General features: G+C 44.2%; 2 protein-coding genes across 7 annotated transcripts in view; one reads left to right on the top strand and one right to left on the bottom strand.

Moving 5' to 3' along the window:
• Positions 1–50536: 50536 nt before the first annotated feature.
• On the bottom strand, positions 50537–65828 carry YTHDF1 (YTH N6-methyladenosine RNA binding protein F1). 6 transcript variants are annotated; one of them, XM_083360860.1, is made up of 5 exons: positions 65248–65828; positions 62946–62970; positions 59852–59931; positions 55015–56547; positions 50537–50878 (listed from the first exon to the last, which is right to left on the bottom strand). In XM_083360860.1, the coding sequence occupies exons 1-5, from the start codon at positions 65272–65274 to the stop codon at positions 50852–50854; spliced, it is 1692 nt and encodes a 563-aa protein (XP_083216986.1). In that variant the 5' UTR covers positions 65275–65828; the 3' UTR covers positions 50537–50851. The 6 variants fall into 6 exon arrangements, with proteins under 6 accessions (XP_083216986.1, XP_083216985.1, XP_083216988.1 ...); XM_083360862.1 differs by lacking the exon at positions 50537–50878 and adding exons at positions 50898–52632; positions 56974–57026 and having other exon boundaries at positions 62946–65828; XM_083360861.1 differs by lacking the exon at positions 50537–50878 and adding an exon at positions 50898–52632 and having other exon boundaries at positions 63929–65828.
• Positions 65829–69572: 3744 nt separating this feature from the next.
• Positions 69573–71406, top strand: part of BIRC7 (baculoviral IAP repeat containing 7) — a 22328-nt gene continuing 20494 nt past the window's right edge. The window contains exons 1-2 of the mRNA XM_083357353.1: positions 69573–69594; positions 70559–71373. Of these exons, the coding sequence (XP_083213479.1) occupies positions 70728–71373 (646 nt within the window). The 5' untranslated portion in view covers positions 69573–69594; positions 70559–70727. The remainder of the gene's footprint in view (positions 69595–70558; positions 71374–71406) is intronic.

Genomic DNA, 71406 nt, shown 5'->3' with positions numbered 1-71406 from the left:
ATTGTGCTTCGGGAGGGTGATGGGTAAGACACACACACACACACACACACACACACACGCTCCCCAGCCCACCGCCCAGGAATCTTAAGTTCCCCTCTCTTAGATCAGAGAGAGTGTCCGATTCAGAGGAGTTTGGGGGCTGACAAAACGACAAGAATTCTGTTTTGTTTCCTTTTTTTGAAAAATAAAATACATATTTTTTCCTCCTCTCGAGCCGGCTGGAAACGCGACCAGCCCTGGGCGGGATAGAAGGAGATGCGCGGGGTTCTGCGCGGGTTTTTTTTGTTTTGTTTTGTTTTGGGTTTTTTTGCTAGCCGGCCGGATTTTTAAATTTTGGGGGGGGGTTTTGGTGTGTTTTTTGTGTTTTTGTTTTTTTACTGGCGGGATCGCTGGGATGGTAGATTCCCCGCCACTCTGGATTGCTGGGAGGGGGTCTTGAGAAGCTAAAACGCGGCCCCCTCGGTGGGAAGGAAAGCTGGGTTCGTGCAGGCACAGTCTCTTTGTTTGAAGAACAGTTGGTGGCCCGATAGAGGATGTAGAGGGAAAAGAGAGGGAAGGAAGGAAGGAAGGAAGGAAGGAAGGAAGGAAGGAAGGAAGGAAGGAAGGAAGGAAGGAAGGAAGGAAGGAAAGAAAAGGAAGAGGAAGGAAGGAACGAAGGAGGAAGGGAGGGAGGGAGGAGAAAATGTAAGGAAGAAAGGGAAGAAGAAGTGGAAGGAAGGAAGGAGAAAGTGTAAGAAAGAAAGGGAACAGAAGGAAGGAAGGAAGGAAGGAAGGAAGGAAGGAAGGAAGGAAGGAAGGAAGGAGAAAATGTGGAGAGGGAAGAAAAGGAAGACGAAGGAACGAAGGAGGAAGGAAGGGAAGGAGGGAGGAAGGAGAAAATGGAAGGAAGAAAGGGAAGAAAAAGAAGTGGAAGGAAGGAAGGAGAAAGTGTAAGGAAGAAAGGAGAAAATGTGAAGAGAGGGAAGAAAAGGAAGAGGAAGGAACGAAGGAGGAAGGAAGGGAAGGAGGGAGGGAGGAAGGAGAAAATGTAAGGAAGAAAGGGAAGAAGAGGAAGAAGGAAGGAAGGAAGGGGAAGAGAAAAAAGGAAAAGGGAAAAACGAGTGGGAGACGGGGAGAAAGAGTGAGACAGACAAGGAACGAATCAGAGGAAGAAAAAGGAAAAAAAAGGAGAAAGCAAAAAAAAAAGTCGGAACGGAGAGAGGAAAACCTTCACCCAAACTGCCCCTCTTCCTTGTAAAAAGAGAGCATCTAAACCACCCCGCGCCTGGGGCCGAGAGGGCTCAGCGGCTGGAGCTCAGCCCTCCTCTCCTCGACGCCAATGGAGGGAGCAGATGCTGCTTCGAACCGACCATAAAGCGGAGCCCCCAGCCTCTCAGGTGGGTCAGCATCCCTCCCCCTCCCCTTCCCCTTCCCCCTCCCCAGCTTCCAGCCCCGGGGATGCTCGACTCTGTTCCCGGACGGCGCTGCTTTTCCAAGCCTTTTTCTCTTGATCCCGTCGCCGCGGAAGGGCCGCCCCCCACCCACCCACCCCCGGGTCGCTCAGAGCCGGGGAAGGAAACGCACAAACGCGGGGGGGGGGAGAGAGAAGGGTTGTCTGGAGGACCTCACCTCCAAGGCACAACCCCCCCTCATCCACCCACCCACCCACCACCACCACCGACGGAAGGCCTGGTTTTCCCACCCACCCCGAGAGGCCCACAACCCGTTTCAAGCCGGACCCTCCGCCGCAGCTTCCCGCTCCCTCCAAGCGAGGCGGTCTCTAAAGGGAACGTGGGAACGAATTCTTCCGTGGAGTTTGTCCCTTCACCGGCTCTCGGGGTCGCTTCGTCCCGGTTAACGAGCTGCGCTCGTTATGCGAATGGCAGCGAAAGTCCCCATTCGGAGATCCGCCCGAATCTTAACAGCTCTGGCCACGATCCGCCGGGATCTAAGCCCGCTTTAAGGCCAACGGGTTTAGCACGTTGTTTGTGATTATGACTGCAATTTCTCCTAAATGTAGTCGGGAGAAGAAGCGTGCTTTTTACAACCACCGTCCCCTTACAAGCTGCGGCTCGCCAGCTCTCTTGGGTGATCCGCTTCTTCGCGTCCTCTGCTTAGGAACGAACGGGCGGGGGGGGAGGGGTGTAGCCCTCCCACCCCACCCCCACCCCCGCAGTCAATCCGGATCAAGCTAGGGAAAAAGCGGCCAGGCTGGCGAATCCGACCGAGGAAGGCAGACAAAGAAGCCGATGGGCCCTCCCCGCAGAAAAAGCCCCAAAACGGGACGTCCGCTTTGCTGGCCCGGAGAAGGTCTTTCCAGGTGAAAAGGGATTGAAACGAGTTTAGCGTCGGGATTGAAAGGCGCCGCTGGAGGATTTAAGGGAGACTTGGAAAGATTTCGTTCTGCCATTGGATTTGGGAGTTCAAGCAGAAGAGGCTTCGTTCTGGGCTTGAGAAGAAATTATCCAGATTATTATTATTATTATTATTATTATTATTATTATTATTATTATTATTATTATTATTATTTATTCTTAGTAGTAGTAGGTTATTATTCCTCCTCCTCCTCCTCCTCCTTCATTATTATCATTATCATTAGTAGTAGTAGTAGTAGTAGTAGTAGTAGTAGGTTATTATTCCTCCTCCTCCTCCTCCTTCTTCATTATTATTATTATCATTATCATTATTATTATTATTAGTAGTAGTAGTAGTAGTAGTAGTGTGTTATTATTCTCTCCTCCTCCTCCTCCTTCTTCTTCATTATTATCATTATCATTATTATTTATAAAAAAGGCAACCGCTGAGTCCCGCTCGGGCTGACTTTCCTTGCGTGTTCGGGGAGAGGGGAAAGACCCCCGTCCCCTCTTTTCCTTGGTCTCGGGGGGGCGCGTAAAAAAAGGGGCGAGGGTCTTGTTGCCCAAAGAACCGGGCGAAGAAGGTTTTCGAAAAAGGCAACGGCGAAGAAGCGCAAACGGGGAATCCGCGCGTTTGGGGAAGGGCCGGGACTCCCGAACTACCATGGACAGCGCGAAGCCGTGAGCCGCTGGTTGTTGTTCTTGCTGTGGGTTTTTTTTTGGGGGGGGGGGGGGTTTGTGTGTGTGTGTGTTTTTTTTGTTTTTTTTTTTGCGGCCGCTCCGTTGGGACCCTGCCGGTCCGGACCCCCCCTCCCCTCTCCCTCCCCGTAGCTCTTGGTGTGTGTGTGGGGGGGGGGGGACCTGAGGGTCCTTGGTGCTCTCTGAGCTTGGTGCTTTTCTTGCAGACGTTTCGCTACCCAAAGTAGGCAACGCCATCCGTGCTTGGTGATGCTTCTTCAGCCTTGAGTTGCAAATGTTCTTCTCTGTTGGAGGAGGAGGAGGAGCGCGCAAGATCCAGGGTCCCGAAAGGACTTCCTCCCGCCCCCTCCACATCAAGATCTGCCTAAAACCGGAGGGAGCGGGGGTCGCCCCCGCCCCTACCCCCCCCCGAAGGAATTTGCTTGCCCTCCTATTTCGGCTTCTCTCTCCTCCCGACCCTCCGCCGGCGCCTTTCCCTCCTCGGCAGTTTTTGGGAATCCTATTTGCCAGGGAAAGGAGAGCGGCTCTTTCGAAAAGAGTTGCCCGACGGATGGATGGACGGGATGGACCGCTTTCTTTCTTTCTTTCTTTCTTTCTTTCTTTCTTTCTTTCTTTCTTTCTTTCTTTCTTTCTTTCTTCTTCTTTCTTTTCTTTCTTTCTTTCTTTCTTTCTTTCTTTCTCTCTTCCTTCCTTCCTTCCTTCCTTCCTTCCTTCCTTCCTTCCTTCCTTCCTTCCTTCCTTCCTTCCTAGTATTTTACATCTCTGCCTCATTTTGCACTTTGATTCTCATTCTTCAAAGTAACAATCTGGACTTTCTTTCTTTCTTTCTTTCTTTCTTTCTTTCTTTCTTTTTCCTTTTCTTTCTTTTTCTTTCTTTCTTCTTTCTTTCTTTCTTTCTGGAAACGCTGTCCACGTGTCCGGAGACTTCCCCCCCCCCAAAAAAAAAAAAAAAAAAAAACCTCTGCGCGGATTCTTAACGGAGTGATTTATTTTTATTTTTTCAAAGGAAAACGTTTGGGAAGGATGAAGAGGAGATTCAACCATTTCAACAAATCTATGCCGGTTTTTCGTTCGGGTTTTGTTTGGGACCTTGGCTGCTTATTTACGCGCTTTGCGCGGGCGCTGGACAAACAAAATATGTTTTCCACCCTAGCTAGAAATGATGCTGAAACCGCCAAGCCTCTAGAAGTGCAATTTCTAGAGCTCCGAGTTAAACGGACCGAAAGATCAGCCCACGCCGCATTTTTCCCCGGAACTCAAAGGGAACCCAAGGCCGTCGGGCTCCCGGAATTTTTGCCTAAGTGGATTGTACCGGAAAAAAAAAACATGGGTAGGATGTTTTAGGGACGTTTTATTGTGATTTTTTTTTAATTGGGACATTCCTATCCGTTACTCCCGGTGTGTATGAGCACACTGGGAATTCTCACCTTTTGGATGATGAAAGTTGTAGTCCAACATTGGTTGTCAGTGGAGAGTCTCAATCATCCAGGCCAAGGTTGTCCCAAAGGTGCCATTTCAAAAGGCAACTGGAGTTTTCTTGTTTGCTTGTTTTTTCCCCTTGAAAACATTTCGCTTCTCATCCAAGAAGCTCCAGAACTAAAGAAATGTCTTGGGTTGTGAAGCGAAATGTTTTCAAGGGAAGAAAAAAAAACAAGAAAAGTCCAGTTGCCTTTTGGGAAAGCACTTTTAGTCCAACATTGGACGGAGGGAAGGAGGGAGGGAGGGAGGGAGGGAGAGAGAGAGAGAGAGAGAGAGAGAGAGAGAGAGAGAGAGAGAAGAGAGAGAGAGAGAGAGAGAGAGAGAGAGAGAACTGTGGAATGGTTTGTATTTTGCTCAGGAGCTTGAAACCCAGCAGTGAGTAAGCGATTGTGTGGATTGTGTGGCGTGGGTGTGCCTAATAGTAGAATGAAAAGGAGAGAAACCAATTTTTTGGAAATAGATTCTTTCTTGGGCTGGCAAATGGGTTCGTTTTTCTTGAGTTGACTTGTGAATCGGAAGGAAGGAAGGAAGGAAGGGAGGGAGGGAGGGAGGGAGGGAGGGAGGAGGAAAGTGGGAAGAAGGAATAAAGGAAATAAAATGGAGAACGGAAGGGAAAGAAAGAAGTAAGGAGGAGAAGAAAGGAGGAAAGAAAATGGAGAAAGAAAGGGAGAGCGGGAGGGGAAGGAGGGAGGGAGGGAGGGAGGGAGGAGAAGGGGGAAAGTGGGAAGAAAGAAAAAAAGGGAGAAGAAGGGAGGGAACGAAGGAAAGAGGAGGAGAAGGAATAGAGGAAATAAAATGGAGGAAGGGAGGGAAGGGGGGAGGAGGGAGTGTGGGGGAAGGAAGGAAGGAAGGAAGGAAGGAAGGAAGGAAGGAAGGAAGGAAGGAAGGAAGGAAGGAAGCAAGCTCGGAGGCTGGGAAAACCGTCTTCCTGGGTCATTCCTGCCCTCTTCCACCCGCCCCCCTCCCTCTCACAAAAACACACAATGGGGGTAGATGCCCCCTCCTTCCATTTCCCACCCACAGTTAGCACTGGGGAAGTTGGAGCGGCTTCTTAATGTTGTTGTTTTTTTAATCCTCGGAGTAAGCCTAAGCCTTGGCAACTAAGTTTTTTTTTTCCCGCCACACCTCACTCCTCCTCCTCCTCCCCCCCTCCCCACTTTTCGTCTTTTGTTATTCTTCGGATCAATCTTGGCAACCGGGCTCTTGCATCAGCTTTCTGACCTTTTTTTTAAAAAAAAAAATTTTTTTAAAAAAAAAAATCGGAGTGAAGAAAAGGGCCCGGCCCGGTTTATTATCCTTTAGAGCTGCTTCGGTCGAGATTCGCCTCGCTAAAGGATTTTAAAAGGAAAAGGTTAAAAGAATATATTTTCTCCTTCTTCTCCCCGCTCTCTCTCTCTCTCTCTCCCCCCCGCCCCCCTCCCGCGCTTCTGATGACAAATCCGAAGAATAAATTAGTCCCATCTGCGGCTTCTTAAGGCGAAAGGAAGGGAGAGAAGCCCCCCCCCCCGCGAAAAAAAAAAGCAAGAAAGAAAGAAACGGGCCTTTTCAATGCTTTTCCAAACGCGGGCAGAAATTCTCCGGCGTTCGCACCCGATGCCGCCGGGAAGATTGAATCGGGGGGGGGGGTGAGGAGGAGGAGGGGAGGCGGTGCGGGGTGGGGAAGGGAGAGAAAAAAGCCCACCCCAGCAGAAGCTCGATCTGTAAAACATCGAAAAGAGCAGCCTTCCTTGTTTTTTTGTTTTTGTTTTGGGGGGTGTTTTTTTTGGTCTGCAAGTGGATCTATTTTACAACACGCACACAGAAACACACGCGCGCGCGCACACACACACACACAGAGAGAGAGAGAGAGAGAGAGAGAGAGAAGATAAATCCAGGAGGAGGTTTCAGATTGGGGGGGTGGAGTTTCGGAGAACGAAGGTCGTTGAAAAATTCGCACGGTTTCTTCTGCATCGCAAACTCACAGATTTCACGAGGGAGGGGGGAGAGAGAGAGAGAGAGGACGACCGTTTTTCATTTATTTATTTATTTGTTTGTTTGTTTGTTTTAAAAGAGTAGATTCTTTTTCTCCCGCCGGAGAACAAAAGGTTGGCGTCAAATCTCCTCCTTGAACCGGAGTAACCCACTTCGAAGAAGTGAGGAGTCCAGGATCGTCGGAGGAGGAGCCGCGTCTGAACGCAGAAGCGGGCAAGAGATGGAAGAAGAACTGGCGCTTAGGGTAACTTGCGACGCCGAAGGCCTGGCCTGTTATGGGAAGCGGGGATTGTCCGTCCATTTATCCGCCGGTCGGTCGATCCGTCCATCCATCCGTCGGTCGGTCCGTCCACCCACCCACCCACCCATCCATTGGGGGGGAGTGTGAGAATCGTTGAGGCCCCGCCGCGACTCGGGTGGGATTCTGCGACCTGCGCCTCTCCCCATTGAAATCAACAGGGCTTGTTCTCCTGCGCCAAGCTCCGCCGGGGGGATGGATCCCATGGAAAGCAACGGGGTTGTGTCCTCCGCCCCCTTCCCCCCCTCCCCCGGGATAAGAGGCCTGCAGGGTAGCGGAGGAGTTTTCCGGTTCAGCGATTTCAACAGGAGAAATGGGGAGGGGTCGCTAAACTGGGGGGGAGGAGGGTTTTTTCCGCAGGATCTATGCGGATCTCTCTCTCCCCCCCTCCCCCCTTCCTCCTTTTCTGCCTTTCCTCCCCTCGATCAGGCGAGGTAACCTGGTCTGCCTAGGTGTAGGACTCCTGAACGAACCTCAGGGATAACGCGGACGTGGTCCCTAGTGGGTGGGGGGATCTCGCCCGGGTGGATACCGCCTTGGCGAGCTTTTGAGTGGGATCTGGTTGTAGTTTTGCGTACGTTTCTCCGGACGCCGCCAGCTCTCTTGGACCAAAGGCGCAAGTCTCTGCGAGGAAACGCGTTGGCGAGGAGGAAGGCGCTACGAGATGCGCGAGTACGGGTGCGTGAACGTGAAGATCTGACTTGGTCGTGTGTATGAACGAACAAGCGGGCCTCGGAGCCTCGCAGCGGTGTGAGTAACCTGCGATTGCGTTCTCACAAGCTGCTGGATCTGATGAGTGGAATCTTTTTTTTGGGGGGGGGGAGGTTTCGCGCCGCAGATGGAATCCTAAAATAACTCAGCCCTCCGAGTTCACCTCTCGGATCTCAGGTGAAACACGGGAGTTTATAGCACGCGAGCCGAAACGCAGCCGCCAGATTGCATATAATTTCATTTTGAGGTTTGTGCGAAGCGAACAGGGGAAACGAAACCCGGTGTTTCCCCGGCGCTTTTTCGGGTTTTGAGCCGGGAACCGGCCTTAGGAGGATCCCTTTTCCGTTCCTTGTCCTGGTGACTTCGCCTCGGGCCGGACTGCGAAGTCCCGGGATGAAATGACCCTTCGCGGACCGGGTTCGGGCGGGGGATGTGTGTGGAGAGGTTGCGGGTGTTTCGGAAGAAATGCGGAGCCGGGTTACGCAGCCCGCTCCTGCCTCCTCCTCTTCCCCTCCCCTCTCTCATTTTATGCCTTTTTTTCTTCTTCTCCTCCTTCTTCCTCCATCCCTCCCGCGGTCCCTCTTTCCTTTTTCAAATCCTCCTCTTCTTACTCTCTTCTCCCCATTCATCCCTTTCTCTCTCTCCTCTGACCCGGCCTTTCCGAACACCAAGGTTTCTTCCCGGACTTCGCGGGATACCTGCGTTCCCCCGTCAGCCTTTCCCTGCTCTGCCCCCGACCATTGGTGTCCTCTGCCCCCTCCTCCCCAAATCGTACCTTCCTCCCAAGCCGAGTGACTTCCATCTCATCCCCTCCCACATCGCGACCCCCACCCCTCCTCGGGCGCGATTCCTCTCTTTCCCTCCCCACCCACATTGATGCCCCCCCTCCGCCCGCTGCGCCCCCAACGCCAACCCCACCCTCCTCCTCACCCGCCAGCTCCATCTCTGCCCCCCTCCCCAGCGACCCCCACGCGCCCTCCCCCCTACGCCTCCCTACCCAACCTGGTGGTACCCATCCCGTCTCTTCCTTCCTCCCCCCTGGCGACCCCGTCCCCGGCGTCTCTTCCGAACGTGGATGCTCCCCTCTCTCTCCACCACACACACACACACACACACACACACCCCTCGTCCCTCCCCCGTTCCAAGAGCATCTTTAACAGCCGGAGGCGAACTTGGGCCCGGCCATGACGTCATGGCGTCCCGGTGTAATCTCTGGCGCTGTCCGCCCAGCCGGCAGATGCGCTTCGAAGTCGGGCGGGAGAGCGAGAGCAGAGGAAGCCGGAGAGCGGGGACGGGGGGGGGGCGAGGAGAGGGCGGGGGGGGCGAGCGCGAAGCAACCTTTCAGCTTGGATCAGCTGAACCCGTCGGCCGTGGGGGGGGGGAGAGGAGAGGTTGCCCCTCCCCCCGTTCGTCATCCTCCTTCTCCTCCTCCCGAGGGAGGTGGGGGAAAAAATCAGCTGGGGGGGGGCGAGAGAGAGAGAGAGAGAGAGAGAGAGAGAGAGAGAGAGAGAGAGAGAGAGAGAGAGAGAGAAGAAGAAGAAGAAGAAGAAGAAGAAGAAGAAGAAGAAGAAGAGAGATGGAGAGAGAGCTTCAGAGCTAGGCCGCAGAGCTGGAGGAACGAAGGGGGAGTCTGGAGGAGGAGTGAAGAAGAGAAAGAAAGAAAGAAAGAAAGAAAGAAAGAAAGAAAGAAAGAAAGAAAGAAAGAAAGAAAGAAAGAAAGAAAGAAAGAAAGAAAGAAAGAAAGAAAGAAAGAAAGAAAGAAAGAAGAAGCGAGCTACTTTGGAGAGAAAGAGCAACAGAGGACCCCTTTTTTTCAAGGTCCCTCTTCGCGCACCTACTCTTCTTCTTCCTTCCTTCGCTGCACCTTCTCAGTTCTTCATTAAAATCGGACTTTAAAAGGAGGAGACGAAAGAGGGGGGGGGCTCGTAGGGGCAACCAACCCGCATCGGGTATTTTTTCTTCCCTTCCCGTTAAATCAAAGCTCCTCGAAACGGATTTAAAAAGGGTGGAGGGGGAGACAAGGGGGACGCGGCCTTTCACACACACACACACACACACACACACACACACACATCGTATATATGAGGGGGCATCCTGAAGCCCCCCCCCCTCCCTCGGTCTCCATCGGAAACTCTGCAGCGCTCGCAAGCTGTTTGAACCAGCGGGTTGCATGCGTGTGCGTGTGGACGGCTGGAAGCGCGGCGCCTGGTCCAGGAATGCGGGTCCCCTCCCCGCCCCCTCGTTCCGCAAAGTCCAGATGCGCGGATACTCCTTTCCCCCACCCCCACTTTCCTGCCTACCTCTCGCGGCTAGTGGAGGGGAGAGGGGGCGGGTGGAGAAGACGGGGAGCATCTGGGGTACCGCTAGGAAACCTGCCGGCGGAGCTTTTACGGAACGGATTTCAGGGCGCAGCGTGAAAAGCGCTTTTTTTTTTCTGCGTTCCGAGTCGCGGGATTAAGCGGGAGGCGCCGCTGCAGAAGGAGAGGCGCCTGTTCCGAGGAAGGGGACGAGGATGAGGAGGGCATGCTGGGCTTCCCGAGGAGGCTTTGGAATGGAGCTTGCACAGCTGGCGGGAGGGGGTAGTGTCTTTGTTTCTTCTCTGCGCGGATCCGGAGAGACTGCGGGGTTTTGATTTCCAAGAGAGAGGAAATCGCGCTTGGAGCGAAAGGGACGCGGGCAGAAGGAGGAAAGGGCTCGGAGCGGCGAGGTATGTGTGTGTGTGGGGGGGGGGTTGTTCCACGGAGATAAAATGCCTTTTGGAACTAACTAAGGCAGGGTAGTGGTTGATTATTATTTTTATTTTTTGACTGATCACCAAGAACCGCTTTGTGATGCTGCCGCAGGATTTGACGTGGAATTATTGTAGAGAATAACGGGTGTCTGTGTGTTCTCTGCGCGCGCGCGTGCACACATACATTTTTTTTGTGGCACATGCATGGAAGTCCTGTGTGTGTGTGTGTGTGTGTGTGTGTGTGTGTGTGTGTGCGCGCGCGCGCGCGCGGCTGTGCCTTTGTATCAGTGTGTAATTTTGGGAGATTTCCTTCCTTCCGTCCTTCCTCTCTCTCCTCCCTTCCCCTCGTCCTCCTCCTCCCTTTCCTTCCTTCCTTCCTTCCTTCCTTCCTTCCTTCCTTCCTTCCTTCTTCTGTCTCCTCCCTCCCTCCCCCACCTCCCTCCTTACCTCTCATCCTCCTCTCCTTCCTTCCTTCCTTCTTTCTTTTCTTCCTTCCTTCCTTCCATCCATCCTCCCCTCCTCTTCCTCCCCTCCATCCCTTCTCTCTCTCTCTCTCTCTCTCTCTCTCTCTAAATGGGGTGGGGGGGGATGAGGGAAGAAAGAACAAAATGTGATTTTACGTTGATTTTCCTATGTATGGGTCAGATTGCAGCTATTAGGGTCAGACTGGAGAGGAGAACTGGAAATTGTGATTAAAAATAAAATAAAATAAGGAAGCCATCTTCATCTGGGGATGGGGGGGCTGCAGTGTGAGGTTGTATCGCGTGCACACTGCAGTGGTGTGTGAGGAAGGTCTAATGTGTGATTATCACTGCATGTGATTAGCTGTGCTGCCCTCTGTGGGGGGTAAGGAAGTGAGCCATTCCAAGCGTGTGGCGGGGGTGGGGGTGTGTGTGAAGGGATCTGTTGCCTATTTCGGGTGACTGCAGCCTATTGGTGGGGGGGGGAGAGGGAGCCGCATCTGGAATCGAGTGTGACAAGGGATCCCACTCGGGAAGGATCACCGCTTGTAGCTGCAACAGCTTTAAGCCAAGCGCATGGGTTTCTGCAGGGCGCCTGAGTGCGGTGCCAAGCAAGCTTTCTGCACACGGGAGAGCGAGTTGTGGTTTAAACTGGCCGTAGCGAAGGGTGACTTTCTGCTTCCGTGTGCAAGGAAATACGGACCCTAGGGTGCGCGTATGGGTGTGTGTAAATCAGGAGGGTCAATGCATCCTGCTTCAGTCTTTCCTCTGTTGCACCCCTAACCCACGTCTGAATTGTGTGTCCCTTCACTTGCCCACAGCTCCTGGGCCCTTCTCTGCGTGTTCACAGCGGACCTTGATTTAATGTCCATACAATTAAGGCACGCGGTGAATGCCAAGAGACCGGTTCCCCTGACAGCCCAGGTCAGATCAGGGTGCCCCCCCCATTCCCTCCCTCCCTTTCTCCCCCACCCCTTTGAGAGAGAGATGTGGGCTTCCAAAAGGAGATCTTCTTGCCTCCATATGGGATCCATGCAAAGGCCAGAAAGGTTGAGGAAAAGAAGCTGCCATTTGTCCATCGCCACCAACCCATCTCCCAGCGGCTGAGATGACACCAGGAAAGACAGCAGGGTTAAGATCCAGCCGCTGACTTCATACAACCTCCCAAACTTGGTTAAGGTTAAAGTTAACCATGGTTTAATTCCTTCCTTTTTCTGGGTGCTATGCAGAGCCACCCAACTGGTTGGTTTGCAGTTTAGTGGCAAGTGCCAATCAGAACCATGGTTTGATTCACGAATACAAGCTCACTGTCATTTTGCAAGTTGGTCTTTTATAAGCCCAGCAATACAATCCTACTCCTAGTTGCTTTTGAAATGAACATAATAAGAGATTTGAGGACCTCTAACAGCACAGGCCCATTTCAGGAACTGTGATACTGAGTCCCATCTTGGCCTTTTCACTGCAGATGGTCTCTTAACTATTGCAAGAGATGACATTTTCAACAAACAGGGCATTTTCTAACCAAATCCATAAAATGCTCATTTTGAATAAATGGTTACCTCTGAACATGAGAAGGGTTTGCAACTGTATTTTTTTAAAAAAAATATTAGCGGTTATTTTTTTATTTTTTTATTTTTATTTTTATTAATTGCATTTATATCCTGCCCTTCTCCGAAGACTCAGGGCAATAGGACAACCTTATTGTTTTGTTGTTATGTTTATTCTACTAGAAATATTTCTGTCTAAATTGAAAATGAGTAGGCAAATTAATGGGACCTTATCTGTCATCATAATCACCACTTCTGTTGCAATAATTTCTCTTTATTTTAAGCCTGAATACAGTTGGATATAATCCATTTCCTTTTCCTTCAGTGCATATTTTTCCTGATAATAAAAAAAACATTAAATGTAATATATCTAATTCAAGACTGATGATGTTTTAATTGTTTTCTGTTGTTTCTCTGCAGGTGATTAAAATGGCTATACTGACATCTTGTTCTGATGACTTGCAATTAAAAAATATTTTTATCCCATGTTCCTGGTAAGCAGCATTCTTGTTTCCCCACATATATATTTTTAAAAAATCTTGCAACTGCCTACCTATAACCCAGTTTGTTAGTTTCAGCTAAGTACGAAATTCTGCATCAAATGCAATACGTTTGTAATTAGGATGCAGATAACTGTTTGAGCCATAATCTTGAGCCTCTTAAGCAACCCAAAATTGGAAGACCCCCATATGCACATCCATAAAAATCAAAATATTTCAGCATTCTTACTTACGTGTTGTTCATTTGTTGCAATTTTTGCATGAGGACTGACTGCAAAATTATTTCGTAGGTTGACTAGGGTAATACAGAAAAAAGTAAAATATTGAGATATATTCTATGTTACTCCCAATGTAAGATTTTCAGTAAAAACAATTTTCTAAAATAAGAATACTTCCTTTTGTGTACATATATTTCATTCATAGCAAGGGAATGTCTTTATAGCTCCTGATTTAGGCAGATTAGTGCGCATAAATTTAAAAATAAAGGATATATCTATTGTATTGACAGTGGAACTTCCTTTTGTAGTATTAGTGTACCTGTATCAGCCACATGCTGAGGGGGGGGGGGAAAGTTCATTTGCCCTTTTTAAAAAAAATACTCAAGGAGTCAATACTATCAAAAACAATGCTAGAATAGACAGGCCTTGGTTTAACAAAGTACTTGTACAATATTGTTAGTCTTTGAAATTGGTGGTGTATTTTTTTTCCCCATGCAAGGTAAACGTTTTCTCCCCAACCATTAAATGAAAATGTCAGAACAATTAATTTACATTAAGTCATTATTCCGATTAAAAAGAACATAAGAGCCATCTGCCGCAATTTGTACAAGATCTCTCTGCATCAAACAGTGCCACCTGCTGGCGAGATGTCAGTAAGACAGATTGATTTTTTTTTTTTGCATACTTAAAAATTGTCTGCATTGGCGGGTTTTGGGGGTTTTTTGGGTTTTTTTTTTTTGCAGTTTTTACTGTTTGTGATGGCACAGGGTTGGGAGATTGTGACATGGATTTCTTGTCCTTCCAGAAAATAAAACGTTAAAAGAAATGTAGAAGCCTCGTTTTTTTGCTTTTTCTGCTTTTCTCTTGGCACATTATTTATAAACTTTGCATCAATACTATATCTAGTATAACAAATATTGTAATTTTTATAAAACCAAAGATTCTAGGTCAGTGCTTTTATATCTAGGCTACAGCCTGTTTTAGCATCAATATAAGGATCAGAATTTACTCTCTCTTATTTGTTTTAATTTTTAATACTGCACTTCAATTGGATCGGTTATTTTTATAGGCTGTCCTCCACTTACGACCACAGTTGAGCCCAAATTTTCTGTTGCTAAGCGAGACAGTTTTTAAGTAAATTTTTGCCCCATTTTACGACCTTTCTTGCCACAGTTAAGTGAGTCACTGCGGTTATTCACTTAGTAACACGGTTGTTAAGTGAATCTGGCTTCCCCATTGACTTCGTTCGTCAGAAGGTTACAAAAGGGGATGACGTGACCCCAGAATGCTGCAACCGTCATAAATGTGAACCAGTTGGCACGTGTCTTAATTTTATTCATGTGACCACAGGGATGCTGTAATGGTCGTAAGTGCGAAAAATGGTCATAAGTCCCCTTTTTCAGTGATGTAACTTTGAATGGTCACTAAATGAAGTGTTGTAAGTTGAGGACTACCTGCACTGTATTTTGGCCTATCCTCCAGAAGACACAGCAAATTTGATCCAGGTCAGTTGGAATATGAAGCGGCCATTTAGAACGATTTACGTAGATTTCCGTTCATTTCAATGGGCTTTCTTCAATGGGATTCCTCTTCAATGGTTAATTGTTCCCCCTGTCAGGCAATTTCTTCAGCTTGGGCAGGGGGTTGCACTACCATCTCAGACAGGTGATTGCTAGCCTCTTCTTAAAAACCTCCAGTGATGGAGCGCCCACAATTACTGGAGGGAAGATGTTCTACTGATTTATTGTCCTCACCGTCAGGAAGTTTCTCTTTAATTCCAGCTCGCTTCTCTCTCTCTTTGATTAGTTTCCATCCGTTGCTTCTTGTCCTGCCTTCTGGTGCTTTGGAGAACAATTTGCCCCCCTTCTTCTTTGTGGCAGCCCCTCAGATACTGGAACACTGCTATCATGTCTCCCCTATTTCTTCTTTTCTCTAGACTAGCCAAACCCAAGTCCCGTAGCCATTCTTCATATGTTTTAGTCTCCAGGCCTTTGATCATCTTAGTTGCTCTTCTATGATTTTTTTTTCTTCCAAACTCTCAACATCTTTTTTGTGATACGGTGACCAAAATTAGCTGTAGTATTCCAGGTGTGGTCTTACTAGGGCTTTATAAAGTGGTACTAATACTTCACGTGATCTTGATTCTATGCCTCTGTTTATGCAAGCCAGGATTGTGTTAGCTTTTTTGGTTGCTGCTGCACAGTGCTGGCTCATAGCCAAGCGATCGTCCACTAGGACTCCAAGGTCCCTTTCACGGTTGCTGTTTTTAATCCAGGTCTCGCCTAATCTGTACTTGTGTAAAAACTTTCCTTTTGTCTACATTGAAACTCAGTTTGTTGGACAGGGTCCATTGTTTAAGTTTGTCAAGATCTTTTTGGATCCTGAGTTTGTCTTCCGGGGTGTTGGCTACTCCTGCCAGTTTGGTGTCATCTGTAAATTTGATGAGTTCCCCTCCAATCCCTCGTCTAAGTCATTTATGAAGATATTGAAGAGTCCTGGGCCTAAGACAGAGCCTTGTGGTACCCCACTGCTTACTTCTCTCCATGTGGATGTAGTGCCGTTGAGGACTACTCGTTCTGGTGGTGATGTTGTCTATGACAAGCTGAACTGGACAAAGCTTTCTTTGGAATTAGAAATCTTTTGTTTTCTAGAAGTGGAAAACCACTAAAGGTTTACTCCATACGCAATCTGAAAAAACAAGGGTTGCTATTTTAATGTTTTCCTATTTTCCATCCTCTACACTATTTCTCAACCTTGGCAATATTTAAGATGTGTGTCATGGTTCCGATAGATGAAACCAATTAAAAGAACTTCAAGGCAAAGATTTCTTCCTTAAAGAACATTTCATTCAGGAAACAAAGTATCAGCACTCACATAGTTGAACCCAAGACTAAATTTCCCTCCACCCAGATACAAAGTAACAAGTTGTAATTCCCACCCCAGGAAGGCCGTCATTAATCACATTCACCAATTATTCCAAAAGGGGGCCTCTTCTCCCAACTTTTCAACCCGCCAAAACTTTATCTAACATTGACCTTGAGTTCACACACAACTGCAATTGTTATGGCTAACTAAACCCTCATCCCCCCTTCTACATCTGAATATCCCAAACAGCAGAAAAAGCCCAATGAAAGCGAAAAGTGAAATGGCTGCCATTTCTTAACTGTCACAGCGTTGACAATGTGTAGACTTCAACTGCCAGAATTCCCCAGTCGGCATGCAGAGAAAGACTAGGGATGATCTGATAGCAATCTCCAAAAATCTGAGGGACTGTCACAGAGAAAACCTATTCTACCTGTTCTCCAAAACACCTGGATGCAGGACCAGAACTAATGGGTCATTAAACAGTAATCCAGCCTGAAATTAAGAAAAGTAGAAATTAAGAAGAGAAATTATGAGTAGTCTTTGACTCACAACCGCAATTAAGCCCCACATTTTTGTTGCTAAGTGAGATGGTTGTTCACTGATTTTTTGCCCCATTTTATGATTTTCTTTTGCTGCAGTTGTTAAGTTAGCAACATGGTGGTTAAGAGAATCTGGCTTCCTCCATTGACTTTGCGTGTCAGAAGGTAGCAAAAGGGGATCACGTGACACACACACACACACACCCCGGGACGGTGCGACTGTCATAAATGTGAACCGATTGCCAAGCATCCGAAGTTTGATCAAATGATCCTGGGGGATGCTGTGACGGTTGTATGAAAAACAGTCCTAAGTCACTGTTTTTAGTGCCGTCGTAAATTTGAGTAGTGACTAAATGAACTGTTGTAAGTTGAGGACTACCTGTTCTGTTCTGATATCCCAGTTTGCATTAAACCTATCCCCCCAAAATAGAATAGAAAGAGAGGAAGGGAGAGGGAGAAAAAAAACTCAGAAAAATTCATTTGCGTCTTACACGGAACAGGTCCAAAATATTTAACCAACCATTTTTAAGACTTCTTCCTTGTCCTTCTGTTGGAGGAGTTAAAAAAAAACTAATTTATATGTTGATAAACGACCAGTGCCAGCAATCCATTTCTATAGATCACATAAAGCTTTTTTCTTACAATGTTGCATGCTGGGGTTTTTTTTTAGTGAGTTCCCAGATTCCAAAAGTCTACAATTCTTGACATCTTGGTTAATGTTAAAATCATGATGTCTCAATCCATTCTAAATCCTGATCAAATCTAAATCCTAACTACAGTGGTACCTCGGTACTCCTCGTTAATTGGTTCTGGGAGATGTATCAGTGAGTATCAAACAGATTTTTATAATAATAATAATAAAGTCAGAAGGGACCTTGGAGGTCATCTAGTCCAACCCCCTGCTCAGGCAGGAAACCCTATACCATTTCAGATAAATGGCTGTCCAGTCTCTTCTTAAAAACTTACAGTTTTGGAGCATGCACCGCTTCTGGAGGCAGGTTGTTCTACTGGTTAATTGTTCTAACTGTCAGGAAGTTTCTCCTCAGTTCTAGGTTGCTTCTCTCCTTGACTAGTTTCCATCCGTTGCTTCTTCTCCTGCCTTCAGGTGCTTTGGAGAATAGCTTGACTCCCTCTTCTTTGGGGCAGCCCCTGAGATATTGGAAGACTGCTATCATGTCACCCCTCGCCCATAAGGAGTAATATAGGGAGTCCCAAGGCAACTGACCCTGACAAGCTTTATTAGCTTGTACATCGGGTACCAAACAAGCAAGGAGTAACGGGATAAAGTTTTCACGCCAAAATGCATTGAGTACCAAACGGCATGCATACTTCAAAGCAGTTGAGTACCAAAGAGCCTTGGTGGAGCAGTGGGCTAATGCGTCCTTAAGTAACACCAGCTGCCTGCAATTAGTGCAGGGTCGCATCCCACCAGGCTCAAGGTTGAGTCAGCCTTCCATCCTCCCGAGGTAGGTAAAATGAGGACCCAGATTGTTGGGGGCAATAAGCTGACTTTGTAATAATGCCGCTTGGGGGTGGGGGGTGAAAGCCCTAATAAGCAGGCATATACATAGAATGAAGGCTACTGCTAAGCACATTGATTTGTGCTTTAGATTGTAAGCCACCCTGAGTCTTCGGAGAAGGGCGGGATATAAATGGGATTTTTTTTTAAAAAAAGTACCACTGTATATCTGAGACAGAATCTGTAACAAGCGTCAAAAGTCCTAGCAACAATTCCTGTTGATTTTTAGCTAGAAATTCAGCAATATGAGGACAGAGCCGGAACTATGAGAACTTAATGTTCCAGACCATGAATTTCTATCAGCAAAGGGATTGCAGTCAAACTTATTATGAAACCAACATTTTGGGTCAAGGAAAAAAAAACCCAGTGCTTTTCACACATCGCTTGTTTATCCTAACTGAATAAAAAAAAATCTAGTTACTTTTAGAAAGCCTTGCCACAAAGTAGTTGAGACAGTACCACAAAGAGCAAGGGGTCAACTTATTCTCCAAAGCACCAGAGGGCAGGACAAGAAACAACGGATGGAAACTAATCAAGGGGAGAAGCAACCTGGAATTAAGGAGAAACTTCCTGACAGTTGAGGACAATTAACCAGTGGAACAGCTTTGCCTCCAGAAATTGTGGGCGCTCACATCACTGGAGGTTTTTAAGAAGAGGGTGGACAACCACTTGTCTGAAATGACAGACCAAACTGGCTCTTATCTCCTCAAATCCATTCGTGATCCTCACAACTCTGCTCTGAACCAACTCTCTTTTCCAGATCGGTAACTTGGCCCTTGTCTAAAGTTTGGTCCTCTTTTCCAGCCAGATCCTAATAGCAGTCTTGTGAGGAGATTTTTTTTTCCAGCTAAAGGGAAGAGGAAGAAGGAATTAAATTAAATCAAATGACTTATTTGAGAATAATTGTAGGCTGCCCCCATTGTGAACTAACATCCCGATTAGGCTAATTCTCTGTGGGCGCACCAGACCTTTGGAATCATTTACCGGTTGAGCTCCGGATGGCTCCTGACCTTCGCTCTTTCCACCGTGACCTGAAAACTCACCTATTTGAACAAGCCGGCCTGGTCTGATAGGTTTGGGGTATTTTAATTGTAATTTTAATTAACTTTTTACTGCAGTTGGGCTATTCTATTTAATTCTCATTTTAACTTTTGTATATTGTATTTTTATTGCATTTTATTGCCCTGTACACCGCCCTGAGTCCTTCGGGAGAAGGGCGGTATAGAAATTAAATTAATAATAATAATAATTCTCCTAGCAGGGGGTTGCAGCTTCCCCCCCCGATTTTTGAGAAACCTGCAAAGTCAAAAAAGAAAGAAAGATGCATTTTAATAGATCCCTTTTTCACTCCAGAATAAACTTGGGAAGAGATATTAGGGCTGCAGTTAATATGCTTTGCCAAACTGGGCAAACAGATACACAACACATTCATACGCAGACTGTCAACGCTGCTAACATCAGATGTTCTTGTTTTGACAATATATGGAGATGCAGCCATTTTCCTTAACTTGTATGTTACTCTTAGAGTTAGAATTAGATCAGGGCTTTTCAACCAGTGGTACGGGTACCATCTGTGGTACATTGGCACCTGGCAGGTGGTACGTGACCATCCTAGAAAAAGTGGTAGCGGGGGAGAGGAATGAGCTGAACCGGTGGCAGCACCGCACAAGCCTGAGCGAGAGACGGCTGGAGGAAGTGCCAGGATCAGCGCCAGGCTCCAGCTGGACCTCGGCACTGATCCTGGTGCTTCTGCTGAGCCCAGAAGAAGCGCCGATCAGCTGGAATGTTGACACCTTGCTAGGCGACTGGTGGTACTCGGATGTTGCCATATGCTAAAAGTGGTACAATGGGATGAAAAGCCCTGAATTAGATGATACTGCAGGAGAGGGGGAGGAAGAATGTGGATGGGAATTAGTTAGACATAACAATATCGTAGTACTGTATGATTCAAGGTTTTTTGAAATAAGAGATGATAAGAAATGGCCGGGCTGGAGAACTGGAGGTGAAGCCCGCATTTCAAACTAATTGGAGAATGTGATTTATGACTGTTAATTAGAGGAAGGAATTGTACTTTGATACTATGTGCTCAGGGGAGGGGAACTCAGATTTTGGCTTCGACCATGTGCGTGCCAATGCTGTGCTTCTCGAATAAAGATTCTTTAAGGTAAACAATGCCTCGAAGTTCTTTGAAGAGTTTCATCTGTCGGAACCATGACACAGACTTCCCAAGCTTTATGTTCATAATTGTATTATAAGTAGTCCTTGATTGACAACCATTATTGGAAACTAATCAAAGGAAAGTAGCCAAGGAGAGAAGCAACCTAGAACTAAGGAGAAACTTCCTAACAGTTAGAACAACTAATCGGTGGAACAACCTGCCTCCAGAAGCTGTGGGTGCTCCAACACTGGAAGTTTTTAAGAACAGACTGGACAGCCATTTGTCTGAAATGGTATAGGGTTTCCTGCCTGAGCAGGGGGTTGGACTAGATGATCTCCAAGATCCCTTCCAACTCTGTCTTTCTGTTGTTGTTGTTGTTGTTGTTGTTGTTGTTGTTATATTTAATGACCATTTCAATGGCACTACAAAAAGTGGCTTGGGACCATTTTTTTTACACTTACGACCGTGATCCCCAGGGTCACATAATCCAAATTCAGACCCTTGGCTACGGATGCATATTTATGCGTCCCGGGGTCATGCGATTCCCCTTTTGTGAAATTCTGACAATCAAAGTCTACGGGGAAGCCAAATTCACTTAACAACTGCAGCAATTCACTTAACAACCGTAGCAAGAATGGTCATAAAAGAGTGGAGCAAAACTTAACAAGTGACTCACTTAGCAAGAGAAATTTTGAGCTCAACTGTGGTCGTCAGTCGGAGAACATCTGTCATTTGCCTCTCCCCCCTCCCCCCCAGAGTAATTCTTACCCATTTCGGTTACATATGTTCAGAAACCAATTAACAAGATCCTACAAGAAAAACGTCTCAGTGCTGTTGGCCTCCTTCCCAAATATCTCACTTTACTTTCCCGATGAAAAGGCAGGGATGCCCGTTCATTTTCTGCGCTCCTTCTGAAACAAAAGGAAAAGCTGGGCTAGTCTAAACAGGGAGCCGGGTTTGGCCTGAAGTGACCCCAGTGACATCTTCTGCTGGCAGAAAGTTTTACTTCTGGGGGGAAAAGTCTTCTCCTTTGGTGCCGTGTGGTCAAGGTGCCTCAGGACAATGAGGGTAACCCTTTTAGAACATAGAATAACAGTCACCGGGAGACTGTGAGTTCTAGTCCCACCTTTGTAGGAAACCTGTCATATTTCCACCTTAGGCTCACATAAAATGGCGCAGGTTTGGCTCAGGGCAGAGACAAGTTTTGTTTCTGCTAAGTTGCAGTTTTCCAATTTTCAAATGACCTTGCTACGTGCAGATGGACACCCGTTGGAACACGTACAAGAAAGTAACACATACAAGATAGTTACTAGAACAAAGACATTCCATACAGATATGTAGCTGATTTATAACCTCAACATAATTGCTTAGTGCATGACTGAGATGTAACCATTCGTAACTTGATGGATAGCTAAAATGAAAACATTTAGATAATTGCTTGTTGCTGATTGCTTGTTGCTGATGCGTTGCTGGTATCTCAATAAAAGAGAGCTTGGGACTTCGGTCTGGGCCCTCATCCCGAGAAAGCTCAGACACGTGTCTTCATTCATCAGCAAGTTCATGAGGAGCCCGCAGGGCGCGAAAAAACCCACAACTGGTGACCCCGACGTGATCTGCTGCGAGTGGATACGTCTCTGACGGTCTCCATACTCATCGCCTGGAATAGGCTGTGCACCCGATCTCGCCTCGTGAAGACGACGATCCATTCGTGAGTATGGGGAACAAATTTTCTAAGCAACAGGCAGCGCACCTGAAAGAGCTTGAGGAAATAGTCAGAACTTCTAATATTTTACTTAAAAGTAGTGGCAAACAATTACCAGCAGTTTCAAAAAAGGAGTTGATTGCTTTAATGGAATATATTTGGGAAAATACTCCGGCTTATCCGGAAAAGGGCTCGTTGAAAACAGGGACTTGGAGAAAAATTGGAGAATGGCTCCACGAACCTCCTCGAGCACCTCCAAAAATGTTAACAGCCTGGCGAGTCTTAATGGAAAGTTTGTGGATTCACGAAAAGGGACTTAAAGAAGCCTTTTCCGTTTCTCCGGCTCCCCCTCCTTATGAGGAACCTACTCAGCCGGGAGAAACTCAGCAGGGCACCTCAGCTGCGGCTCCCAGTGCCCCTCAGGCTCAGCCAGAAGCAATTAACAATTGTCCTAAAGAAGGAATGGTGGCAAATGCTGTTAGACAGGCTGCCCGATCAGGACAGCTAACATTGGAAGATTTATCTTGCTATCCAGTAAACATCCAGCCAGCTCCGGCAGCTGGAGGAAATGCTGTTCACACATATGAAGGACTGCAATGGAATATAGTGAAAGATCTTAAAAAAGCTGTTGCTTCATATGGCATTCAATCGCCTTTTGTGCAAGGACTTTTTGTTTCCATGGCCTCTACTTATGTGATGCCATTGGTAGACTGGAAGTCCATTGCACACATGATACTGACACCTTCACAATATGTAGTCTGGGAATCTGAGTATAAAAAAGAAATAGAGAAAAAATTCTTGCTGGATTACCTCAAGGGGTAAATAGGGATCAATTATTTGGCACAGGACAATTCGTTACAAATGACCAACAGGCTCAAAGCCCAAGGGAGGCTTTTAATTTGATACAGGAAGGGGCTTTAGCAGCTTTCCGCAAGATAGATGATCCTCACGGAAAAGCTAAAATGTCTTTTGCAAAAGTTTATCAAGGTCCCAATCAGGCTTATTCAGACTTTGTGGATAAACTGCAGGAAGAAATAACAAGACAAATAGACAATGAATATGCCCGAAATGAACTTCTGTTAAAATTGGCTTATGAAAATGCAAATGAAGACTGTAAAAAATTGTTAAAATCAATTATTGCCATGCCAAATGCCACTCTTGCTGACTATTTAAACGCATGTCGCATAGTAGGCACAACGGCATATTCCATGGATGCCCTGGCTATGGCACTAAATTATGGAGGACAAAGAAAACCAATGGGAAATTGTTTTAACTGTGGCAAGCCTGGACATTTTAAAGCACAATGCCGGGCACCCGGGGGAGGAGCAAATCGGCCTCAAAATAGCTCCTCCACGAAACCAAAAACAGTCTGTCCTCGCTGTAAAAAGGGATTTCATTGGGCAAATCAATGCCGCAGCTCTCTTTCATCTGCTCCCCAAGATCAATTCCAGGGAAACTAGAGGGGGGGCGGTCAGCTAGCCCAACACCAAAGGCTGACTTTTCACAATCACATCCTGATGTTTTTAATATTGTTACATCAGAAGCCCTGGAAATCAATGTGCCTGGGATGGTTTATTTTTTGCCAACTCAGCCCGACCCTCAGGGTCCCCAACCACCAAATGCTCCTTTGTTAGTATTTCCAGTGCGAGACCTCATGGCTCGGGGAATTTTGGCCTCGCCTTTTTTGCGAGATTCAAACGATTTTTCATCCGTTGCAATGGCGGTTACCGGAAACACACCCACTTCTTTTCAACAGGGAGAACTCGTGGCAACGGCTATTTTGATTTTGCCTGTCACACCCTTCCCCTCCTTTCAAATGGCGGATGCACTTGCCATTGAAAAAACGGTTCAGGATGACCGCCCTATGATGACATTTAAAATTCATAACCGGAACTTTTCTGGTTTATTGGACACAGGGGCTGATGTTAGTGTCATTCGAACAGAAGAGTGGCCAGAAAATTGGGAAACAGAAAGTGCTCCGGCAGTGAGAGGAGTGGGGGGAATTCAACACGCTGTCCGCAGCAAGCGGTGGCTTCCGGTAACTTCCTCTGCTGTGTCTTCTATTGCCTATTTTCAACCTGTGATTTTGCCCATTCACACAAATTTGTGGGGAAGGGATTTGATGTCACAATTTCAAGCAAAATTGACTCTTGAGTAACATGTTTCAGACCATTCAACCTTTAAAGCTTCATTTGAAAACTGATACACCCGTCTGGGTAGATCAATGGCCATTAACTCAGGAAAAATTAAAAGCTTTAAAGCAATTAGTAAATGAGCAATTGGACAATGATCACATTGAGCCTTCACACAGCCCTTATAACACTCCAGTGTTTGTCATCAAAAAGAAATCAGGCAAATGGAGATTTCTTCACGATCTCAGGGCCATCAATTTGATTTTAAAACCAATGGGGGCGCTACAACTTGGTTTGCCAAATCCAAATTTAATTCCTCACAATTATGATTTATTGATAATTGATTTAAAGGATGCATTTTTTTCTATCCCATTGTGTAAAGAAGACAGACAACTTTTTGCTTTTACATTGCCTGTTTTTAACAATTCAGAACCTGCCCAAAGATATCAATGGAAAGTTTTGCCTCAAGGCATGCTTAATAGCCCCACCATGTGTCAATGGTACGTGGCAAAAGTGCTGCAGCCGTATCGTGATAGGCATCCACATTTTTTGGTTTATCACTATATGGACGATATTTTAATTGCAGCACCAGGCCCCAAAGGAACTGTTATGGCCACTTTTGATTTTTTAACAAAAACTTTAAATCAGTTTGGATTTTTTGTCAGTCCACAAAAAGTTCAACACATGTCGCCTTATTCCTATTTAGGCCATAAACTTTTGTCCACAGCAGCTTTTCCTCATATTCCAAACTTATTTTTGCCATCAGAACCAACATTGGTACAATTACAGCAATATCTAGGAACCATTAATTGGGCAAGACCATATCTGTCCTTAACAACATCAGATTTGTCTCCTTTGTTTCATGCTTTAACATTAGGGAAGCATCCAGCAGACAAAATTTGTTTTTCAGAACAACATATTAAAACTTTGCAGTTGGTAAATGACGCACTAAAAAAGATCTGGGTAGATCGTATGGTTATTAATGTTCCTTTTGCTGCTATTATTTTAAACACGCCTGGACTATTTACTGCTGCTATTGTTCAATGTGCTAACCAATTGAAAATTTTAGAGTGGATTCATTTATCCCATACGCCCAAAGTTTCTGTTTTAACCAGAGAAGCACAATTGGCTCAATTGATTTTTAAAATTCGTCACCGAACGAAAGCCTTGATTGGGCTGGAGATAGACACTCTTTTTGTGCCTATGTCTTTGCAAATTTGGGAATCATTTTTTCAAACCTCGAGTGAATTGCAATTTTCCTTAGCTGATTGGCATGGCAAGGTTTCTTGCCACCCACCACCCGATTATCGTTTGCAAATTGTTCGCACTGTACCCATTGACTGGTTGTCACCCTTGTCTCCTCACCCTTTACATTCGGCTGTTACAGTTTTTGCAGATGGGAGCAAGGAGTGTGGCGCCTGTGCCTGGTTGGAAAATGGTCAATGGAGAACCAAGCAAACAACGCCCCAGCGGTCAGCTCAAAAAGCTGAACTGGCTGCTTCAATTTTGGCTTGTCAAATTTTTTCCTTTCAACCTTTAAACCTTATTGTGGATAGCTTTTATGTTTATCACACAATTCAAGTGATTTATGGATCTTATTTATCCCCTTCCATTCAACCAGATTTGTTACAACTTTTTTTAACCTTGCAAAATTTGCTTTTTGAACGCCAACATCTTATTTTTGTTGCTCACATTCGTAGTCATCAGCCTTTTCCAGGTTTTTTGCAAGAGGGAAACAATGTTGCAGATCAGGCTGCCTCCGGACCTTCAGCCTGTTCTTTGCAACCCCTCACCCCCTGGGAAAGTCATTCATATTTTCATCAAAATTCCAAAGCTTTGCAAAAGCAGTTTGGCATCACCGCTGCAGAAGCTATTGCAATTCGCCAGCAGTGTCCAACCTGCAGCCAACAAGCCACTGCAATCCCTATGGGTGTCAATCCAAGGGGATTGGAGCCTTGCCAAATTTGGCAAATGGATGTCACACAATATACACCATTTGCCCCATGGAAGTATTTGCATGTTTCAATTGATACCTTTTCAGGATTCATCATGGCTACCCCCCAAAGGGGAGAAGCCACCAAACATGTCATTAATCATTGTATTCGGACCTTTGCAGTGCTGGGATGTCCAAAAGAACTCAAAACAGATAATGGCCCTGCTTATAGCAGTCAAGCCATGGCAGAATTTTGTCATCATTGGCAAATCACACACAAATTTGGAATTCCATACAATAGCCAAGGCCAAGCCTTGGTGGAAAGAGCTAACCAAACCTTGAAACATGCTTTAGATCGCTATAAAAATCAGAACGGGGGAAAACGAAACCCCAACCTCCCAGCAGTGCAAGACACTCTTAACCTTTGCCTCTACACTCTGAACTTTTCAAACTTGACTGGCCATCCCTTAACCACCGCTGCAGAGCGGCATTTTTCTTCTTCTTCTTCTTCAGATCTCCCTAAGCCACAGGTTTGGTACCGACAACTTCCAGACCTGACTTGGCAAGGCCCCGCAGACCTTATCACCTGGGGCAGAGGCTACGCAGCTGTTCAACTGCCAGACAAAGTGCTGTGGATCCCCGGTCGTCATGTTCGCCCATATCATGCCTCCACAAAAACAACTATGGACCCCGCTAAAGACGACAATATGGTTTGTGACTCTTATCGGTTTTTCGTTAACATTACCAACTCATACGACCACGGTGCTTCAGACTAAAGGACAATGTGAACTTTGCATGGCAACCACCAAACAAGGCACCCTCATAACTAGAACATTGATTTTTCACACTCACCTATCTTGCAAAACCAAACTTTCACATCAATGCACCTATAATGGTACATCATACTCCATCTGTACTGATGCTGGTAAGATTCAATGTTTCAATCCAAAGGGACCCACTCATCGATACACAATTAAAATTGAAGCAGGGTCAGCTCTCCTGGTTAGTCATGATTTTTATAACAAAGGGGCTTCTCAATCTGTCATCTTTGATGCGTGCAGAGCCATGGACGAAGGGGCCAGTACATGCGGATCCTTAGAATGGCGGCGAACTTACTCCAATAACGAAAAGTATCTATGCGCCCGACGATCCGACTACCGTGACTCTTGCGGCAGAGGCACCTATTGTGGGGACTGGAAATGTGTGGATTTTCAGTCCCGAGGAATGACTGTCCATCCAGATACCATACCCAGGTATAATCAGCATAAAACACTTTATATTACCAGGTTGCCAGCAAACTCCTCCTGCCACCGGCACAATTGCAACCTAATAAATTTGACATTCCCGGTCCCACAAAATTGGTTGGGATCGCATTCCTGGAAAGGGGTCAACAATCAATATGGGCTGGGTATCGACGGAACAGGCTCAGACCCCAGTGTAATCTTAACAATCCAGATTATTCAGCACAATTTAGATCCCCTTAGTCAGTCACTTTTTCATTCTTATTATCAAGAAAGCCAACAAATGGAGGGGTTGGTACTTCCCCCTAGAGCTCACAACATGTTTTTGGCCTTGGCAGAAACTATTGCTAAGGAGCTCACGGTACAAAATTGTTTTGTGTGTGGGGGCACTAACATGGGTGATCAATGGCCATGGGAAGCCCATGAACTCAATTACACTCAAATGTTAGAAAATCAGGCCAATTACACCTTTAATCAGAAAGGACAAGAAATTTGGGCTATAACTACCAAATTGGTAGGCAACGTTTGTTACCAACGCAAAAAGACTGATTTTCGCCATAGTAACGTGGGCTCACTAAGATGCAAAGGGACTTGGGAGAACAATACTTGGTGGTCAGGTTCTTCGGACTCACAGCCCAACAATGCATTGGCACAAATGACACACATGGCCTTCCTGTTAGATCCAGAAAACAACGCCTTGCAATGGAACGCTCCTACCGGCCTATATTGGATTTGTGGACGTTTTGCTTATAATTTTCTCCCCAAGGACTGGTATGGTTCTTGTGTTCTAGGAGCCATCAGGCCTAGCTTTTTCCTTTTGCCCCTCCAACAGCGACAAGTGTTGGGTGTTCCAGTTTATGAAGAAATTGGTAACATCCGTAGTGAAAGAGACACAAAAAACATTCATCGGGGTGTTTGGAAGGACAATGAATGGCCCCCCGACCGTATAATCCATTATTATGGACCTGCAACTTGGGCAGAAGATGGGACCTATGGCTATAGGACCCCAATTTACTTACTCAATCGTCTGATTCGGCTGCAAGCAGTTGTAGAAATTGTCACTAATGAAACAGTTTCAGCCATGACCCATTTAGCAAAAGAAAGTGCTAAATCAAGAACTTATATTATGCAAAATCGATTGGCCCTGGACTATCTCTTAGCTAAAGAAGGGGGGGTATGTGGAAAATTTAATCTTACAAATTGTTGTATTGAAATTGATGACAGTGGGAAAGTGATTCAGGAGATCACAGACAAAATGATTAAAGTAGCTCATGTTCCTGTTCAAACATGGAATGGTTTTAACTTTCAGGAATTATTTGGCTCCTGGTTTCCCAAATTACCTGGTTTGCAAGCTATTGTAGCTTTAATTAGTATGATTGCTTTAGGATGTATTATTTTGCCTTGTGTTTTACCTATTTTTGTTAGAACTATCTCTAATAGCATTTCGTTTATAGCAGAGCAACGTGCCATCAAGCATGTAAATGCCTTGTGGGAAAGAAAATATCAGTTATTGCCTCAAGAAGACCTTGAGTCAAATACAACGGACCGCGCCATTGAAAAGGCCTCCTTCGTATTAGACACAGATGGCGAGGAGGGCCAAAAGAAAGCCTTATGCTTAGCACCGGAATGCACCACATCTCTGTCCTACTGAGCCCTTTGGGTCAAAAAACAAAAAAGGAGGAGATGTAGGAAACCTGTCATATTTCCACCTTAGGCTCACATAAAATGGCGCAGGTTTGGCTCAGGGCAGAGACAAGTTTTGTTTCTGCTAAGTTGCAGTTTTCCAATTTTCAAATGACCTTGCTACGTGCAGATGGACACCCGTTGGAACACGTACAAGAAAGTAACACATACAAGATAGTTACTAGAACAAAGACATTCCATACAGATATGTAGCTGATTTATAACCTCAACATAATTGCTTAGTGCATGACTGAGATGTAACCATTCGTAACTTGATGGATAGCTAAAATGAAAACATTTAGATAATTGCTTGTTGCTGATTGCTTGTTGCTGATGCGTTGCTGGTATCTCAATAAAAGAGAGCTTGGGACTTCGGTCTGGGCCCTCATCCCGAGAAAGCTCAGACACATGTCTTCATTCATCAGCAAGTTCATGAGGAGCCCGCAGGGCGCGAAAAAACCCACACACCTTAGGCATGAAAGCTGGCTGGGTGACTGGGCCAATCACTAGGAGACCGTGAGTTCTAGTCCCAACTTAGGCATGAAAGCTGGCTGGGTGACACCAGGAGGTAGTGAGTTCTAGTCCTCCCTTAACCATGAAAGCTGGCTGTATGACTTTGGGCCAATCACCAGGAGGCAGTGAGTTCTAGTCCTCCCTTAACCATGAAAGCTGGCTGGATGACTTTGGGCCAATCACCAGGAGGCAGTGAGTTCTAGTCCTCCCTTAACCATGAAAGCTGGCTGGATGACTTTGGGCCAATCACCAGGAGGCAGTGAGTTCTAGTCCTCCCTTAACCATGAAAGCTGGCTGGATGACTTTGGGCCAATCACCAGGAGGCAGTGAGTTCTAGTCCTCCCTTAACCATGAAACCTACCTTTCATGGTTAAGGGGAAGGGAAAAGTGTAGGAAAAGGGGGAGAAAAGAAAGAGCTTTTCAACCTTTATCACCCATTGTACCATTTTGAGGATATGGCGACATTCGAGTACCACCAGCCACCTAGCAAGGTGTCCAAAACTTGACAACCAAAAAAAAAAAACCACGGAAAAAAGTGATGAAGTAGCGGTAGCCCTTGACTTACAACAGTTCGCTTAGCGACTGTTCGAAGTTACAATGGCACTGAAAAAAGTGCCCCCCCAAGCCACAGCCGAGCAAGACACCTGCCTGCCCGCCTGGCGGCGCTCTTCCTCCTGTCCGAGGTTTTCATTGTTGGGAGCATTTCTGTTGAGGATTGGCAGCGGGGGTGGGGTGGGGGTGGGTGTTTGGTTTTTATTTTCCCCCCCTCTGCTGGGTGATTGCAGCAGGTTTTGGTCACTTCACATGACCCTGGGACACTGTGACCGTCATAAATATGAATCAGTTGCCAAGCATCTGAATGTAAATCACAAGACCCTGGAGACGCTGCAACATTCCAGCTGATTGGAGCTGGGCTCAGCAGAAGCGCCGGGATCAGCGCCAAGCTCCAGCTGGAGCCTGGCACTGATCCTGGCACTTCCGCTGAGCCCTGACAGCCCTGCAGCTCCAGCCGTCTCTCGCTCAGGCTTGTGCGGTTCTGCCACCTGTTCAGCTCATTCCCCTCCCCCCGCTACCACTTTTCGAGGATGGTCACGTACCACCTGCCAGGTGCCAATGTACCACAGGTGGTACCCGTACCAGTGGTTGAAAAGCCCTGCCCTAGTAAACCGCCAGCTAAGCCTGCAGCAGCTGCCAAAAAAACCTAATGCAGTCCTAGGTTGCATCAACAGAAGAATAGCATCAAGATCACGTGACGTGGCACTACCACTTTATCCTGTACCGCTGGGATCACATTTGGAATACTCTGTCCAGTTCTGGTCATCCCGATAGGAAAAAGATGTTGAAACCCAAGAAAGACTGTAGAGAGGGGCAACAAAGGTGATAGCAGGTCTGGAGGTTAAACCATAGAAAGAACAACTAAGGGAATTAAGTGTGTCTAGTCCTAGGCACCACTCCTGTGATCATAACTCGGGCCCTTGGCAACTGGCTTGCATTTAGCACCAGCAATAGCATCTAGACTTATATACCGCTTCACAGCGCTTTACAGCCCTCTCTAAGCGGTTTACAGAGTCAGCCTATTGCCCCCAACAATCTGGGTCCTCATTTCACCGACCTACGAAGGATAGAAGGCTGTGTCAACCTTGAGCTGGTCAGGGTCGAGCTGCTGGCATTCAGCAGAATCAGCCTGCAATGCTGCTTTCTAACCACTGCGCCACCACAGCTCTTAATAGCAACAGCACTTAGACTTATATGCCACTTCACAGCACTTTTCAGCCCTCTCTAAGCGGTTTACAGAGTCAGCCTATTGCCTCGAACAATCTGGCTCCTCATTTTACCGACCTCAGAAGGATGGAAGTCTGCGTCAACCTTGAGCCAGTGAGACTTGAACCGCCAAACTGCTGGTGGTCGGCACTCAGCAGAATTAGCCTGCAATACTGCATTCTAACCACTGTGACACCGAGGCTCTTTTATTTATTTATTTATTTTATTTTTATTCCATTTATATCCCGCCCTTCTCCGAAGACTCAGGGCGGCTTACAAGCTTAGCAGTAGCCTTCATTCTATGTATATGCCTGCTTATTAGGGCTTTCACACACACCCCAAGCGGCATTATTACAAAGTCAGCTTAATTGCCCCCAACAATCTGGGTCCTCATTTTACCTACCTCGGAAGGATGGAAGGCTGACCAGTTGCAGATTTGCAATCTTTTGGGCCAGTTGTCCAGCATCAAAACGTCCATTGGGGTAAACTGGATTCACGTAATGACTGCAGGATTCATTTAACGTGCATTGTAGAAATGGTCATAAAATGAGGTCTGACTTTCCTTACGACCACAACAACTTACAAACAGAAATTCCAGTCTCGGTTGCCCTTGTAAGTTGAGGTCTATATGTATTCAATTGTATGTTTACAGAAATGTGGTAAATGTTTATTTTCAACACTGTTTGTTGTTAGCTGCGAAGTCGTGTCTGACCCATCGTGACCCAAGACAATGTTCCTCCAGGCCTTCCTGTCCTCTACCATCTTCTGGAGTCCATTTAAGCTCACGCCTACTGCTTCAGTGACTCCATCCAGCCACCTCATTCTCTGTCGTCCCCTTCTCTTGCCCTCAACCTTTCCCAGCATTAGGCTCTTCTCCAGTGAGTCCTTCCTTCTCATTAGGTGGCCGAAGTATTTGAGTTTCAACTTCAGGATCTGGCCTTCTAAAGAGCAGTCAGGGTTGATCTCCGCTAGGACTGACCGGTTTGATCGCCTTGCAGTCCAAGGGACTCGCAGGAGTCTTCTCCAGCACCAGAGTTCAAAGGCCTCGATTCTTTGGCGCTCAGCCTTTCTGGTCCAGCTTTCACTGCCATACATTGCAACTGGGAAGACCATAGCCTTGACTATACGCACTTTTGTTGACAGGGTGATGTCTCTGCTTTTTAGTGTGCTGTCTAGATTTGCCATGGCTTTCCTCCCCAGGAGCAAGCGTCTTTTAATTTCTTGGCTATTTTCAACACTAAGGCTGAATTAAGTACAAAGGAGGAGGAGGAGGAGGAGGAGGAGGAGGAGGAGGAGGAGGAGGAGGAGGAGGAGGAGGAACAACCACGACAAATGAGGGTGCTGATTGCTGTAAAATAAGTGATGCTGCAGAAAGAATTCAGAATAAAAAAAAAAGATGCTCCAGTTAGGATTCTTGTACCAACATCGCCCCCATGTGACGAAAAGTAATTTCAATTTACAAACTGCTGATGTTGCTTCCCCCCCCCCCCATACTAGAGGCTTTTCATTTGCATGCACGTCCCAAAGGGGAAAATAAGGAAAGAAAAAAGGGGAAGGGAAAAGTGTAGGAAAAGGGGGAGAAAAGAAAGAGAAGGCATTGACTTCCGACTCCTTTTGATGCAGTAGCAGATAATAATACCAAACCTCAACTTTTTTACTCTTGTATAATAATACAAACCAGCCATTTCTATAACAACAAAGCTATGTAATCGGCAAAACCCCAAATCAAAATTTCATATATTTTTTTTCCCCCACCTCAAGCACAAAGTCCAAAAGTAGAAGCAAAGTTAATGGTGTTCTTTTCTTTAATCAAAGTCGTGAATTTGGCCATCTCTGCTAAACTCCATCAACTTTTGCAGCCAATTCATCCATGGTGGGCATCAAAGCATCCTTCCATTTTTTGTACAGATAGTAATCTTCCTGCTGTCAACATGTGGGAAGTCAGCTCCCCAGAGAAGGAAATATTAAAAGGGGCAGAAAAAAAAAATAATAATAATAATAATAATAATAATAATAATAATAATAATAATAAGAAGAAGAAGAAGAAGAAGAAGAAGAAGAAGAAGAAGAAGAAGAAGAAGAAGAAGAAGAAGAAGAAGAAGAAGAAGAAGAAGAAGAAGAAGAAGAAGAAGAAGAAGAAGAAGAAGAAGAAGAAGAAGAAGAAGTAGTTGTTAGAAGGGACCTTGGAAGTTATTTAGTCCAACCCCTGCTAAGGCAGGAAACCCTATACCATTTCAGACAAACGGCTGTCCAGTCTCTTCTTAAAAACTTCCAGTGTTGGAGCATTCACCACTTCTGGAGGCAGGTTGTTCCACTGGTTAATTGTTCTCACTGTCAGGAAATTTCTCCTTAGTTCTAGGTTGCTTCTCTCTTCAATTAGTTTCCATCCGTTGCTTCTTGTCCTGCTTTCAGGTGCTTTGGAGGATAGCTTGGCTCCCTCTTCTTTGGGGCAGCCCCTGAGATATTGGAACACTGCTATCATGTCCGCCCTCACCCTTCTCTTCATTAAACTACACATACCCAATTCCAGCAACCGTTCCCTATATGTTTTAGCCTCCAGTCCCCCAATCATCTTTGTTGCTCTTCTCTGTACTCTTTCTAGAGTCTCGACATCTTTTTTACATCGTGGTGACCAAAACTGGATGCAGTATTCCAGGTGTGGCCTTACCAAGGCATTGTAAAGTGGTATTAGTACTTCACGTGATTTTGATTCTATTCCTCTGTTAATGCAGCCTAGCACTGTGTTGGCTATTTTGGCAGCTGCAGCACACGGCTGGCTCATATTGAAGTGATTGTCCACTAGGACTCCGAGATCCCTCTTACAGTTACTACTATCAAGCAAGGTACCACCTATACTATACCTGTGCATTTGATTTTTCCTGCCTAAATGCAGGAAATATATCTCCTAAAAAGATATTGCAGAACCAGGAAAGCACGCCCAGTTTTCTTAACAGCCCCAGGTCTCCCTTCCCCCAAGCAGAAAACCAGTTCTATAGAAATGCAAATGTAAACCATCAGGAAGGTTGGAGCTAGATGCTTAGGAAGACAAAGGCCTAAAATCAACATACGCCAGGCCCAGGAAAGCAAGATATGACCTTGGGACATAATAGGATTAACCCACCACCATCAAGAATACCAGAGAGGCACACCCAGACTCAGGTCAGAATATGTGACACAGGAAATACAAAGCCTCAAACAGGAACAGGAAACAACTTCAAAATAAAAGCCCAAGAGGGTATAAACCAGAGCTTTTAAACCTTTATCACCCATCGTACCATTTTGACGATATGGCAAAATCCGAGTACCACCAGTCGCCTAGCAAGGTGTCCAAAAACTTGACAACCAAAAAAAAAAAAACCCCCACGGAAAAAACCGATGAAGTACAGGTAGTCCTCGACTTACAACAGTTCACTTAGGGACTGTTCGAAGTTACAATGGCACTGAAAAAAGTGCCCCCCACAAGCCACAGCCGAGCAAGACACCTGCCTGGCCCGCCCGACGGCGCTCTTCCTCCTGTCCGAGGCTTTCATTGTTGTGAGCATTTCTTTTGAGGATTGGCAGCGGGGGTGGGGTGGGGGGTGTTTGGTTTTTATTCCCCCCCGTCTGCTGGGTGGTTGCAGCATGTTTTGGCCACTTCACATGACCCTGGGACACTATGACCGTCATAAATATGAATCAGTTGCCAAGCATCTGAATGTAAATCACAAGACTCTGGAGATGCTACAGCATTCCAGCTGATCGGCACTTCTTCTGGGCTCAGAAGTGTCAGGATTAGCGCTGAGCTCCAGCTGGAGCCTGGCGCTAATCCTGGCACTTCCGCTGAGCCCTGACAGCCCTGCAGCTCCAACCGTCTCTCATTCAGGCTTGTGCGGTGCTGCCACTGCTTCAGCTCATTCCCCTCCTCCGCTACCACTTTTCTAGGATGGTCACGTACCACCTGCAGGTGCCAATGTACCACAGGTGGTACCCGGAAACTGGTTGAAAAGCCCTGGTATAAAAACCCACTCCCTACTACATGTGCTCTCTCTCTTTGTTTCCAGAGCCATTTTTCTGTCTGGCTTTCCTCTTCAATAAACTGTAATCTTCTTCCTAAAGCAGTCACCATGTTATTTCTCCCTGGCTTGGACTGAACCATGATGAAGACATTTCTTCCTACAATTGTTTCCCAGGGTCATGTGATCCCTGTTTGCGACCTTCCCAGCTGACGTCCGATAAGCAAAGTCAATGGGGAAGCCTGATTCGCTTAACGACCACGGCAAAAAGGTCATAAAGTTGGGCATGACTCAATTTTAACAACCACCTTGTTTAGCAATGAAAATTCTGGCCCAAATTGTGTGGTAAGTCAAGGACTGCCAGAAGCTCCTCCATGTACGCCACAATATTGTTTCAAACGACATTATTTGGGGGAAACGCTTGTTATATACAACAAAGGGGACAAGCCATGGTGGCACAGTGGTTTGAGTGCAATATTATAGGCAAATGCTGCCCACAGTCTGGAGTTCAATCCTGGCCAGCTCAAGGCTGACTCAGCCTTCCATCTTTCCGAAGTTGATAAAATGAGGACCCAGATTATTGAGAGCAATATGCTGACTCTGTAAACTGCTTAGAGAGGGCTGCAAAGCACTGTGAAGCGGTATATACTATAAGTCTAAGAGCTATTGCTACTGCTACTTGTGATGCTGTGAATGTAGCTGGTATCATGTAAATCAGCGGTGGGATTCAGCTGGTTCGCACCACTTCGGCAGAACCGGTAGCTAATTTTTTGTTGCCCAGGCCCAGAATGGACTTCTGTTCTGTTCCAGCCTACTATCGGCCCTGCAGAAAAGGCAGGGACAACCCCTTTACAAAAGGCAAAAGGCTGGAACTAAGCCTGCCAAATTTATTGACACAAAACAGAGCAAACAGAGCAAAACAAAAACAGGAACCATGAAAAACGGTTGCCTTTAGCAAACCAGCCCTCCCACGCATTCCCCTTTTATACAGTTCAGGGCGTGGCCTCTCTCTGCCTCCTTCCAAGGTGCCCCATTGCCTTCCTCTGTTTATTCCTGATTGACTGCCTCCTGCGTCGGGCGTCCTTGAACAGGGCCATCTGTGGGTCATCTTCATCCACGCTGTCAGGCTCACACAGCTGGGTCTGCGCCGTAACCAGATGGGAGGGGCCTGGCTGAGGGTTCTGCAAAGCCTCAGAACTGTCCTCTGCAGGCTCTCCAAACCCCTCCTCCTCCTCCTCCTCCTCTGAATCATCCGACCCAACTGCCGAACCCACAGGCTGACCCTGAATCACAACAACTTCCGGAAGTGGCATCCACACAGAGAACTGGTGGTTCACGTATTTGAATCCCACCACTGGTGTAAATGGAGGCTGTGGACGATTCGGCTTCTGTACAATAAGCAAAGCACATTTCGATCTGGGTTTGAAACAAAGAGCAGATCCTGAAATCTCCACGAAACTGCTCTGACTCAGCCACAGATGGAAGGAACAAGGCTCGTAACCCGTGGGATTATTCTGCATTTTGTTGAAAACAAAAGGTAAAATGATTTTGAGCTGTGGAAAACCAGGGGAATTCGAAACAGGCCACCTAGGTGGAAGGTGGGTGGGGTGCCCCTGTTCATTTGCACATCAGAGAAGCCACTGTTCTGTTGAGGGCCCTTTTTCATCCAACGCTGAGTGGATCCATCATCTTAAAGCCCCTCTAAGCACTATTTCTGAACATCCAAGCAAAATCACTAGACTTCAGAGACGGATGGAACCCATTCTCTGATTTCTCTGTTTCTAGCAGGATCTCCAGGCTGAATAAAGACAACAATGTGCTCCGCAACCTTTTGAAAACCAGTGTGGAAAAGTGTATTTGATGTAGAATAGAAGAGAATGACAGAGTTGGAAGGGACCTTGGAGGTCTTCTAGTCCGACCCCTTGCTCAGGCAGGAAACCCTATACCATTTCAGACAAATGGCTGTCCAGTCTCTTCCTAAAAAACTTCCAGTGTTGGGACATTCACAGCTTCTGGAGTCTGGTTGTTCCACTGGTTAATTGTTCTCACTGTCAGGAAATTTCTCCTTAGTTCTAGTCTGCTTCTCTCCTTGATTAGTTTCCATCCATTGCTTCTTGTCCTGCCTTCAGGTGCTTTGGAAAATAGCTTGACTCCCTCTTCTTTGGGGCAGCCCCTGAGATACTGGAACACTGCTATGTAAATGTACAATTTACATGTCCAAATGTCCAATTGAATGCTGGAGTTCTGTGGGACTTTGGTAACTGCTAGTCATGTATGGATGGGTACGATCTGATGATCTGTCCAGTGTTGATGGAGCTTTTTGGTTTGCACAAACCTGCATGAAGAAATGAAGGAAATTCCAGTTCTTTCCTGCCATCTAACCACCATCCGAATTTTTGAAACTCCAATATAGGACACAGACTAACCGGGTTGGGAGGGACCTTGGAGGTCTTCTAGTCCAGCCCCCTGCTCAAGCAGGAGACCCTATCCCATTCCGGACAAAGGACTGTCCAATCTCTTCTTGAAATCCTCCAGTGTTGGAGCACCCACAATTTCTGGAGGCAAAATGTTCCACTGATTAACTGTCATACTCAACTAGCTTGGTCCAAAACAATGATTCCAGCAGACAACCAAGTTCTTCTGGCCTTGTTCCAGGGATAACCACAAGATATGGTCTAAAGGGTGGTGAAGAGGACCATGATGATGGAACACATATAAAAAAAAGTGAGCTTTCACAGATTAATAGAGTTGGGAAGAATTTTGGAGGTCTTCTAGTCCAACCCTCTGCTCAAGCAGGCGACCTTAAACCATTCCAGACAAATGGCTGTCCAATCTCTTCCTAAAAACCTCCAGTGTTGGAGCATTCACCGCTTCTGGAGGCAGGTTGTTCCACTGGTTAATTGTTCTCACTCTCAGGAAGTTCCTCCTTAGTTCTAGGTTGCTTCTCTCTTTGATTAGTTTCCATCTATTGCTTCTTGTTCTGCTTTCAGGTGCTTTGGAGAATAGGTTGACCCCCTTCTTTTTTGTGGCAGCCCCCCCAGATATTTCATTAGACTAGGCATACCCAGTTTCTGCAACTGTTCTTCATATAGGTCAGCCTCAAGCTTTGATTGACTATCACAGTTATTATCTTGACATTTTTTTACCATGGTCTGGGGAAACCCTCCCCCTTTTGGGGGGGCTCCCATCATCAAAACAGATAAGAAGAACAATGCTACAGACTCCTCAAAGCTAAGCTTCTCTTCATTAAACTGTTCAGGTGAACTTTGCAAAGTCTTAGATGCAAATGAAAATTAAAGCGTAAAACAAAATCCTGAGCGTTTGAGTGCTTCCTGGGAATTAAAAAAAAAAGAAGTCTATATATTGATGGGATTGTGTTGAGCTGAACTGCTGGCAGGCAGGAGGGGAAAAAACGAGCAAGGAACTCATCAAAATGACAGAACGGTGCAAAAGGGAGGAAGTGTGGATTTTTAGAAACGAATGCAGAAACTAAATTGGAATTTATTGGCAGATGAATGCTTAATATTTTGCTCTCTTAAGGACCATTTTAAAATTAAGCTTTCTGCCATTGAGGTCAGCAAGGGATATGGTGGTAAGGGGTGTGTGTGTGTGTGTGTGTGTGTGTGTGTGTGTGTTTTCTTATTAAAAGAATAGCTCCAAATTTAGGGGCCTTTTTTCAGTTTTTGAGATTTTTAAAAATAAAATGGACCCTTCTTATTTGAAAGGAAAGGAAAAGAAAGATCGTTCTGCTGTGATTCCGTGATCTGTGACTGAACTTCTGCATGGGTAGTCCTCAACATATAATCACAAAAAAATTCAATCGCTAAGTGAGACAGTTGTTCAGTGAATTTTGCCCCGGTTTACATCCTTGCTTGCCACAATTGTTCAGTGAATCACTGCAGTTGTTAAGTTAGTAACCCAGTTGTTAAGCGAAGCTGGCTCCCCCATTGACTTTGCTTGTCAGTGTTGTGATTCAGGGTCAGCCTGTGGGTTCGGCAGTTGGGTCGGACGACTCAGAGGAGGAGGAGGGGGGTGTTGAAGACCTTGCTGAGGGGGTTGAAGATCTTGCTGATGAGAGCCCTCAGCCAGGCCCCTCCCACTTGGTCACCACGGAGACCCAGCTGTGTGAGCCTGACAGCGTGGATGAAGATGACCCACAGCTGGCCCTGTTCAAGGACGCCCGACGCAGGAGGCAATCAGGAGTAAACAGAGGAAGGCAATGGGGCACCTCGGAAGGAGGCAGAGAGAAGCCACACCCTGAACTGTATAAAAGGGGAATGCGTGGGAGGGCTGGTTTGCTGAAGGCAACCACTTGATTAGTTCCTGTTTCATAGCTCCTGTTTCATGGTTGGTGTCTTGTTTTGCTCTGCTTTATGTTAGTAAATTTGGCAGGCTTAATTCCAGCCTCTTGCCGTTTGTAAAGGGGTTGTCCCTGCCTTTTCTGCAGGGCCGGTAGCAGGCTGGTACAGAACAGTCAGAAGGTCGCAAAAGGGGATCACATGACCCCAGGAGACTGCAGCCATCATAAATATGAGTCAGTTGCCAAGCGTCTGAATTTTGATCATGTGACCACGGAGATGTTGCAATGGCCGTTAAGTGTGAAAAATGTTCGTAAGTCACTTTTTTCAGCGCTGTCATAACTTCGAACGTATCCTCGACTTATGACCAGCTACCTATTTTAGTGACCGTTTGAAGTTCCGATGGATCTCAAAAAGAGGACTTGTGACCAGATCCAAAATTGTGAGTCAGCAGCCCGCCCCCACGATCACATGACTACACATTAGCCACTCAGCAACAGTGGTAACTGTGAGAGGGATTTCGGAGTCCTAGTGGACAATCACTTCAATATGAACCAGCAGTGTGCTGCAGCTGCCAAAAAAGCCAACACAGTGCTAGGCTGCATTAACAGAGGGATAGAATCAAGATTGCCTGAAGTGTTAATACCGCTTTACAAGGACTTGGTAAAGCCACACTTGGAATACTGCATCCAGTTTTGGTCACCACGATGTGAAAAAGACGTTGAGACTCTAGAAAGAGTATAGAGAAGAGCGACAAGATGATTAGAGGACTGGAGGCTAAAACATATAAGGAATGTTTGCTGGAATTGGGCAAGTCTAGTTTAATGAAGAGAAGGACCGGGGGGGACATGATGGCAGCTTTCCAATATCTCAGGGGCTGCCCCAAAGAAGAGGGAGTCAAGCTATTCTCTGAAGGCAGGAGAAGAAGCAAAGGATGAAAACTAATCAGAGAGAGAAGCAACCTGGAACTAAGGAGAAACTTCCTGATAGAAGAATTAACCAGTGGAAGCGCTTGCCTCCAGAAGTTGTGGAGCTCTAACACTGGAGAATTTTAAGCAGAGATTGGACAACCATTTGTCTGAACTGATACAGAGTTTCCAGCTCATTTTAAGGTGTAGATGCCAAAGGTTGTCTACTTCAGTTAAATGAATGGTCATAAAAAGGGCACTTTGCCTTACCTTTGGTTACTACATGTAATCCTTGACTATTTATTTAATTTTTTATTTAATTATTTAATTCATTTATTTAGTTAATGAAGAGAAGGACGAGGGGGGGACATGATAGTAGTGTTCCAGTATCTCAGGGGCTGCCCCAAAGAAGAGGGAGTCAAGCTATTCTCCAAAGCGCCTGAAGGCAGAACAAGAAGCAAAGGATGGAAACTAGTCAAGGAGAGAAGCAACCTGGAACTAAGGAGAAACTTCCTGACAGTTGGAACAATTAACCAGTGGAACAACCTGCCTCCAGAATGCTGCAACACTGGAAGTTTTTAAGAAGAGACTGGACAGCCATTTGTCTGAAATGGTGTAGGGTTTCCTGCCTGAGCAGGGGGTTGGACTCAGTGGCGTAGCGTGGGGGGTGCAGGGGGGGCCGGCCGCACCGGGCGCAACATCTGGGGGGGCGCGCTCGCACTGAGCTGCTCAGGGAGCCCCAAGGGCTGCACAGAGTTGGCTTGGCTCCGCTCTCGAGCTGCTCTTTCTTGCAAAGCGAAATGAGTCCGGCAGGTGAGATGGGCGGCCACATAAACTGAATAAAATAAATAGAAGCGGCCAACTCTCCGCCCAGGCTCAGGCCAACCGCAAGCGCCCCGCAGGCGCCCTGGCAGGTTTGGCCAAGCGAAGACGGACCCGCTGGCCGGCCGGCCTAGGTTCGTGCGCATGCGTGGCTTTATTTAGCGGGGCTCACGTGCGAGCTTGAATGCAGCGGCTCTTGCAGGTCGGAGCCCCGCCCAGCCGCCCTCGAGAGGGACCCGGAAGCATCCCGCATGCGCGCGACTCTTCTTGGAAAGTCTACGCCGCTGCGGGGCGTGTCTTTTCAGCAGTGCCGTGACGTCACCGCCTGCCCGCCCCTCTATTTCCGCTTCCGGTTGCCTTGCCCCGGGTGCTGACAACCCACGCTACGCCACTGGTTGGACTAGATGACCTCCACGGTCCCTTCCAACTTTATTGTTGTTGTTGTTGTTACGTCTCTTTTGCAGAGTCCCATGATCACAAGACCGTATTTTTTGATAGTTTTGCTGAAAACCAGCAGTTACTTTTGGGTTGTTTTTTGTGAAACTGCATCCATGGCAAAGCGCTGGTTTGTTTAACAACCATGGTGTTTGCTTAATGACCACCACAAAACAGTAATAAAATTAGTCACATGAGCCTCCCGTTTTTACAACCATTACGACTTACGGCCATAATGGGCAGTTAGTAACACCCTTGCAGAAAAAGAGAGAACAAATGAAGGAAGTAAATCAAAACCATAAAGTTATGGTTGCTACTCTGTGCAACTCTAGTCCGACATCCAAATTAGAAAGAGTTGTTAAAAAGCATATTTACATTTTAAGGCATGGCTGAATCCAGTATAACCTGGAGGTACAAAGTACAGTCCTAATTTTATCACATTGGTTATTCCTAAATATCTATATCAGTTTAATAGCTCCATGGTTGATAAATATTTTTCTGCTTTCTGCTCCAGATACAGCCGACGTTTTCCTGTTAAACGCGAAGACTTAAATCTGGAAAGAAGAACATTTCAACTAGAGGAAGTTTATATTCTAATTACTTGCTTTGGATGTAGCATTCATTTACTCATTATCATCCCTTTTCCCCAGCACAGTCAGACTAAATTTCCCTTAGGATCTTATTATAAATCAATGTTCCAATTTATCACTCGTGAAATGTTTCGTGAATTGCAGCGGTGTATTTTACACTATCTCTTTTACACCACTAAACATGTTTTCTTTGCCATGAATACGGAAACAGCTTCTGGAAGCACAGAGATTTGAGGTCTGTGAAACTCCCAGTGCTTGTGAACGTGGAAGGATCAGACGCAAAGGTATTTTCAGGCCTTAGAGATAATTCCTGTATCTGTTTTTCAAATAGAGCAGAAATAAAGGTAAAGGTTCCCCCGCACGTGCGTGCTAGTCGTTTCCGACTCTAGGGGCCGGTGCTCATCTCCGTTTCAAAGCCGAAGAGCCAGCGCTTGTCCGAGGACGTCTCCGTGGTCATGTGGCCGGCATGACTAGACGGCAAAGGCGCACGGAACGCTGTTACCTTCCCACCGGAGTGGTCCCTATTTTTCTACTTGCATTTGTACGTGCTTTCGAACTGCTAGGTTGGCAGAAGCTGGGACGTGCTCACTCTGCTACGTGGCACTCGGGATTCGACCCGCCAAACTGCCGACCATCTGATCGACAAGCTCAGAAGGAATAGCATACTGTAAATCCAAAAATAGGGACATATGGATCAGATTCAATCCAATAAGCAGTAGGATTGTTGTATTTCTATCAAATCTCTGTTTTTTCACTTTTAAAGAAACGCTGCAGAAATCTCATCGTACGTCGTTACATCCTTTTTACCTAACCATCTCTGTGCACATTTGTATCAACCCTCTTAAATAAATGCAGCTTTGCCTATTGTATCCCCTACTACAGCTAGTCCTTGAATTACAACAATAGGGCTCCAGATTGCTGTTGTTAAGCGAGACATTTGTGAAGTGAGTTTTGCCCCGTTTTACAACCTTCCTTGCCACAGCTGTTAAGTGAATCGCTTATTCAGTTAGCAACAGAGTGTGGTTAAGTGAATCTGGCTTACCCATTGACTTTGCTGATCAGAAAGTCATAAAAAGGGATCACCTGATCCCGGGACACTGCAACTGTCGTAAGTATGAGTCAGTTGCCAAACATTTGAATTTTGATCCTGTGACCATGGGGATGCTGCAAGGGCTGAAATTTTGATTGGTCACTAAACGAACTGTTGTAAGTTGAGAACTACCGGTCTACTATTCGTGTTTTTTTACAGCACTTAGCTCTAACATAGGGGAACCTCTTTCCCATCCCAACTTTTGCAAAGCAGCTTTCCCAGCTGAATGCACTTTTGTGTTATTTATTATGCTTTAATTTATTTATCAAATTTATTTGCGGTCCATCTCACTGGCAATCGACTCTAGGAGGCTTGCAACCTCGTAAAACAGCAATATAAAAAAACAATTAGAACGTTAAATCTTTGAAAGCGAGAATGTCGCCCTCTAGAGGCGGATCCCAGCATTTCACTGCGAAAAAACTTTAAAAAGTAGATTTCTCCTTCATGTCAATAAAGTGGGCCTACATGACACATGTTTCATCCACGCTCGGTTGTCCCAGTCCCCAAAAATCATCTTGAGAAAGTACACGAGATGATGAAGACAACAATTTGCACATTCATCTGAGAGGAAGGGTGGACTTGTAAATTCTAAGAGAGTCCCAAAGGTGATTTCTCCAAAAGGCAACCAGACTTTCTTTGCCTTTTTTTTTTGTTTGAAAACATTTAGTTTCTCATTCAAGAAGCCTCTTCAGTTCTAACTAACTGGTGGGGAATGACAGGATGTATATTCTTATATATTATTTATATTCTATTTATTTATGTTTATATTTGGAACCTTCTTGAGACTGCTGAGGGGGGAGGGGAATTTTGCACAATACTTGAGTATTGCAATTAAGCAAGTTGCAAAACTGGTTTTTTTAGCACTGGCTTTATTTCCACGATGTATTCTTATTTTATTATTTGTCGATTAAATTTATTCGCCACCCATCTCGCTGTTTAGCACGGAGCACCATCCTAACTTGCTTCTCTCCGTGAGCTAATGTGAAAACTAAGCACAGCCATATATCTCTAAACATTTTATTCACCTCCAGTTTGCTTCCAACGTTCTGACAGTTTTGTTATTTTCTCGCACTTCGGAATTGAGTCACTCTTGATTTGGCAGAAGATGCTTCTTCTCCCAGGATCGAAACATTTAGGACTAAAAAGCGCTTGCGGAAAACAAGGTGTGGAAACGCAAAAAGTTTGCCGCCAAACAGGGATGCTTCCATTCATGAGGACAGCAAGGAATTCTATTGACCCCTCTATTGCTTTAATCATTTCTGCAGGATAACGGGCAGATGCTGTGGTACAAATTGTACCATCTATTCGTATTCGTGGGAATCTTCCAGGTAGCAGGTCCCACTAAGAGATTTAAAAACACTGTCCATCTTGAGCCAGCAGGCTTAGTCCTGCGAAAAACTCAGCTCCTCTGGGCTCCGGGCTCCTTGGCGCTCTCTGAGCGTGCTTTTCTTGCAGACGTTTCATTACAAAACTAGGTAACATCATCCGTGCATTGATCGGTCGGCCAGCCAGCTAGCTTGCGAAACAGAAATTCATTCGGAAAATTTAATTGAGGCAATATGCTCCAAATTGACTTGATTTTCCAAATCATTTCGCATCAACCAAGTCGTCTGCTTGGTGATCTGACCTGAAGCGATTATTCAGAGCTAAACCAATCCACAGCTCCTTTTGGTTTGCACGTCACTTTTAAGAAGAGGGAGTCAAGCTATTCTCCAAAGCACCTGAAGGCAGGACAAGAAGCAACGGATGGAAACTCGTCAAGGAGAGAAGCAACCTAGAACTAAGGAGAAACTTCCCGACAGTTAGAACAATTAACCAGTGGAACTACCTGCCTCCCGAAGTGGTGAATGCTCCAACACTGGAAGTTTTTAAGAAGAGACTGGCCAGCCATTTGTCTGAAATGGTATAGGGTTTCCTGCCTGAGCAGCGGGTTGGACTAGATGACCTCCAAGGTCCCTTCCAACTTATTATTATTATTAAGGTACGTTCGCTTCAGTTGTGAGTTATTAAACACACCAAGGTGACTAGGTGTTTTTTTTAATTTTTTTTTAATCCCATTTATAGGTTGGCGGGACAGACTTCATTTTGAAGCAGGGGTAGGAAACCAAGGAATGTACAGTTCTTGATGGGAGCAGAGGGGACAAAATATACTTCCTCTCCCCTTGCTCCAAAGGACTTTTTCTGATGGCTTACTTTCCCACTGCCTACGACGTCAACAGGTCACAAAACCATGTACTTATTTTGGGCAATCGGGGTCAAAGGGGACTGCCTGGATTGCCGAAAGGAGTGTGAGATCTGCAGAGCTGGCTCAATGGGGTCATTTCCTCCATCAATGGAACTGGGTCCTCTCAAGCTCTGCCCATCTAGAGCCAAATTAAATGGGGCTGATAGTCCCAAAGATGCTTTTTTTTCAAAAGGCAGCTGGACTCTCGTGTCTCCTGAAAGACGAAAAAAAGTTCAGCTGCCTTTTGAAAAAAAAACACCTTTGGGACTAACCCACGACCAAAATGGCTGAGAATCTCTGTAGACAATGGGACTGAGATAAATAACACACAAGAAATTTTGTGATCACCAAGCAGAATGGTTTGATTTCGGAGGGGAACAGTGCCACACTGAAGATTTCTGGAAAGGGTGTGGGGAAGTTGTTTTGTCTCATTTCTCTACAGACCTAGGTATTTTACAGCCACATCCAGCTCCTTTGGCTGACCCTGTCTGGCCCATTTTGGATTACTTTAATTTTGAAAGCGATTGCCAATTTTTTTTTTCCAATTTACGTATGTCCACGTGTGCCAGCCTGTGCACGTCCACAGCCCTGTTGGTTCAGCCCTCCACAACAACCCCAATTTCTCATGCGATCCCTTGGGAAAATTATTTGCCCATCCCTGATCTACAGCAATTATCTGGGTACTGATGTTAATTGAATACTTCAGGCTGTGGAGCAGGCTTTGCTTCCACAGACCAGTCTGGAAAAGGATCAGATGTCTGTTAAAACTGAGCCAGAACAGGGTTCTGGGATCATGTCAGGCTTGGGAGTAGGGAAATGACAAATTCTCTCAATAAAGGAGAATATTTGAAGGGTTGAACTCTGGGGTCCTTGGTGCTCTCCAAGCTTGGTTGTTCTCTTGCAGATGTTTCATTACCCAAATTAGGGAACATCATCAGGGCTAGTGACAATTTCTTTATGCGCACACACAAAATCCACATTTTAAAAAACATGATCTACATTGTTTCTAAGCTGGCAAGAGAAATCACCTACATAATGACAGGTAGTCCCCAACTTACAGCCATTGATTTAGTGACCAAAGTTACGGCACTAAAAAAAAACCTTATGAACATTTCTTGCATTTATGACTGTGACAAAATCCTCAGTCACTTTTATCAAAACTTGGGTACTTGGTAATGGGATCGTAGGATTGCCATTTGCGACCTTCCAGTTAGCTTCTGACAGTCAACAGGGGAAAAAGGCAGACTCATTAATGACATGAAATTAGAATATTTTTTTTATTTTTTTATTTTAATTCCATTTATATCCCACCCTTCTCCGAAGACTCAGGGCGGCTTACAAGCTTAGCAGTAGCCTTCATTCTATGTATATGCCTGCTTGTTAGGGCTTTCACACACACCCCAAGTGGCATTATTACAAAGTCAGCTTATTGCCCCCAACAATCTGGGTCCTCATTTTACCTACCTGGGAAGGATGGAAGGCTGAGTCAACCTTGAGCCTGGTGGGATGCGAACCTGCACTAATTGCAGGCAGCTGGTGTTACTTAAGGAGGCATTAGCCCACTGCTCCACCAAAGCAGAGAAAGAGTGAGAATAGAATAGAATAGAATAGAATAGAATAGAATAGAATAGAATAGAATAGAATAGAATAGAATAGAATAGAACATAATCTTTATAGAGAATAGAATAGAAATAAGAATAGAATAGAAATAAGAATAGAATAGAATAGAATAGAATAGAATAGAATAGAATAGAATAGAATAGAATAGAATAGAATAGAATAGAATAGAATAGAATAGAATAGAAAAGAAAATATGGAATGGAATGGAATGGACTATGGAATGGAATAGAGTAGAGTAGAATAGGAATAGAAGCTGGAAGGGACCTTGGAGGTCTTCTAGTCCAGCCCCGTTCAAGCAGCAGAACCTATACATTTCATACAAGTGACTGTCCAGTCTCTTCTTAAAAAACGTCCAGTGATGGAGCACCCACAATTTCTGAAGGCAAAGCTTTTCCACTGGTTAATAGTCCTGTTAGGAAGTTTCTCCTTAATTCCAGGTCGCTTCTCTCTTTGATCAGTTTCCAACCATTTCTTGTCCTGCCCTCTGGTCTTTTGGAGAATTTGACCCCCTCTTCTTTGTGGCAGCCCCTCAAATACTGGAACACTGCTGTCCTGTCTCCCCTTTTTCCCCCCTTTAGACTAGCCAAACCAAGTCCTGTAGCCGTTCTTCGTATGTTTTAAGTCTCCAGGCCTTTGATCATCTTCTCTGGACTTTTTCCAAAGTCTCAACATCTTTTTTGAAGTATGGCGACCAAAATCTGTTGCAGTTAAAATGATGGTTGCATTAACAACCATCTTGCCTGTATTCTTCTGTAGCCTTAACTGATCCATTATAGCCAATCCTAATATTTTCATACATTTGCTGAAAGAATGTTCCAAAAGCAAATCCTCTGATCCACTAATATGGAGGAACAGACTACAAATCCCAAGCAAATGACAGGTCCAAGTGACAGGTCAGCTAACCATCAGTTCAGGTCAAAATTGATTTCAAAGTTCAGCATAAAGGAAAACAATTAACAAACTGAACTAGCCATTGTATTTTTTCCTCCTATCCCCCATTCCTGATATTTACCAGGTAGAATGTGAATTGATGGAGGCAAGTTTACCTATTTGATGAACAAAACGATAAAATATAAATGCCTAAACAGGTATTCCTCGACTTACGATCACGATTGAGCCCAACATTTCGATTGCTAAGTGCATTGAGTTTTGCGCCATTTTATGACCTTTCTTGCCATTGACTTTGGCTGTCAGGTTGCACAAGGTGATCACATGACCCTAGAACACTGCAAACATCATTAAGTACATGCCAGTTGCCATGTGTCTGAATTTTATATCACATGACCATGGAAATGTTGCAACTGCCCTAAGTGTTAAAAACAGTCGTAAGTCATGTTTTCCCATGCCGCTGTAACTTTGGTCACTCAACGAACTGTTAAGTTGAAGACTACCTATACTACTTTATCTCTATTAGTCAAATAGGACTCCACAGGTAGTCCTTGACTTACAGCCATAGCGGAGCTAAAAACCTCTGTTAAGCGAGACATTTTATGAAGTGAATTTTGTCCCATTTTACGACCTTCCTTGTCCAGTTGTTATGTGAATCACTGCCGTTGATAAGTTAGCAACTTGCTTCTTAAGTGACTCTGGTTTCCCCAATGACTCTGTCGGGTCACAAAAGTTGATCACATGACCTTGGGACACAGCAATGGTCATAAATAGGAACCGATTCCTAAGCATCTGAATTTTGGGCATGCTGCAAAGCTTGTAACCGTGAAAAATTCACAAGAAAAAGTTATGGCGCTTTTTTCAGTGCCGTTCTAACTCTGAACGGTCCCTAAATGAATGAACTGTTGTTGAGACGAGGACTACCTGTACTTAGTTCTTCTCAGCATGCTTACCCAGTGGCTACGTTGGCACAACCACTTACCTCTAGCAACAGAGAACTTCCTCCTCTGAAAAGGAAGTTTGGACTTTGCTCCACAAAAGACAGAAGATCCCATCCCCCTTAATCTTATGCATGTACTGCTAAGCTTGTAAGCCGCCCTGAGTCTTCGGAGAAGGGCGGGATATAAATGGAATTAAAATAAAAAATAAAATAAAATGTGTGCATCGTACAGCCCTCTCTTTTTGGAGCAAGGCATCTAGGACAGCATCAGCAAACCAACTTTTGAATCCTTCTAACCTGGGGCTAGAAGCTGTCTACCCCACTAGCAGCCTTAGTGTGAAGCTCTCTGTTGCCTTTGTGACCCAGCTTAGCGAAGAAGGGAAGTGGTGTGAAGAACTGGCAGTAGCCTGAAGGCTAAAAGGAGAGGGGAGAAATAAAAGAACTCACACACTTGTTAAGTAGGTATTATTTATTAAGGCTTGTATTCTCCTAGAGGAAAAAGTTAATCTGATGCTGTTCCATTACTCCTTACATCAGAAGTAACAGACAAAGCTATATGTTCTAAATACAAGTCTAAATGATACAGCTTAAAACTTTCATTTAAATTGGAGGTCCTCTTGCGTAAATATTGTTTTTCAGAAGATATCTGCTTTCTAATATAAGTAAAAGATTCTCTACAATTAAACACGTGCAGATTCAATGTGCTAGAGCAACAGGCATGAGCACCAAGAATTCATGCTAAATTTTTGAAAACTCCGGTTGGTGGCCACTTCTTCCGACAGCTTCCTCATTCCACAAAAACATGACAGAAGATTCATTTCTTAAAACAGCTGTTTTTACTCATCCAACAGAAAAAATAGGCACACGCACACACAATCAATTTTAAACATCTGAAGCATAATCCATCATATGAGTCTGAACTAAGATTCGAGATTAAAGCTCACCATTATTAATATAAAACCTCAAGTGACTTCCTCAAGGGAGTGAGTGGTGGGGGAAAAAAGGGGGGCAGATTAAAAGTAATGAATTTAATAATATTAAAAAGCAGGGGGGAAATTAAAAGCCACATTTTGCCCAAGCCCCTGCAATGTTGAACACATATTTAAATGATTAAAAGCTACAGATAAAGCAAAAAATTATGGTAGGAAACTTGTCAGCTTTTTTTTTGCAAGATATGATACAAAGCAGATGTTCACTAATGTTCACCAATTATAGACAAAATAATTTAAGACGTAAAGTAAAATCCATGAGGAATATTTCTCATGCAATATCCACACACAAAAAAATAACTGCAAATGATGAAAATGTACAATTTTATTTGTGTGAAATCCCATCTATACTTCTTGCATGCGAAATTACCCCAGTGAATTAATGCCTTTTTGATTTTCTGTAAGGCAGGCAGAAGTATACTTTCAACATTTTTTCAAAAATAACAAATGTGACAGATAAAACTGAACTTCATAAAATAACCTGAGCTTGCTAAATTAAATGTCAATGTTTTTGACACAGGTTATTTCTCGAAAAAATAAAAAATAAAAACCCCAACCGATATTTGCACCAACTGTGGGAATGGTGAGACAAGGGGATCTGTGATACATAAATATAAAAGCAATGACTCTTCAGATTAGAAACATAATTTGTGCTGCAATTAAAAGTCTTTGGAAAAACGCTAAATATTTTCAAAATCTTCAATTGCAGATGAACTTGTTTACCAACTTAAATTTTTTTAAAAAAAAAAAAACAGGAAACATCTTTATTAATGGATTCTACAGCATTTTACATAGAAAAGATTACAACTTAATGCATATTCAGCTGGGCAAACAAAAACCAACCCCTCCCACTACAGTGTACTTAAAAGATGCAAGATTTGAATTTCCCCTGCAAAAGAGAAATATTGGAGCTGAAAGCTTTATAATCTCCTGATGCCAGAATACACAGCACCAAGGCATTTTTAAAAAAAGATTCAATTTTTCATAATCAAATTTAATATCAGTTCTAGTATATATATATATATATGTATATATATATAGCAAACCATATATGCTTATTCTTATTGTTTATTTTGATTCTGACGTTCCTGCAAAGAGAAAAACAGGAAATTAGAATGTGAAAACCCATTAAAACCTCTTTACCCGTCCTAATTTTTTTTTACAAGCCACATCATGCTAAAACAATGGGACACCCAATCTTTTAAAATTTTAATTTTGTTGCATGTACACTGCATATGATGTCACAAGAGTGGCTTATAATAAAACACAACAAGGAAACTGCTTTCATGCCATGCTATATATTTTAAACATATCACAATATAGCTTTTCGTGATAATAATTTTAACTCCTAAAGCTAAACTAAGATACCTAAAGGCAATGTTTTTTTCAGTAAAATTAGGTAACACTCCAAATATAGAGAAGTACATTTCTTTGTAAATTACAACACCTTAAAAACCAGGCTTAAGAGGGATACGCTTTGTAGTTTCTAGAACTCTGTAGAAAGGAGAGAGACTCTACTGATGGAAAGTGATGTAATCCATGATACATTTAACTTTATCTCTGCTGGGGGTGTCTTCACAGCACGCCAGAAAATAGGTAAGAATGGATTATATAATGCGGAAACATTTCAAGAGTATAAGGAACTGAATCTCCATAGACATTTTGTGATTTGGGACCTCCTTCTGTGAAAACTCTCTGAATCACAATTTTAAAAATGGTGGCTCCAGTATCAAGTGATGGCTTCTGCTTGGATATGATCTTCAACAAGATGGTATAGCATCTATTTCCCATTCAAAATCCTCTCGTTCCTGTTAATTTCATGTTTACAAAGGGTTTAAATTAATAATAGTTTTGGCTCCTCAACTCCATTGTTTAAATGTTTAAAGGCCTAAAACCTTTGTGAGGGAAAACCCTTTGGCTGATCAACAGGATAACAAAATATATATCCCCAACAAGGTAAAATCATGCAAATATTTTCAAGGGTACTTTAGACCTGCGTGTCTTCCAAGAATAGTCTCAGCCATTTGCTGGTTCTGCATCAGTTCTGAAACTGAATGGGATCTTAAAAACAGGGAAATACATTACTGGAAACATGTAATCTTCCAAGTTTGCTCAGGCTGATGATCACTCCTTAGAAACAATACTACAGGTACTGCAGCCACACACTTTACTGCCTAAAAGGCAGGTCTGCACTAAAAAAAAAAGACTATCTGGAAGCTTTTACATTACAAGCCACAATCCATGGCTGTCTTTTAAGCAGAAAATGATATACAGAAAGCACCAAGAAACCTGCTTCGTTTTTTCCCCCTGTAGGTATCAGTTGTATGCATTAATTTATGTGCCAGTCTAAACCTAATTGCTCTGTTGTGTTCTGTAAATGATTTGCAAATATTTGATTAGTTACTGGTATAGCTAAAATAACATTTTTTTTGGGGGGGGGGCAAAATAAAACCTATTAAGTAATGCCATATAAATACAATAACCTGCCATGCCTTTATTGCAATGCAAGGTGAGATCATTTTGCTCTATGCTTCAGTGTAAACAATTTAAGCTGGTTCAAGCTCACTGAAATTCTATGAGCAAATATTCAGTTGAGGACATTATCCCCTGTTCCTAAGGGAATTGTGAAGTAAAGGTTCCACTTGAAATTTCAGGTAATTCAATTAAGCTTACAAAAAGGACAGAAATACTCTGGTCTTACATTATTCCTGAGCAGAACCACATCCTTATGGTGTTTCTGAATTTATCTACAGCTCACAAACTAACGTCATCTTCAACTGGACTCCACTCCTGATCGACATATACTGCCATATTTCTGCCACTTTCTCAGGGTGATCTGAAACTACAGGTAGTCTTCAACTTACAACAGTTCATTTAATGACCATCCGAAGTTACAATGGCACGGAAAAAAGTGATTTATGCCTGTTTTTCACACAACTGTTGCAGCATCCCCATGGTTACATGATCAAAATTTGGATGCTGGGCAACTGGTTCATATGCACGAGGGCTGCAGTGTCCTGGGGGGGGGGTCACGTGATCCGCTTTTGCGACCCGCCTGACGAGCAAAGTCAATGGGGAAGCCAGATTCACTTAACAAGCATGTTACTAACTTAACAAATGTGGCAAGAAAGGTCGTAAAATAGGACAAAATTCACTCAACCACTATCTTGCTTAGCAAGGTAAATTTTGGGCTCAACTAAGTCATGAAGTATCCGTAGTTTGCCTTTGCTTTTTATCTATATTTGTCAGACAGGATACATCCCCAACTCTCCAGCTCGTGTCCTATTCAAATAGGAAGCTAAGTCAGCCACACTTGATTAGATGCTGCAATCTACCTGGGCACTGTGTAGAATAAAGCGCTCTTAAAACCAGCAAATATACAGAAACATCCCCCCAGATCTCACTTTTAACAATGAACTCAGGGTCATACTAACTCTAGTTTACTCACACCTCTAGTTTTTGTGCTTATTATATCCTTCATTTTTATTTTATGCCAGGTTCCTGAAAACTCATGAGTTCTACCATAATGTGCATTTGCAATTTTTTTTTTATAATAAGGACAAATCTTTATGTTGCAGCATTTTGGAGAAACTAATTTTACCAGGCTATGCTTCTATTTTGTGCTATGGCTTAGTTGTTAATACCCTTAAGAGATATTTGATGAATCTCATTTACAGGTGAACTTTATAATCTTTGCCATAATGCTTAATTGAAGATGTACTATCACAGATTTCCCCCAACCTTGGGGGGGGGAAGGAAGTATGGTTTTGTCGGCATGACCATTTGCATGAGTATGGCCGCAAACACCTGCAACACTCACCCGAGTGGGGTAGCAACATGAGTGGGGCCGCAAGACATTTGCGTGAATGGGGCTGTAAACTCCTGCGACGCTCACGGTGATTCTTGCATGAGTGGGCTACCAACACCCATGGCAACACTTCCACGAGTGGGACTGTGCACGTGCGTGCGCCAGCCAGTGACACATGCGGCCCCACGGCCAATAGGCCGCGGCCCACAGTTAGGGGAGCCTTGTACTATCCTATTATATTAATACTCTTCCAATCAATTAATTTTACAAATATTAAAATAGCTCCTGTAATTGAGAAGTACACTTCCTTTTTTTTTCTAAACACGAGCGGTGTGCAAAATTTCAAATTCAACATACTCTGTCAAGATTGAATCAACTGTTCTGTGTTTGAAACAGGCTTGCTCAATAATTCTGAAAGCACAATGGTCTTGAAACATCTCAGGAAAAAAAAAAGTTGAAACAGACCACTTTGAATATCAAATAATTGCTTTTGGACAAAATGTGGCATTCTGGATTTGTCAGGTTCTGCATGCCTGTGCTAAATAGATACCAACATCCAATTTGTATAAAAGGCTTTCATTTCCACATGGATACTACTTCTTAAGCCCTTTCTTCAATTAGCAGCCAGAATATCCCACATAAGGAACAAAAAAACTGCCAATCATGAGTTTCTTCCTTGCACTCCTCTTTAAAGCAGAAAACATCTTCCTCGTGCATGGATGAACAATTTCTATTTCATTTATAGATAGTCCTCAACTTACAACAGTTCATGTAGTGACTGTTCTGTTATAATGGCACTGGAAAAAGTGACTCAGGACCATTTTTCACACTTATGACCATTGCAGAATCCCACGGTCACATGATCAAAATTCAGTCACTTGGCGACTGACTCAATTTGATGACAGTTGCAGTGTCCCCGGGGCACGTGATCCCCTTTCGGACATGCAAGATCAGTGGAAAAGCCAGATTCATTAACAACCATGTTACTGCAGTGATTCACTTAGCAACTGCGACAAGGTCGTAAAACGATACAAAACTCACTTAACAAATGTCCCACTTAGAAACAGAAATCTGGGGCTCAATTGTGGTCGTAAGTCGAGGACTACCTGTATTTTCCAAGCCCTGTACCAGCCTACATCCGTTAAAGCACTGAAAACTAAGCCGTATTTTAACAAAGCAGACACATCTCAAAACTTTTGGCCTATTACAATAAAGCAGATTGGAAAAAAAAAGAAAAGCTGTAGGGTTGGAGCCTTGTAGGTTAAATCTGAAGAATGTGCAATATCTATCTTCGAAATAAGTGGTGGTTGTTGGTTTTTTTTTTTAAAAAAAAGTCCCTTTGCAAACACTCAACTCCCATTCACCTCCAGGGTGGACTTCCCCCAACTGAATTAAAATGTTCTAAAGCCAGTTTACCTTTCGTACCACTTCCTCCTCCTCCTGGCGCTTTTCGTAATGGGAAAAGTCATCAAAGATGGAGGTTGTGTGCTTGTACATAGCAATAATTTTAAGCACTTGCTTCGCTTTTTCTAAGGGCACCTCCTGAGTGTCACGGGAATTTGTCACTGGCTTGTTGTCATTGTTCTCCAGCCTGATGTGTCGAAGCTGGTTGTTGGGAACATCTTTCACAAAGATCCACTTGACGTCAAACTTCCCCTTCCATTTGTCCTGGGACCAGACACCGGCACTGGTGCCGTAGTCCACCGACGACTTCATTTCGGCTACCCCACAAAAATGTCCGCTGCCGTTGACGCTGAAGAGTAAATAGACCGGGCCTTTGCTATTCATAGAGCGGAAAGCGCTGTCCAAACGTTTGTTGCCGTGCTCTGTGCTACACCAAATGGAGTATTTGATGGAACGATGGATATCGTCCTCAGAGTAACTCTTGATGATGAACACGCGCCCATTTTTGAGGTTCCACTCAAAATCCTTAGGGTTGTAACTGTGAGCGGCTTTCAGTTTCTCCAGAACCGGGTGGGATTCGCCACCGCCACCAGGGATGGCGTTTGCTGGGGTATTCCCCGGTGGGTGGCTTTCGTTACCGGTTCCTACGCTTTGGCCAAAAGCTGCATTGCGGTTGCGGGGGGCCACCCATCGGTTCTGAGGGGGCGGTGGCTGAGGGTTCTGGTAGGGCAGTTGGGTCAGTGGGGGTGGCTGGGCGGGAATAGGCTGAATAATCTGCGGCTGTGGGATAGACTGAGGAGAAGGGATCTGCTGCTGAGGAGTTGGGATTTTGGGCATGGGGCCCTTGTTGTCCCAAGTACCTATGTCCATGTTATGTTTAATAGGCGGCGGAGGCAGAGCCCCTCCTATTACAGGCCCGCTCTTCGCTTTCATTTTGGGCTGAGGCTTGGCAGGCTTGCTAGCAATCGCTGCCCAGGAGGTTGGCTTCGAGACTGGCAAGTTGAGGTTTGATCCGCCGTTGCCGGACAGCGCATTCGCCATCCCAACACTGTTGACCACCGAGCCCACCGTCTTCACGGCAGAAGTCGCGACGTCCCCGCCAATCTTCAGTCCAACCATGCCCTGCTCAATGCTATTCATTCCGGGTGCTTTATTTAAGGTGTCGTTATGAAATCCGGTTTGCCCGTCCACAATAGTGCCCCCGAGGGAGCTGGGTGGGTAACTGTAGCTGCCTCCGTAAGCCGAGTTCTGGGTCTGCTGCCCCTGAGACCCGCTCGTTCCCCATGCCGAGAAAGGAGGGTTTTCGGGGAAAAAATTAAACCGGTGTGGGTAAATGTTGTTCCCCAATCCGCCAGGCTGTCCAAACACGGCATCGTGCATGAAGTGGTGATCGCCGTTACTCAGCTGTCCATAGGTGGTAAGGTATGGGATTGGAGGGTCTCCTCCGGTTGACCAAGGAGCTTCACTCAGAGAGTAGGGAAAGCTAATAGAAGGTGGATAGTAACTGGACAAGTAGGGATCAGTCATTGATGGATAGCTGTTGCTCTGTTAAATGACAAAACAGCAATTTCAGATGGAGTTGTTTACAGCATTATTTAAACTAGGAAAGTATTCGGGAAAGTTCAAGTCCACTCTACAATATAAAAGACTGTGAGGGTTTTCTTGGGTCTTCTCTGAGCTTGGTGGTTTTCTAACAGACGTTTCGCTGCCAAACTAGGTAACGTCGTCAGTGCTAGAAGGCAGTGTGGGGTTTGCACTGGCGACGTTACCTACTTTGGTCATGAAAACGTCTGTAAGAAAAACCACCAAGCTCAGAAAGCACCAAGGACCCCACAGTTCAATCCTGAGCTACAAATATTCTCTGTCATTGATAGAAGGACTGTCAAGGCCTTAAGCTTGAAAAACATTCTCTTGCTTCTTAAACTCTTTTTCAAAGTTAAGGCAGGACAATTCATTCATGTGGTTTCTCACCAATTGCTTCAAGGATTCATCACAAGACACCGAGCAATTTGAGTAGACGTGTTCTGTTCGAAAATATGCAGTTTGGATAAGTGAGAAGTTATTTTTAAACTTCTTTCACAGTACGCTATTATAATGCTAGAGCTAAATTAATCTGACTGCTTCTGAACTGTTCTCAAACGACGTATGATTATGCCGTTATATTAAACCTTGGTAAAATCAAATATTTGTAGATTCTTTGACCAAAGCATGTAGTGATTTGAAACAAGGTGGATTCCTCTTTACAAATTATCCATTTTTTAAAAAAAACCTGAAGACCAAATGCAGACTCCAGAGAGTGTTCTCATCTACCCCAAAATTAAGGTTTATAATAAAAGTTCCACATTTTATTCATTAATCTGTCGTGTTACTGATTTTCCCATAATCATACAAATTCTGGCCTTTTAAAATCAGTGTTACTACACTGTCTCTTTGTTTCATGCTTTGTTTGCTCACATAATCATTAATTTTCTTTCCATTCCACACTCATTCTTGATTCAACTTACCTATTTAAAATTACATTGCTTAACTGTCCATTCTGCTAGCTATTTTTGAAAACATCTTTCTACTTAGTGATTCCAGTTCAGTTCACTTCTAGGCTGATCCAGCAGCATCATTATTTCCTCTCAATATTTTCTGCAAATCTACCTTTTTTGCATGCTACATTGGCTCATTTTCTACCAACGCTCATCAAACTTTCACTTAGTTTTTAAATTCTGCACCATATGAACCAGGAATCTTCATATTATATCACTTAGCCAGTGCTACTCTCTGAAAGCTTATCTCTTCTATTTACCTTTTTCTACAGCTTGAAATGCTTCCCAGTACAATGTCCTTGTATATGCTTTAGAGGATTAGCCTAACCTAGATCCGAGTAGTACATGGAATGGAAAATGTATTCTGTGAGTGGATGCTGCCCTATCACTATTGACTACACATTAATTTTTCAGAAGACTAGTCCAGGGCTTTTCAACCAGTGGTACGGGTACCACCTGTGGTACATTGGCACCTGGCAGGTGGTATGCGAGCATCCTAGAAAAGTGGTAGTGGGGGAGGGGAATGAGCTGAACCAGTGGCAGCACTGCACAAGCCTGAGGGAAAACGGCTGATCCCAGAAGAAGCGCTGATCAGCTGGAATGTTGCAGCATCTCCAGGGTCTTGTGATTTACATTTAGATGCTTGGCAACTGATTCATATTTATGACGGTCACAGTGTCCCAGGCTCATGTGAAGTGACCAAAACCTGCTGCAACCACCCAGCAGACCAGGGGGTGGGGGTGGGGAGAGGAGAATAAAAACCAAACACCGCCCCCGCCCCACTGCCAATCCTCAACAGAAATGCTTCCAACAATGAAAACCTCAGACAGGAGGAAGAGCGCCGCCGGGCAGGCAGGCAGGTGTCTTGCTCGGCTGTGGCTTGGGGGGCACTTTTTCAGTGCCATTGTAACTTCAGTCACTAAGCGAACTGTTGTAAGTCGAGGACTACCTGTACTTCATCACTTTTTTCCTTTTTTTTTGGTCATCAAGTTTTTGACACCTTGCTAGGTGACTGGTGGTACTCGGATGTTGCCATATTTTTTTTAATCCCATTTATATCCCGCCCGTCTCCGAAGACTCAGGGCGGCTTACAATTTTAAGCACAAACCAATGTGCTTAGCAATAGCCTTCATTCTATGTATATGCCTGCTTATTAGGGCTTTCGCCCCCCCCCCAAACGGCATTATTACAAAGTCAGCTTATTGCCCCCAACAATCTGGGTCCTCATTTTACCTACCTCGGAAGGATGGAAGGCTGAGTCAACCTTGAGCCTGGTGGGATGCGAACCTGCACTAATTGCAGGCAGCTGCTGTTACTTCCTAAAAGTGGTACAATGGGTGAAAAGGTTGAAAAGCCCTGGACTAGTATATCTTTCGAATTGCCGCACCAACTGAAATCTTTCAAAATTATTTGAATGATGTTAACCCATTCTGTGAAACTGAAGCCCATTTTAGTTAATTATTGACTACAGCAAATATAGAAGTCAGCCATAAGACGATACACATAGTAGAAATACAGAGTTCTTATCAATAAGAAGAAGCTATCACATCTGGCAGAAGAGGCATGTTATAGAGGCCATCTGCCAAAGAGGTAAATTTAGTGGAATTCAAGAGGTGGGACTTTTCTGCAATGGTGCTCACCTTATGGAATATCACAGCTCCATGCCATAAACCTGGTTGTGTCATCAGGCCTCGGGGCCTGAAGGGACTGGTGAGGTGCTCAGTGACTCCATTGTTGTGAATATCTGCTACTCTTTTTAACCTTTTAATAACAATTTTTAATTCTGTGTTATCTGTACCATTTTATGGTTTTTATTGTAGGCTGCCCAGTCACTTTTTTCATGAGGTGGGTGGCCATATAAATATGGCCAATAAGTAAATCAATAAAATTTGAAATAGGAAGTCCTGAAGCTGGATTAGAGTAGAAAAATACTTCTTTATAATACTACATAACTGAATAAAAATTGGAAATATCAATTTAAGCCCAATCAAATCCATTCAATTTAATATTCTAAAATAGTAAAAATGTCAACTTTAACCCACAAGAAAAATAGTTTTACTTTTGCAAAATGAGTACTGTATAAAGAAGTCATAACATTCAGGGCTAAAGTGGATTTACTTAAGCAAGTATTATTATTAGAAATTCAATGAGAATAGTATGAATTAAACTACAAGAACAATATAAATTGTAAGTGCCTTTGATTGCATCTGTGCTAGAAAAAAAAATTCCTTTTAAATAAATTCCATTGCTTCCAACTGACATATGCTTAAACCCCTTTTAAAAAATCCAATCACTTTTCAGGCATATAGACTAACCTGATTTGACTGTCCAGAAAGATAAGGCTCAAAATCATTGTCATGCACTGTATCCTTCTGATGAAGAGAACCATTTTGCACTGAAACAAAAGAGCTGCAATTATAACACGCATACTTTGAAGTTTCGATAAAGATCTGTTTTCTAAAGCATGACAGTATACACATATAGAGCTGTGTTTATTCCACAGCATTATCTATTTAGAGAAGGGGGAAAGGTCAGATTTCAACATGATGAAAAACACTTCCACATGCCCTCAAGATATCATTGTTCCTTATAAAACTATCTAAATGACAGTTACTGAATACCTCACAAACAGGTTTTTCAACAACCAGCAACACAGTTTTGTTAAGACCAAGAGTAAGACTCATAGAATGAATTAAAATATACTTGTCCACAAAAGGAAAGCTGGAGCATTTATTGTAAGCAGGAAGACAAATCTGGGAGGCCTCCAAGTCAGCAAGGCATGCCAGAAAAAGATCAATAACATACTGAATGAATGGCCTTTATAAAGCTCAACCCTTGAAGGTATAACATGAAATCAGTATAGCACTTGTTAGTGGCAAGTTAGATTGATCTAAATAAGCATACTTCTTTGTTTTATATGATAGGCACCTCACTAATAGTATTTAGTAACTTGTGGTTTCTGCAACCTTTTGAATTTCACTCTAATAAGCTTTTTACATGTTCCTCAGTGTGGTAATTCACTAGCACAGACAGGATTTTACAAAACACAAGCTGCCAATCATGGACTACATTCTGTCGTAATAAATAATGGAAGACGAATGCTAGATATGTTAAGGCATGCTCTTATTTCACCCAAACCCCCAATGTGTTTTCTTTTAAAAAAGAACTTTCATTTCATTTTTTAATTTAAATTGGTTGTTTTAATGGTTTTTATGTATTTTATTGCTTTATTATGCACACCACCCAGTGTCATCATATGAGATGGGCAGTTATGGGAATGCAATTAAATAGATTTACATATGTACAGACACATATACAGAAATTCCACTGCAAACGATACCGAAAGTGCTAACCAAGAAAAGAAAAAATTGACAGCCATTAATAGAAATGCATATGTACACTGCGATCATCAGAAAAGTATGAGTTATGTATATTATATTGATCATGAACATTTATATACAGGTAGTCCTCGACTTACAACCATTCATTTAGTGACCAAAGTTAATAATGGCACTGAAAAAGTGACATGACCATTTTCACACTTAGGACTGTTGCAGCATCCCTGTGGTCTTTGCAACTGGTTCATATCTGAACCAGCTGCATGAAGATGGGCTCCAGCACGAATCCAAAAGCTTGGAAGACAAAAAGTCTGGATCGGATGACCAACCCAGATTGGATCCTGGTTCATATTTATGACAGTTGTAGTGTCCTGGGATCGTGTGATCCCCTTTTGCAACCTTCTGATAAGCAAAGTCAACAAGGAAGGCAGATTCACTTAACAACTGCGATATTAACTGCAGTGATTCACTTAACAACTTTGGCAAGGTCATAAAATGGGGCAAGTTCACTTAACTGCCTTGTTATCAACAGAAATCTTAGGCTCAATTGTTTGTGTTACGTTGAGGACTACATACATACATATATATAGTGTAGTTGAGTTTATTGTGCTAATTAAACTAGCTTATAGAATTAAATTTGCTGTAGTGGTATTGCACTGAAGAATAATTTGAATTGTATTTGTTATTTCATTTTGCATATGTAGTTTATACTGTTAACTAGAAGCTTAGTTAATAATATGAAATAAATAATTAAACTATGCTATAAATATATAAACCACCAGATACTTTACTTTTTTATAGGCACACATACACAGGTAACCCTCAACTTATAACAGTTCATTTAGCGACAGTTCAAATTTACAACAGCAATGGAAAAAGTGACTTATGACTCTTTTTCACATTTGCAACCATTGCACCAGCCCCGTGGTATCGTGATCAAAATCCAGACGCTTGGCAACCGACTCATATTTATGACGGTTGCAGGGTCCTGGGATCATGTGATCCCCTATTGTGACCTTCTGACCAAGTCAATGGGGAAGCCAAATTCACTTATGTTACTAACTTGACAGCTGCAGTGATTTACTTAACTGTGGCAGGAAAGGTCATAAAATGGGGCAAAACTCACTTAACCACTGTTTTGCTTAGCAACAGAAATGTTGGGCTCAATTGTGGTCGTAAGTCGAGAACTAACTGTAGATGTATATGCTACAAATACATAAGGTTAAAAATTCTTGAAGAGTTAAAATTCCCCGTTATCTACAAATGTAAATGCATTTTAGAATCTCTTTCATAATAAGGAACATTTCTTTGAACATTTAAATGTTACTTTATTTTTGCATTTTGATGCTAAAACGTCAGGATTAATTTGCCATTGCTAAGAATAAGAGGTGCTAATTATATTCAAATTCACAGCATTTTGAACAGGATTGGTAGTTTTGCCATTAATCTATTGTCTTTCGTGAATTCTCCCATCAAATATTGCTATTTCAGATATAATCTCTACATCTTTGCACTCCCAAAGAAGTTCAACTTTTTGGAAGAAGTGCTCTAAAAATAGCGTCAGTGGAAAAAGAGGAATGATGTGTCAAGTCTCATGATTTATAATCCCATAATGTTCTAATGACAGGAGTTGTACTTGCAGTACAAAATTATCATCTTGGAAATTTATTATTTTTTAGTTTTGATTTTTCTTAAGGGGAAAAACTCTTTCCAAGAGAATTTTCTGACTTTTACAAAGTAAACGGTATAAGAAACAAAAGCCTGCAGAGAATATTGTTTTAATTATTTTGAAGTTTTAAGTTTGTTATAACTTGCTTTGTGAGATTTTTATTCCGAAAAGCATAGAAATTAATACATTTTAAGATTTAAGATGAAATCCTAGATAAAAATCCAATGAGCTGCATAGACACTTACTTATAGGACTGAATTTATATATAGGAATAAACATCACGGAGTCATAAAGAAGTAACAAAAACACAGGCTTTTCATTTTTTTAATGTATCTCTTACAACCAAACATTTGCATGCAAACATTCAGATAAATCTATCTTTAAGATCAGAACTCGTCTTACCTTTATTATCCTGTCCTTTCGCTCTCTGACATGCCATAGCACAGGGTACAATAAAAGAGACAAAACAAATATTTGTCATTTGTTGAGACCTCAGAATAAAGCAAAGTATCTATTGAAAATGTGTAACAGTGATACAATATTGTATTAGGTATTCAAGACAGTAACTTAGGTAATTTTCAACCACAAGATTTTCTCTGGCTTCAACATTACCTTCTGCAAGTGTTATGTCTTTGATTAAATATAACATGACTTCAAAAATATTTGTATTAAATCCCACTTACAAATAGTTAATAAGGTATCATGACCTTTCAGGAGTTTGCAAACAAACAATAGCCACATGTTAATAATATAACACAATAATGATTATTAAGGAGTCAGTATTTTTTTAAAGAGGCAAATATTGGTACTTTGAAATAAAACAATGGAGAGTAAGAAATTCAGAGTTACAGACCAGAAAAAACATGTAGCTTTTCAAAATAAATAAATATTACCATATACACTATTGATATGCAATATATTTTGAATCTGAAATGCCTCCCAAATCTCTTTTGCATCTGAAGCAGGCAGTGCCTACCACACAGAAGTGTTTTGAACACAGTTGTTTTGAATGTGAAATACTTCCAAAAGGGTTTGAATTCAAAACTTTTCACAAACCCTTAATATGTATTTTAAGTTACCAGATAAAACATATAAAAGAAAAAGGAATGACTTCTTGGAGGACCTAGAAAAGGCAGCAAACCCTCCAAGCCTTAAAATATTATCGAATGTATCAAGAAAGTCTTGACACAATGAAAGGGCAGTATGTAAAGAAGCAAGAAATGACTAGGAAATAAACTTAAGTAACGCCTATGTAGCCTTAGGCAAGCCATTATGTCTCAGATTCAGATCCCTTAACATGTGAATTATACTATTTTACAGCACTAGTAGAATGATAAAAACCACGATTTAAATACTACAAATGAACAATAAGAGCAGGCAATTACAAGAGCAAAGACATATTTTTGCAGTTATGAGGAATAGAGCTTTTGTGAGTTCTTTTTTTAAAATTCTTCTTGGGATACAAAATTAGATGGGAATATTCACTCCCATGTAAAAGCCAAACTCCTAGAATGAGACTGATCTTTAAAACTGAAAGTGGGATGGCCTGGTTCTACCTATGAAGACCACAATAGTTGACACAAGAAGGCATGATTATAGAAAAAATAAATAAACGTATGCATAAGGATTGATGCTCAAATAGAAGCACGAAGCAGCTCACCGCGATCCAAGTACAGTCAAAAGAAAATAAAAGCAGGGCCTAGCAGAGAAACAGGAAGCTGAAGCTAGCAAGAACATTCCTGCGGAAATAAGTAGCTTAAAGCTGTTCAGGATACAGAAATTTAATATCCAGGGCTCCGGTCTTCAATAACTGTCTTAAAAATGGCTTTGGATGGCTCGCTCTGATCTAACCCAAATCCAAACTCAGATCCGCCATCCAAGGTGGGCTGAAAGCTGGGGCTGATTACGCTTCTCTTGGACTCAAGAGCTCTGGAGGAGGAGGAGGAGAGCCCTCCCCTCTTTTTTTTAATATCCTGACATTAAGCAGGGCCCTCAAAGCACCAGGCAGTCCTCCAAAGCAGTCTCTAGCAGCCTCGAAGGCGGCTCTGCACGGGAGAGCCAGCAGCAGCCAAAAAAAAAAAAAAAAAATCGAAGCCAGGGGCTGGGCCACCTTTTTCGTGGCCGAGGCCCGTACTTAACAAAGGCCTGGAGGAGAGAGGATGGGAAGGAAGGAAGGAAGGAAGGAAGGAAGGAAGGAAGGAAGGAAGGAAGGAAGGAAGGAAGGAAGGAAGGAAGGAAGGAAGGAAGGAAGGAAGGAAGGAAGGAAGGAAGGAAGGAAGGAAGGAAGGAAGGAAGGAGAGACGGGAAAACCAAGCCGTTCGCCCAAAGAGCAGAGAAAGCGGGCTCCTTTTTTCTTTCTTTCTTTCTTTCTTTCTTTCTATCTTGAACCACCCCTCGCTGAGTCCATCGCTTTCCCCCGGCCGGGTTGGACTACATCTCCCATCGTCCTCCCTGGCGAAGCCTGGCTTCGAGCAAGGCGGGTGGGAGGAAGCGAGAGCGCGTTGCCCCTTCTGCATCCATGAAAAAGCGCGCTGTGCCCGAAGGAGGATTGGTCGAGAGCCAGGAAGGCAGAGCTGGGAGACGTGGGGTTTTTTTTTTGCGGGGGGGGGGCGGGAGAGAAGGGCGGCGGGAAAAAGAAGGATGCGGCCTGGCCTTCCTTCTTCCCCCCCCCCTTTCCCACCGCCGCCGCCTCCGATCGACTTACCTGGGGGTCAACGCTAGTGGCAGACATCTCTCATGCGCCCTGAAAAAAAGGGGAGGGGGGGCTGGGAGGGGGGAAAGGGAAGAGGAGGGGCGGGGCCAGGCACGAGCGCCCGCGCGCTCCCTCCCCCGCTCCTTCCCACCCTCCAAGAAGGGGCCTACGCGCAGGCGCGAGGCGCGTGGGAAGGAGGGGGAGCGAGAAAGGGGAGTGTGTGTGTGGGGAGGGGGGCGTTAGGTCAAGGGAAGGAGGGGTGAGGGGAAAGAGGCACGCGCGCACGCGCGCTGGCTCGTCCGTGCGCGCGCTGGTTTCTTCCCTCACATCGTTCGCCTCCACACACAGAACGAGAGGAGATGGAGGGAGGGAGGGAGGGGGGGAGAGAAAAAAAGGCCCGCCGCTGTTGTTGCTGCTGCGCGTTCGCCGGTCCTTCCTCTCGCTTTCCCGGCTCTTAGGCTTCTGGATCCCTGCCGCCGCCGCCTCCTCCTCCTCCTCCTCCCTCTCCTTCCTTTGGAAAACGGAGAGGCCGGAAGGCAAAAGGAGACTCTCGGGCAGCCGGAGGAGCCTTCGAACTCCAATGGCGGCGGAGACCGGGCTCCGGTGACGTCAACGCCTCGGCTGCGCGGAGCATGCCGGGAAGTGGGAGGGGGGTGTGAAAAGCAAAGGGCCACCGCGCGCTCGCCGGCGGAGAGGGAGGGGGAAGAGGAAGGCATCACCTGCCGGGCATGCGCACGAGCCAGACGGCCGTTGCCCCAAATGGTGTCTTAACGCCGCCCCCGCTTTTGGTTTGCTTAAAAGTTCCCGCCCAATCCTCCGTGGAAGACGGGTGATTGGCAAGCCAACGGGTGGGATCAGGAAAGAGTCCGAGCCAATCGGAAAGACAGAAAAGCTGAGGGGGGGAATATCATGGCCGATCTCTATCTCCCAAAATAGCCCCCCCCCCCTAAGCTTAACCCCCGCGCTCTTTTGAGGACGGGCGTGGGGAATGGCCGCTTTTTGCCATGAGGCTGCTTCGTTTTAGATTGTCGCGTGGCAGGTAGAAGTTCGGCAGGTGTGGCCCGGATATGCGGCCAAATGCTACCTGTTGAACTTCAGTGCCTCTCTAGCCCCGAGGAGCAAAAAAAAGGCTGCTTTTTCTGGCCTTATTAAGGAGGACCAGGCGGTGGCTGAGTTCACACAAAGAGCCCAAACCATGGTTGGTGTAACTGGGTTATTGGGATCGAGTAACATTCTCTTCTGAAGAACATTAATGAGTTCCCTAATGAACATAATCATAATTTTTGGTTCTGCATTCCATTGAATATAATAAACAAGAGAACAATACCTTGTACTAAAGCAGCGTTTCCCAACCTTAGGAACTTGAAGATGCGTGGACTATGCTGGCTGGGGAATTCTGGGAGTTGAAGTCCACGCATCTTCAAGTTCCTAAGGTTGGGAAACGCTGTACTAAAGTACGGTTTGCTTAATCATGGATCACAATCAACTACAACTTGAGTCAAAAGCTAATGCTAAAGCTACCATTCACCCTGCTACCACATTGACGGCTGGATCCAGCCGTTCAAATAAGTCCAAATCCAAAGCCTGCGGGGCTCAGCGTGTTGTGTGAATGGACTTACACCTGAAGCAAAATCTTGGATTTATTGAAAAGGGTTGGCTGAATTTGCTAAGCCCAATACACGCTGCAGTAACCACAATGTACAAATACTGTCGGCCAAACCTCTTTATACCCCAGCATGCTGCATGAACCCGATCAAAAGTACTTTGGAATAAAGACAAGTAGAATGCAAAACACATCACGGGTGCAGGGAGGGTAATGGGAATATCGGGGCAAATTTTTTAAAAAACACCCTATCTTCAGAGGCCAATTAGATGTAGTCCTCAACTTACAACCACAACTGAGCCCAACATTTCCACTGCTAAGTGAGTTTTGCCCCATTGTATGCACTTTTTTGCCAGAGTTAAGTGAATCATGGTCATTAAGTGAATCCAGCTTTTTCCATTGACTTTGCTTGTCAGAAGCTGGCTGGGAAGGTTAGAAATATTGATCACATAATCACCAACACACTGGCCCAAAGCAATAGTTTGAAAAACCCTGGTTCACTTGGTTAACTTAATAAGCTAAATCTGCACAACATTAATGGGGTGGGGGGGTGTCACAGTTCAGCAGATTAATTGAACAAGTCAAGAGACATTTCTGATTCCAAGGCATCTTAGAGCATCAAGTTACTTCACGCAGAAGTGCTGATAATATGTACAGGACTATCCTAATCCTCCAGAACGTTTGGCCTTGTCATCTGTTGGATATGAACATAGTTTTAACATGTGCAGTGGATGACAGGAAAATGGAAGGTAGTTTAGATGTATAACTCAATAGTGAGTTGCTCTTGAATCTAGAGTGTTACTCCAAGGAGGGTTACCACACCTTCTTTCAGCCAAAGCAACATATGACTTTTCTCTATATGTACAATTAATTCACAGAAGCCTTATTATATCCTGCTGGGTTAAAAGGCCCTATCATATCAAAAATCTGCAAAAACCTAGAAGACTATTAGTAGGTAATAAAAATTAAAAAATGTTTGTATCTCTTTGTTATAATTTTACTGACTGGATTCTTGCAGCCTAGATATAGTAATTATTACATGCAGGGCTTTTTTGCCATAGAACGCCCAGAACGGAGTTCCGGCACCTTTTTTGGATGGAACCTTGTAGGGTAGGCAAGGCGGGCTGTGTGACGTGTGTGAGTTCCAGCACCTTTTTTTTTTACAAAACACTGATTACATGAGGCTCTTCCCACCCCGCCACTCCCCAGTAGAATACAGGTAACCCTCAACTTACAACTATTCATTTAGTGACCATTCAAAGTTACAATGGCACTAAAACTTCCTAACAGTGGGCACTCCATCACTGGAGGTTTTTAAGAAGAGACTAGACAGTCACTTGTCTAAAGTGGTATAGGTTCTCCTGCTTGAGCAGGGGGCTGGACTAGAAGACCTCCAAAGTCCCTTCCATCTCTAGTCTAGTCTAAAAAAATGACTTATGACAGTTTTTCACATGGCTTTTGCAGCATCCCCATGGTTGTATGATCAAAATTTGGCCGCTTGGTACCTGACATGCATTTATGATGGTTGCAGTGTCCCAAGGTCATGTAGTCACCTTTTGCAACCTGACAAGCAAAGTCAGTGGGGAGCCTGTTTCACTTTACAACCATGTTACTCATTGAACAACTGTAGTGATTCACTTAACTGTGGCAAGAAAGATCATAAAATGGGGCAAAACCCAGCTGTCTTGCTTAGCAGTGGAAATTTGGGGCTCAATGGAACTGTAAGCCAAGGACTACCTGTATTGCATTGTTGTAACCTGGCCTTCGCTTGTCAGTGTGTGACATGAGCAGATCAGCCAATGTAGAGCAACATCAGCAAATATTTTAGGAAGGATACTAGTACAGTAGGAGGAGAAAAAAAAAGTCCTTGATATTTTTGTACTAAACCAAAACTTGCGGGAAGAAAGTTATGACTAGCTGCCAATGTTCTGAGGTTTGAGCTAGACCCTTCAGTCAGGCATAGCTTTGGTGTTCTTTTTAATCTTATTTAATAGGCAAATACTAGTCATACGGTTTCTAAAAGTATCCTGAAAATAGTCCTTGTATACTCCATCCTTTGTGTCAGAATCATTTTACGCTGCAAAATACTAGCCTCTTGGCCCAAGTAACACTTAGAGACCCAATGCTTTCATTATACAAAACTGACAAAATATCCATAACAAGATGTTTGGCACCTGACTTGCTATCTTGAATTATTTGGGCAAAAGATAACGAGTTGCTCTTTGAGTTTGTGCATCTTGATTGGCTAAGATTTCTTCCACTGGCCCTTTACCATATGTCCTTTGCTGCTGTTCCCTCACTTCAAACGAGCGTTGGCCTTTGACTGGGGAACGGAACTAAATTCAGCATTTGACAAACGAACGATCAATTTTTGAAGCAGTAACTCAGCAACAGAAATACAGAGTTATTTCACAATATAGTGTCCTCTATTCCCGTTTCATACTGGGGCCATTTCAGAGTGGCTACCTTGAGATAAGCAAGATTAGAACAACGTAGCCAACCCACTTAATTCCAATGCTGAGTTAAGGCAGATATTAGATTACTCTAACCTCTAAACCAGACCATAACGGTTTGCATCCATAAAGCAAGCTGAAAAGTGGTTGCAGGTTTAATTAGCTCATTGGTTACACAAGTTAAGTAATTACCAGGGTGGGGTTAAGAACTTAAAGGCAGTCGAGAAGGCAGTGTTCTAGTTGTGTTTCTAGTTTGTGCGTGAAGAAGGTTGGGTTGTTATTTTTTTTTGTATGTTCAGTTAGGTAAGTACAAGAATAATAGCACTATGTTATAAATTATTTGTGTTGCTGGCTTTAAGATTGAGGCATAGTTGGCTTGTTCCATAGGCTGCTTCATACTTAGCTTTTGTATGGCGTTTTTTTTTTCTTGAGATAATTTACATCTTGTGCTACTGTGCATTTTGTTTCACAAGATACAATTGGCTGGCTTTGTACAACGAGCTTAACTAGTTTGTAAGACAAGCAAACCTAAGCCAATGCACGCTAGACTGAAGAATTTATTGAAATACAATTCCTCTATGTAAATTGTGGTTTATCTGGTAAACCACAAGCTATGGCTTGTTGCAGCGTATGAAGCAGGCTGCTGTGTTTTTCGGTAGCGGAAGGAATATTTAGGATTCTGTTTTTTGAAGGTGATGGCCTTGTTATCAGATTTATTTTTTGAATGAGGTAAAAAATTTTTTAAAAAGCGTTGGGTCTGACTGCTATTCAGTAAATGGATATAGCTCTACAGTCTTGCCATTGATACAAAAAAAATTGTCATTAGTGTAGCTGTTTTAGGTGCGTTGCATTGTTAATGGTGATATTGTGGGTTGTCTGTCAAAAAGTAGATTTCTTTAAAAGGCATGGGGCGCTTTCCTTTACCTTCTTTTTCTTTTGGCATGTGGAACTGGAATGGATTGGGGCTGAAAAATTCAATGGAAATACTTTCTAAGCTGTTCTGTACATTTCATGCTTTTGTAAAGGGAATAACCGCTAAGCATGATTACTCAGGAAATGACTCACCGAGTGACTGCCCTTTTTTTTTTCTTCCCCTGCCTGGAATTAACTATGAGCACAAAGAATGGAAAGGCTAAAAACGGGTTCTTTACGAAAAGTTGCTCTGCTACTTTTGAAGACGGTGAATTTGTCTCCAAAGGTGCCCGCTCGGAAACTGATTTTATGCTTGCTTTTTAAAAACTTCTCTTTTTCTTCCTTCCCTCTCCAGGCCCAAGAAGAACTGGGCAGAAGGGCAGTCATCGTCCCAACCCCAACGAATCCGGCACACTCTAGAAAAGCCAGCATCCTTTTTGCAGCTGCTGTTCAGGAGTCCATTTGGCCTCTGAGTTCAGAGTTTTCTAGAATTTGCAGTCGGTAGAGTCAGAGTGGGATTAGAAATGCAGGCGGACACGGTGTCCAAACATTTCATTGCATCGCGTGTCCGGCTTGTTGCTGATGTTTTGACTAGTCTCCTGTCCAGCAGCTGGGAAATGGGAGATAGCTTTTCTCCAGAGGGAACCCAGGATGAGGCAAGCAGCTCATCTTCCGAGGACACGCAGTGGACCTCATTGCATCGGTCAAGATCCAGCATGAAGTCGGAGATAAAGCGCCTTCAGACATTTCAGCTCTGGCCAGCGAGCGTTCCTGTTTCTCCAGCTGAACTGGCAGCTGCTGGTTTTTATTTTGTGGGTCCTGCTGACACTGTCCAGTGTTTCTGCTGTGGTGGGTTGTTGTATAATTGGTTAGCTGAAGAGGACCCCATGGTAGAGCACAAGAAATACTTCCCATCGTGCCTGTATGTCCAGAACAAAATCGTAGGAAATTGCCCACAGGTGCCTTGGAGCGAAGAACACCTGGACTGTGTAGATGGGCAATTTCTTGGCATGCTACAAACTTTAAATGTGGAGGAGAGCCCTGTAGGTAGCCAGCCAGAATATCCCTATATGGAGACAGAAGGAGATCGGTTGGTGTCGTTTGAGAATTGGCCATCTTATTCGCCGGTGTCTCCTGAATTGTTGGCCAGAGCTGGCTTTTTCTATACAGGTATGTGAGGAAATGAGAACTGCTTTTGCTTCC

This window comes from Vipera ursinii (genome assembly GCF_947247035.1).
Source record: "Vipera ursinii genome assembly, chromosome: 3".
Taxonomy (NCBI): domain Eukaryota; kingdom Metazoa; phylum Chordata; class Lepidosauria; order Squamata; family Viperidae; genus Vipera; species Vipera ursinii.
This window is presented reverse-complemented; position numbering and strand designations above follow the sequence as displayed.

Bases quoted from the DNA above. Each gene is read 5' to 3' on its own strand.
- YTHDF1 (XM_083360857.1), bottom strand. From the start codon at position 63,024: ATGACAAATATTTGTTTTGTCTCTTTTATTGTACCCTGTGCTATGGCA. The intron at 59,932-62,945 runs GTAAGACGAGTT...CTTTTGTTTCAG, and splicing joins GAAAGGACAGGATAATAAAG to TGCAAAATGGTTCTCTTCAT. The intron at 52,633-55,014 runs GTAAACTGGCTT...GACTACCTGTAG, and splicing joins AGGAGGAAGTGGTACGAAAG to TTTCAGATCACCCTGAGAAA.